Source organism: Pteropus medius, unplaced genomic scaffold, assembly GCF_902729225.1.
Source record: "Pteropus medius unplaced genomic scaffold, Ma_sr-lr_union100, whole genome shotgun sequence".
NCBI classification, from domain to species: Eukaryota; Metazoa; Chordata; class Mammalia; order Chiroptera; family Pteropodidae; genus Pteropus; species Pteropus medius.
In genome coordinates, this window is record NW_024349225.1 from 13,162,930 (window position 1) to 13,235,018 (window position 72,089).

At 42.8% G+C, this 72,089-nt stretch overlaps 1 protein-coding gene across 1 annotated transcript; it reads right to left on the minus strand.

Annotated features, from left to right (window-relative positions):
• Window positions 1-8,017: 8,017 nt before the first annotated feature.
• Window positions 8,018-43,130, minus strand: MROH9 (maestro heat like repeat family member 9). Its single transcript, XM_039881117.1, has 20 exons — window positions 43,044-43,130; window positions 41,232-41,311; window positions 38,326-38,458; window positions 37,650-37,736; window positions 35,648-35,752; window positions 34,136-34,271; window positions 32,008-32,057; window positions 28,983-29,132; window positions 25,499-25,653; window positions 23,253-23,418; window positions 22,016-22,158; window positions 20,866-21,003; window positions 19,227-19,347; window positions 18,398-18,535; window positions 17,614-17,790; window positions 15,093-15,245; window positions 14,874-14,990; window positions 14,186-14,288; window positions 10,342-10,404; window positions 8,018-8,661 (listed from the first exon to the last, which is right to left on the minus strand). Exons 1-20 carry the CDS (start codon window positions 43,128-43,130, stop codon window positions 8,384-8,386), a joined length of 2,580 nt encoding a protein of 859 aa, XP_039737051.1. The 3' UTR covers window positions 8,018-8,383.
• Between the last annotated feature and the right edge of the window lie 28,959 nt (window positions 43,131-72,089).

Below are 72,089 nucleotides of genomic sequence, written 5' to 3' on the forward strand. Positions count from 1 at the left end.
GCCCTAACTGCAAGGACGTCTTAGAAACGACGTTTTTAGCCTTCTAGTCTTTGCAGGGCAGGAGGGAGTCACGGGAGGAGTGTCACCAGGCAGCGTCCGGCACCAGGGATTATGTGGTGTCACATGGAAGTCAGTCCTGCCAAATGCATTCATATTCTTCGCTACTTGTAATATAGAAAATACTCACATTAGTTCCTTTCGTCGTATATTTCGTGATAATTCTTACTGGACATCAGATCACTCCTCCGTAAAGCTGAAGTCGATAATTGCTGAAGTCCTTTTGACATTCTGTGAATCTCTTAATTTACAGAGTACATCTCAGTAACCTTTCAAAGGCAGGAAATGGAAGCCAAAGACAACACAAAGGCACGTAAGCTGCTTACGAGGACCTTCCTCGTCCCACGTGCCTCGGCTGTCAAAAAGTCGATTTAATTTGGCTATCCAGAGCTTCTCGTTAAAATCGCAAGTTTCAGCTAATGCAGCTAAGGGCGTAAGAGAGTCAAGAAAAGGAAGCTTGAGAGATGATCTTTCAAGTGGATCTCTTTGGAAAGAGCTGAAGCTGTGCTGTGTGTCCCTTTCCCACCAAAGAAATGGGGTCAGAAGCCCTGCTTCTCGCTGAAAATGTACGAGGAGGGGCTCAGTCCCACCACTGAGAGAGAGGTTGGGGGTCCGGGAGTCCCGTGTCTACCTGACTCCCGCTTGGGACATCTAGACGATGAGGTTTGGACCGGCCCGCTGTGAAGGAGAGTTGCTGCTTGTGGGGTTTGGCCTGCAGCCCAGAGTTTGTTTGGCCAAAGAATGTTTAAGGTTTTTCAAAGGCTTGTTGTGGGGTCATATTAGGGCCTGTCCATTGAGGCAGCTTAGGGGTACGGTGGTTCCCCAGAGTGAGGAGCAGTTGCTGAGGAAGTGTCTGCCAGAACAGGGCCCATTCTTCTGGGTAAAGGGAACTGTTGGGGCGAGGTCACCCTTGTTTTGGGGCCTCTGGAGTTGAAACCAAAGGATCTATGTAGTAAGAATTAGTTTTAAACATGTGTCAACATGGAGACTTCATTTCTCCATTTTTCAAATTCCGCAGGCGGTTCATAGTCTGAATGCCAAGTGTAGCAGGGGTGGTGTGAACAGGCCGCCTGTTGTCAGGCTTCCCTGGGCAGCAGACTGGCATTCGGCAGGGGGCGGGGGCGCGGGGGCGCGGGGGTGGGACACGAGAGAATTTGCTGTGAACCGTGTAGTAAAATGTGGGAATAGCTGGTGCTGGGGAGACAGGCTGATTATTGAAGAATATGTGAGGGTCTGGGAGGGCTTCCAGATGACTTTCCATCTCGTAATTCTCATTCTTATATTTTGCTGGACTTGAGGGAATTTCGGGGACCCGTGACTGTAGACAGAGGCCTTGATTTATTGTGATTCCTAGGTCCTCAGGCTTCATTCCATCACCCCCGCCGGCCTGGGCCTCTGCCTAGCTGGTTCGGTCTTATCCCAGGGATAAGGGATATTCCCTTTCCTGTGCTAACGAGATCTTATGGCACGTCGCCTTGTAGTGACCCCTGCCGTAGCCGAGAGGAGGGAAGCTGTTCAATCGGAAGGCAGAAGGGTCAGAATGGACCCCATTTTCTTTCTCCGTCACTGTCTCCTCTTCTGGGTACCCCCTGCCCTGTCAAGTGAACGCAGGGGCAACTCGATTCTTTCTGAGGAGCTCTTGTAAGTTTCTTTTCTCTTTCTCAGGGGCCATGATTCTGAAGCTGGGACCTCAGACGGCTTCAGGAATTCTTCTAAATCACTCGTCATGTCGTGTCCCTCCTTAGGGGCCGACGGTCACCTCCCACTGGCATTCACACCCTGCTTCATTTTACTGACCTCACTGCTTCTCTGCACACGCCCTGTCTGCAGGACGTCTGGTGCCCTGATGCCCACCAGACGCCATATTCCTCTCGTCTGTCTGCCTGTGAGCACGCGCCCTCCTGGCACAGACCTCTGAGATTGATGGTGGGGGACTCATCCACTCTTATTTTGTCTGTATGAGCCTTGTGCCTCCTTTGAGATCCTGGACAAACGTCACACTCCTCAGGAAGGCTTCCTTGCATCCACACACATTGCTGCTGAGTCCCCATAGATCAGGGACCATGTCCCACACCACCTGACACTGTAGCTCTCCAGGGATTGTTGGCTAATTGCCTCGTGAATGTTTATTTGTATCTCTGGACAGATTTTATATTTCCTACCAGAGACCATCATCTGCACTTTTAATTTTATTTTCCTCGGCACCAGTAGAGAGTTAAGTGTTCAGCGGGAGTAAATGTTGACTTAACTCCATGTCCCCTTCCTAAGTGTTTTTTTATAAATACCACAGCAATGATTAACTCTGTCTGCCAGGAGATTGCAGGCTCTTCAGTGTCCTGGAATTTGAGACTAACTTCATCTCTTTCCACAGGAATGCTTGGGGCCACTCTTTGTTTTGAATATAATATGTTATGTTTATCTTTTCAGGCAAGTCTATGCCAAATACATTTTTTTTTTTGTATTAGTACAGGTTGCAAAATATATTCTCTACATTCATGGTGTTGTATAAAACTAGCTTCCAGTTTGGATCCACTTAAATTCATGGAATTTTGGCACTCATACTGCTTCTGACATGGTCAGGGGAAGGAGGGGGAGGAGGTGGTGGGAAGTTCCTGAGTTTGAAATTAGGTCGGTCACTCCTCAAAGAAGACATTTTCTTTTGTTTTTTTTCAAATGACATACTGATTAACCAAGCATTCCTGTATTCAGAATCCCCCAGCGTCACCCTGGACTGATATTCAATTGAGTTAAATTCATTCACGGACTCATTTAGTCTTTCATTAAAATACATACACCTGCCATGTGCCAGGTACAGTTGTAGGCTCTGCGGATCCAGCCGCAAATAAATTCACAGGAGAGAAGTCACAGAAGTGGCGATAAATGAGGAGGGCGTAGAGGCAGGTGACGGCGGACAGGGGCGAGATTAAGACACGTACAGGCGTAACTCTAGTTCAGGGCAAAATCTAAGTGACGCCAGAAGGGAACCGGCTTACTAGGCTGACTGTGACACATTTCCAACAGGGGCAAACTAAAAACGCCCTTGAGAAGGAAGTGGCCTTTAGATGGCTTTCAAGAATGCATGCAACCCCCTTCTTTTCTGCTCTGCTTTACGACGTTGGGCCTGGGGCTCTTGCAAACCTCATTCTCCTTTGCCAGCCACCAGCCTGGGACAGAAGGGACTTGCTGCTTCCTGTTTGCTTCCTGTTCCTGTGGGCACCAAGGCAGCAAAATGTCTTCCCTCGGGCAGCCATGCTGGCGCCAGAGCCAGTTCCCGTTCACAGTGGTTCCGACACTCCGAGGACCGGTTTCTCTGTGCTACTTTGGAGCGACCAGCAGCAGCCAGCTGCGGGAAAGTCCCCTGAGGGGAGGTCCCAGCTCTGCCCTTTCCCGCTAAGCTTCTCAGCTTTGATCATCCCAGCCTCTTTCCTCCCTCTTCGGGCCTGGATGTGGCAGCTCATGGCTCCCTGTGAGTCAGTACCTCAGTGGTGTTCTGAGTTCTCTTTTATTTTGCCTTTTATTGTCTGTGATATGATGCCAGCAATTTTTAATATTGTGTTCTCCGTATTAAAGTAACTCGTGACGTCTCTATTTCCTGGCTGGACACTGACTGTTAGAAAAGTTGGTGCTGGGAGTGGACACTCAGAAATGACAACTGCGGGTCGGTTTGGTCATTTGGACCGAACGCGGTGCTGGGCTCCTTCACCACGGTGACTGGAATGCGGCGAGGCGCGGTGTACTTACCAGATCGACACCTAGGTTTGGTGCTGAAGCAGGTGGTCACTGCACTTCCCAGTGTGACAACAACATCGACCACAGCACAACCTCGATGGGAGAGGTGGCTGCTTCCGAGTGTGCTGAGCCCTTGAGAAAGAACGGGACGGCCCAGATCTCTCCGCTCTCGGCCCAGCTTGTGGCCAGAGAGCTAGAGCTTCTGTGGTGGACCTAAAGGAATCTCTTATCTCTCATAGCTTCAGAGCTCACCTTGCTGAAAGTCAGAACACCCGTTACTTTTGCAAGTTTTAGAAGTACAGCGTAAGCCGGATCCCTAGCCTCATCAAGTGTTTCAATGAAGGGGCGAATCTTGAAACTTGGAGCCCTTCTCAGGCTCTCTTGCGGTGGAAGCAGCCCGCCTCCCATGACTGGGGGCGTGTAAAGATTCTGTAGTGACCTCACCCGGGGCTCTTTGCAGAAAGATGGCTGTTCTCAAGATCTGTCCCATCCTACCTTCTGTTGCCATTAGATTCATAACCAGAGCCGGACCTCTGCCTGCTGAGGGGGAACAAGTACAAAGTCTGACTTAGGAGGAGAGTTGAGATTTAAGAAGGGTTTGAAAGATGCTGAGATTCTGAGCAGGAAGATAATGATAAATATAAACCTGAAGCTGGGCTCACTCAAGGAGCAAACCGTAAACCCTGTGGTTAGCCCGGGACGCAGTTACAAGTAGGAGCCGAAGGATAGGTCGACCGTATCGGGAGGCGCCTTGCACGTGGTTTAAGTGGGGAAAGAAGCAGCATAGAGGGATTCTGAGCCGGAGTGATGGGTTTAGAGGCTCGCTTTGGGAGGGCGGTCTGGTGGTGGCGTACGGGAGGGACCGTGAGGGAAACTGAGGTCTAGCTGGCCCGTCGGAGGCCCGTTTCAGTAGGAAATAATGACATCTGGATCTGGCTTGTTCAGTGGGAATTAAGAAGTGGGCAGAGAGATGCGAAATGGTGCAGCCACTTTGGAAGACAGTTTGGCAGTTTTTACTGAAAATTGACTGCAGACACACCAGGTTTGGGGATGACATGCTTTAGGAATGTAGTTATAGTAGCTTAAAAAAAAAGGCACAGCTGGGATTGAGTGGGTTGGGACCAGTAACTCAGCATTGCACGTCTCCTCTGTCACTTTGGTCTAAAGCTAGAGGACTGGACCAGATAACATTTTAGGTCTTTCTTCTTTATTTTCTAATATTCTATGATATGAAATTTTATTTTATTTTTTATTAATTTGTATATTGACTATTTTCCCTTGATAGGATGTTAGCTTCTTGAGAGTAGGAGCAATTTCTATCTAATTCGCTGTCGAATCCCCATGGCTTAGAATAGACCTTAGGAACTAGTAAGAACTCAATCACTGTTGGTGAAAAGCATGAAATCTCTTTGTTCCTTACTGTTATTCTGTGGTATTTGTCCTCCTCTCTCTCATTTAAGATAATACCCTCTAGATCCATCCACATCGTCACAAAGGGCAAGATCGTAACCTTTCTTATGGCTGAATAATATTCCATTGTGTATGTATTCCATACCTTCTTTATCTGTTCATCTATTGATGGACACTTAGGTTGCTTCCATATCTTGGCTCTTCTGAACAATGCTGCAGTGAGCATAGTGGGGCAGATATCTTTTTAAATTACTGGTTTTGTTTTCTTTGGATATATACCGAGATGAAATTGCTGGGCCATATGGTAGTTCTATTTTTAACTTTTGAGGAAACTCTGTGCTATTTTCTGTAATGGCTGCACCAGTTTGCAATCCCATGTACAACGCACGAGGGTGCCCATTTCTCCACATCCTCACCAACACTTGTTATTTTTTGCCATTTCGATAACAGCCAATCTGACAAATATGAGGTGGTATTTCACTGTGGTTTTGATTTGCGTTTCCCTGATGATTAGTGATGTTGAGCATCTTTTCACACGTTTGTTGGCCATCTGTATGTCCTCTTTGGGAAAATGTCTATCCAGGTAGTGATCGAGTACCTTGGAGTTTTTGAGCTCAAATGCACTACCCTCCTCTCCCTAAATTGTGTGACGATCTACCCAATGTGTCTGAGACTCAGATTCCTTTAGAATATCAGACCTTTTCAGAATCCTTAAAATGTGCATAAGGTCCACTACACTTGTTGCTATTTCTGTTTTTTATTTTTTTTCGAGGACGGTCTTATGATTTGTTTTGGCTTTTGCTTTGTTTGGTAGAAATCTAGGTACAACAGTTTCCTGTTGCTGCTTTAACAAATTAGCACATATTTAGTGGCTTAAACAACACGGAGACATTATCATACGGTTCTAGAGGTCAGACGTCCACAGTGGGTTTCACTGGGCTGAGATCAGGTGTTGACAGGAGCTGAGGCTCACGCTCAGGCTCTATGGGAGTTGCACGTTCTGCCTATTTTAGCTTCTAGAGTTGCATTCCTTGGCTCACGGCCCCTCCCTCCATCTTCAAAGCCGGCATCATAACATCTTCAAAACTCTTTTTCTTCTCCGACTTCCTACCTTTCTCTTAGAAAGACCTTTGTGATTACATTGGTCTCAGCTAGATAATCCAGGATAAACTCCCCAGCTCCAGGTTCTTAATTTAATCGTATCCGTAAAGTTCCTTTTGCCATATAAGGTGACATAGTCACAGATCGAGGGGTTAGGAACTGGCTATCTTTGAGGGGGTTATATTATTCAGTCTACCACACTAGGCACCCTCCTGGTTTAGAAGGTGGGAAAGGAAATTTGCCCTGATCTTGAGAAGTGAAACCTGATTCATCAGGGTAATATGAAATAATATGGTTTAAGGCAGCAGTTCCCAACCTTTCTGGCACCAGGGTCTGGTGCTCCTATGAGAATCTGATATCTGATGATCTGAGGCGGAGCTGAGGCGGTGATGCTGGCGCTGGGGAGCGGCTGCAAATACAGGTGAAGCTTCGTCCACTCGCCCGCCGCTCACCTCCTGCTGTGTGGCCTCGTTCCTAATAGGCTACAGACTGGTACCGGTCTGTGGCCCAGGGGTTGGGGACCCCTGGATTAAGGGATAAATTAAAAATCTTCTATTCTTTCATTATTTTTAATAGTAATACTTATAAATACTTAAACATTTTTATTAAAGCATGAAGGCAATATATCTTGTTAGAGTGTCATCTATTCGGCAAGGGTTCATTGAGTCTATATTAGGTGCCAGGCACTGTGAAGTTCCAGAGTACAGAACCAAGTGTAAGTTACATTTGCTTTCCAGAAAGTTCAATTTTGTGGGGCAGAAAGAGAAGGAAATGGGTAATTTCATTAGTCCGATAAATGCAATGAAAGGTGCACAGAGCGTTAAGGAACATCACGGGAGCCACACCCACCTCCTTGATCAAAGGAGCCTGGAAAGAACATCTCAGATGTACTCATCGGGGCTCAGCCAGAGCAGAAGCACCAGGGGTTTGACCGTCAGCCGTCGTGGGAGCAGCTAAGTGGTACCTGTAAGGCTGCTGTCTTCACATCTGATGCTGGAGCTTGAAGTCCACAGGGCAGGTCATTGGGACGGGGAGGGAGGGTGGGATTTCAAGTGGGAGACGGAGGACAAGGTGGAACCCGCCAGCCAGGACAGTGTCAGTCTCCTACGGCCTCCAGTGTGGACGGCGTTGAAGACGTGGGGGTGGAGGGGAGAAGCCGGCATCCTTTGTCAACGGAACTGGTTCCACCTGTCTCAGGAGTCGGAGAAGCTAGTGGAGGAGCCGCGGGAAGGTGGCGTGACTGCTGTCGCGCACCAGTGAGGGAGCCCGCAGAGAAGCGAGGACGCGCGTGAACTCCCAGCCCACACGTTCCGAACCCACGACACCCGCGAGGACCGAGGGCCGGCGGCTCCCACCTGACCTCTCGTGGCGTCCCGAGGCGGAAGTGGGTTGTCCGGAGGCGGCATGCAGGGCAGGGAGGAGGGGACAGTGAGCCCGGAGCCTGAAGTCGAGCGAGGTCACCGGACGTCAGCATTTACGTGTCAGCTTTCTTGCTCACCCGGACAGAGCGTCCGGCTGGATCCTGATGGCACTGGGGGACCAGTACCTACGAGTGGCTGTCTGGTTGTCATTTCACAGCGTGCTGTTCCCCTCGGGTCTCCAGCCACCGCTCCCCCTCCCACTTCGTGCCCCCCGTGTCTCTACCTAGAATAGGTGTCCCTGCCCCCTCCCTCTTCCCCTGCAGGCTCCATTCATCTCAGGAGGATGGAAGTAACCGAACCGCGTGTCCCTACTGTGACCTTCCTGAGGACGAGAACCTTGTCTATGTTCCCAGAATGTCCTCACTGCCTGGCACAGGGTCTGGCACTGAGAAGGCGCTCCGTAGACGATTACCGATTGAGTCAAGTTCCAAGAGCTTCTCATCACTCTGTTTATATGATTTGTCCATTTTATTTGAAAGAAATCTGAAAGAATGGGTGTGACGAAGGAGGGAAGGCTTCTGGTCACTGTCACACCTAGAGAGGCCATGGATTTCTACATTGGGAGGCAACGAGGAAGGGACAGGAAAGGGCTTCTGTCATCCTTCAGGAGGGCGTCTACGAGCAGACCCTCTTCCGAACCGTGCTCCGAGGCACCGGCGCACGTCTCAGTCTTGCAGGTAGTCTTCGTAATTCTCATACGTAAGGCCTTCCTTGTCATTCTTGATTTCTTTAGTGCCCGTAGGGCTGTCTGTCAGGTTGCTGGGCCAGTTATAATTATAAAGAGGCTTCACTTTTTGGATATAGATGAAGCGAAACAGTTTTTGGAAACTTTGTTTCATATTGGTGGGGGTCAGATTTTGGGCTACTCTCCTAAAGAGCATTTGGGTTATTTCTGCCAACTTCCTGATCACAGGGTCTTCATCCCGGACCACCCGTTCAATAGCTGTAATGGCAGAAGGGCCCTTAGTTCAAGGCATCAATCTAGAGGCTGAGACGCTGTAACAAACAGCCCCACCACCCCTCAGAGCCCTGCTGTGTCCCCTCCTCCTCCACCCCTCGATTGTCATTACTGCGACTACCAGCCTCCAGGAAGTTTTATTCAGACATCATTAAAACAAAAAAATAGAAATATTCACTGAGCATTTATGGAGCGGCTATTGTGTGCTGAGCATTCTGCTAGGCAGCAGACATGTGTGTTCATGAAGAGGTTCAATATTGCTCATAATAATAAGAAAAGTCAGACTGAGTCTAAATGTTCAACAGTAGAGAAGTACCGAACAGTTATGACTATCCCAACATGAAATAGCGCACACGAGTTAACACGATGATACAGATTCATATTTCTCACGAAGATGTTTATGATGGACGAATAAGTAAAAAAGGTTATAAAATGGTTATGATAGTTTTAAAAATAACTTCATAGTAACTTATACTCTTTAAAATTCTGGGATTACAATATATACACATATACATACACACACACACACACACCAACATGCCAGATACTGGGTTTGTGGGAAATTATTTCTTTTTTTCTTCAACGGAATTAGGGAAGAAAAAGGGAGAGATTTATTAAAAAGAGAGAGAGGAAGAGCAGCAAGAGGGGGACAGAAAAAAGACAAAGATTCTGAGAGACGCAGAGGGGAATGATAATGCTGAGCATTTAGCAGGCGGTCAGTAAATACGTATGGAATGAACGCGTGAATAAATGAACGAACGAAAAAGGAGAGAAGATAGTGATGTGTCAGTGTGGGTTCATCAGCTGTAACACAAGAACCAGTCCAGTGGGGGACGCAGATAATGGGGGGCTGTGCATGTGTGGGGGCGAGTGTGTGGGACATCTCCGTACCTTCCACTTAATTGTGCTGTAAATCTAAAACTGTTCTAGAAAATAAAGCCCTTTATTTAAAAAAAAAAAAGAAGAAAGGCGGCCACCTTGTGTTCGGCCTTGCCCGTTTGTAATTCTGACCCCTGTGGGGAAATAGAGGCTGAGGGAGAGATGCTGAACATCCAGACATTTTGATAGGATAAAACAGTATCTTTCTTTAATTCCTTCTGGTGCAGGTATACATTGTATCTCCTAAAATGTCAATTCTCGGAGGGAAGGGATTTTGTTTTGTTTTCTGTGGTATCCCCGGTGGCTAGAATAGTGCTGCTGTTGCACAGCAGATGCTGGAAAAACTTTTGTGGAATAAATGAGTGAATGAGTCCTCAACTGCCTAATGGACTCTAGGATGAAAAGTCTGAGAGAGAGAGAGAGAGAGAGAGAGAGAGAGAGAGAGAGAGAGAGAGAGAGAGAGAGAAGAAGAAGAAGAAGAAGAAGAAGAAGAAGAAGAAGAAGGAGGAGGAGGAGGAGGAGGAGGAGGAGGAGGAGGAGGATGAGGAGGAGGACGAGGGAGGAAGAGGAGGAGAGAAAGAGAGAGGGAGGAAGGGAAGGAGGAAGGAAGGGAGGGAGAGAGAATAGAGAGGGAAAAAAAGATGCCCCTTAACCCATTTTTTCCATTGATTCCCCACTAACTACCACCCTGTTCCCACCCATTATAGAACTCATGTGAATAGAATCACAAATAGTCAGTTTATTTAGACCTCTGCATAAAAATTTCATTATAACTTCAACACTTACCTTCAAGCATGACATCAATTTCATCTTTGAGCAGTAAATGGCCACCCAGTGCTGCCAAGTAGCCTGTGCACAAAGTAAAACCCCAAAATACATTATGAAAAAAAGGCATTTCTCTGGCATAACGTGGCTACCTTCATTGCTTTCTTCAAAGCAAAACATCTCTAGATTCTCCTTGAGTCCTCTTTTAGTGCTCTCAAATACTTATTAATAAAACTTTTTTTTTGAAACGTACGTGTGTGTATAAATGAATGTGCCATGTCGTAAATGCATAGCTGGATGAATAGCCACAAGGAAAACATGTCTGGCTGCCACGCACATCACTAAACAGAGCCGTAGCGGCATCCCAGAAGCCTCTCTCATGCCCTTTCCCAACCTGCTCTTCACGCTCCATTCTTTGGTGTCTGTCTTCTTCTGCCCAACATTACCTGAGATTCATCTGTGTTCTTCCACGGAGTGATAATCCACTCATCTCCACTGCTGCCTGGCTGAGGTCAGCCAGCGAAGTGTTCCTAAAACGCAGCCCCACGCTCGGGCTCAGTTGTGTACATAGCACGTCCGGATGCTTTCGCCCACAGCAGCAGAGTGGAGTAGTTGCGACACAGACCGTATGGTACTCGAAGCGTCAAAAATGCACTGTGGAGCCTTTTCCAGAAAGAGTTTGCCGACCCCTGCTATGTGACAGTCCCTCCCAGTGACGCAGCATCGTGCATCCGTTCCGCCGAGGGTGGACCATGTGTCGTTTCTGATTTGGGACTAGGTGATGTCACATGGGCATTCTCGTGCATGGATTTCGGTGTGCGTTTGTGGGAACTGATGTCGGGTGGATAACTAGCAGTAGACTTACTGGCTGATGGATATGCTCATGTCCACCTTCAGTTAACAGTATGAAGTGGTTGTGCCAGGTTTTAGCCCCTAGCAGTGACAGAACATGCCCATCGCTCTGCATCCTCTCCACCCTTAATATTTTTAGCCTGTTCGGGTTTGGTGGTAGCATCACATCGTGATTTTAATTCGCTTTTTTGTGATGATTCATAGAGTTTTGTATATTTATTGGCCATTTGGATATTTCTTTTGAGGAATGCCTATTCAGTTAAGTCTCTGTCCCATTTTTACAATTGAGTTATCTTTTTCTTATTTGTTTGTATGCATTTTTCACTCTGGATACTAATCTTTTTCAGTGTTTACATGCCTTACAAATAACTTCTCCTTCCCCACGGCTAAATTTTTTCATTTGTGTATATTTTTTTGATGAATGAAAGTCTTTAATTTTAATGTAGTCCAATTTATCATCTTTTTATTTATGGTTAGTAAATTTTTGGGGTCCTTGTAGGAAATCTTTGCCTGCCTCAAAAATATCATAAAGATATTCTCCTACATTTACTTCTGGAAGTTTTATTGTTTTACCTTTCACACTTTTGGATTATAGATCCAACTGGAACTATGTGGCATACAGTATAGGTCAAGATATTTTTTCTCTGCCATGTAATTAAGCCAGCACCATTAAGAGAAAAAACTCTCCTACTGCTTTGCAGGCTTCACCGTATATGTGTGGATCTGTTTCTAGGCTTTTTATTCTGTTTCACAGGTCTGTTTTGCTTTGTTTGAGTAACAGACTATCTAAAATTCTGTAACTTTATAATAAATCGTTATATCTGATGAGACTAGTAGCCCACATTTTTTCTTCAGGAGTTATCTCGGCTTTTTTTTTTTTCTCTTCCATATACATTTAGAATCAACTTATCAAGATCTATGAAATTAGCTGTTGGTATTTTTATTTTCAGTTTTATAAAGCTTGTTGATCTGTCTTTCGCAACAGGTCTTCAGTGGGGACTCTTGATGGGATAATTTGTGAGTTACACTGTCACGATTATTACTGAATATTAAGCATACCCATTGAAGGCATTAAGGGGCGTTGACTGCTGTACCAACCTGGACGCACACTGGCAAGGGAGCATGGGAGGTGCAGACTGTAGAGGTCAGCCTTTGAGGCCTGGAGGAAAGCAAAAAATCGGGGAGAACAGATCGGCAAATGGAAACCTTACAGTTAAGTAAATACTGCTTGTCCTTTTGCAATAGTTTATCTATTCATTCTTTAGTTGGCTGAATCTCATACTTGAATGACTTCCTGAGTTCTCGTGTTTTTGAAAAATTTTTCCTGTTGTCTTCATAGTTGGTTATGATTTTGCTGACTATGACATTCTTCAGCCACAATTTTTTTTCCACTTAGGATTTTGTAGGCTTTATTCTACTATATTTTAGAGTTGAATACTGGAGTTGAGAAATCTAACGCCAGATTTATTTATTTTTTAACTTTTTTTTTTTTTGCCTAAATGCTCAGCCAATTCTTTAACTCTGAAGTTCCATAACTTTATTAGGAAATATCGTAATGTTGCATTCTGTATAAAATATTTCTTGAAAAATTATTTACCATCTCAGTATCTTTAATCAGGTCTTTTTTATTAAATTATATCTTCAAATGCTTTTTCTGTTCTCCTCGTTTATTTCTTTTCTTCATTGATGCATATTTACATTTCTTTCATTAACCTTTGTATCTACCATTGCTCCTTAATTTTTCAAGCTGTTTCTTGCTGGTTTTCATTTCATTTTGCTAACATTTCTCAACCCTGTATTCCTTGTCCCTTACTGTGTTATCAACTATATATATTATATATATATATTATATATATATTTTATATACATATATATATATTTTTTTCTCTTCTCATTTTGATGATGGTTGTGTATTTTTGCTGTCCCATCACACACTGACTGTGTGCTTGCAACTATACTTTAGATCTTTATTTTAAAAAGTTTTGGATTCATGGAGATACTAAATATGATTTTCATCTGCTCTATAGAGACATTTTCTAAAATGTGTTTTTCTTCTTTCCTCTCTTTCCCCCTTGGAAATGCCTCTGTAGAAAGATAATGCCCTTTGCTTTTTTACAATTACTTACTTTGGGATCTCGGAACAGTTTTATACAGAGGGCAGTTGGTGGAAAGTATGAGCGTAGAGTTCAGGGAAGCAGTGATTATTTCCAGTTTGAAATAAAATTCTTGTGACAGAGGTGTGTGTGTGTGTTCCTTTACTTTTCCCCGATCAATACAGATCATGAGCTCTAGTGCTGATCAGAGTTCAGTTTGTCTTCTACCCTGTCTAACTGACAGACTCTTCTCTCCAAGAATGATGTGACTGGCAGTTTCTGATTCCTTATTGTCCCTGCTTCTCCTGAGTACAAAATAGGGTCAAGGGAAGAGCCTGTTACTGAGTTGGGAGCTCCCCGTCATTATAAATAAAAGATCGTCAGTTTTGATCCTCATGGTGAGACTCTAGTGGGAAAATACTGTTTGGTCGGGTTTGACCAAAATCAATAACTTTATCTCTTGGAATGTTCCAGCAGTCCCCTCGACCCTACCATTTTTTAAAAGACTTTACTGGATTTGATAGCTCTTCCTCATCTGTTGTGGTTTATGGGTGGTTACAGATGTCCAAGTTTCATTGGAGACAGTTTGTATTTTCAGATATTCTTCTTACTCCTTGGGCGGTGATTTTTAAGCAATGAAGGAGAATAATGAGCAGTGAGTGGTATGCCGTCTTAAATTTTGAAATCGTCCATGTCGAATACACTTTGTGTAACAATTTAAGCCCACGGCTATACTCACCGTGAACTATAAAATAGAACTCTATTCTCATCACACATATTAACCTCTGTTCATCGCAGACATCACCATGAACATGGCTGTCCATCCTAAACAAACGAGATTTGTATTTTTATTTCGAGGAAGACTTCCAGCTCTACCTTTCAAGACAAATTAGACGGTAAGAATTTTGGGTTTTATTTACCTATTAAAATAACCGATGCTCTCCTCAGATACGCTCTGGAGCTGCTGAGGAACCCCAAGGTGTCAGCTATCAACTCCGTAATGTAGTTCTTATGGGAAATAAGCTGAGAAAAAAATGGGAAGAAAACACTCTCAACGGTTGAAAAAGCACATTGGCTCCCTTCGGAGGGACTTGCGGAGAAAAGAACTTGGCGGCTGATACCACGTGAGGGCCAGGTTAAACCTTGGGATGTTCGTGTCTGAGCTCTACTCTCCTGCTCGCAGACGTTATTTAGTTTATTATAGGGTTCCCAAGCCCGATCTCGTGTTTCCAACCTTTGGTTAGTGTTCTTCCCTCCCCGCTCGGCTACTGCTGCAGCTCGTGCTGGTTTTCAGAGGATCAGCTCACTAGGCGGTGAGCAAATGATTCCAGTTTTTCGTCTGCCCGCCCGCGTACCCATCCACAGCGCACGCGGTGCAGGCGGAGTGGAGGACGAAGGTGTGTAGATGACCAGTGTTGAGGAAGAGGACGTGGGAGATGTTCATTTCCTCTGGTCTCAAGCCCTAGCGGTCCCCGCCCATCTATTATTTTTTTCTTCCTTTTCCTTCTCCAAGATCCACCCTTGTCCTCACCCCACTCTTCATCACTCTGGATGTCCTTTCATGCTCTTCCTATAACTTACGGCAGTAAACACTGAAGGGCCACTTACGAGACTGTTACAGATGTTGAGTACCACCAGCTCAAAACTGTAATTTTGGTCGTCAAACAAACACGACATCGGCCATTTTAATTCTGAGGCACAGATGGCTAATGTAGATTTACACGCCTGTGAAAGAGAGAACGGTCCACAATGATCTCTCCTTCTGCTGTGAACAGAAAACACAGCGATTCTCTGCGAAAGTAAGAAAAACAAGGTCACGGGACTTACTCTAACGACTCTTATCTCCGTGTCCTCTAGAAACAGGATCAGAGGCACCAAGCCTCCGAGAACCACGTGATTCAGCATCCACCTGTAGTGACTCATGTCCTTGAGTAATTCTCCAAAGTGTCGGACGGCCATACTCCGAATGCCTCCGTTACCCTGGGAATGTGCACAGAAAAGCCTCATTTGAGGACGTTACTAGGGCTTCTTCCTTTAAACAGTGGTACATGTATATGTTTATATATATTTATACATGTCTATGTACATAAGCCATATAAATATATATACTATATATGTACCTATATGAAATTATTATAATTTATTTTCAGAATGATTTATATTCGTCTTGGGTCTAAATAGTCAGTTTTTTGTTTGATTTTAAAATAAATTTTGGTTACCAAAATTCATATTACATTAAAAAAAACGTGAAAAGTAAGTTTCTTAAATTTAGGAAGACAGTATTTAATAATGTCTTAAAAATAGAAACTGCAATCATCCGTATAACTCAGCGATGATTTCTAGAAAGATACTCAAAGTAACAGCATTGTATTCAAATGCTGGAGGCCTTTGCAGAGATGCCAGTGAGACCAGTGGGAGCTCTTGGCGTACTGGCATAGAACCTGATACCCCAGGGCTTGCTTATGCCAAATGGGAAGGTGCTTGGATTATAAAAATTCTAGAAGAGAAAAATTGCGAATCAGAGGAAGAGGTTTAATTTTTGAAAAGATAACATTACTTCCACTTTTTAAGAAATGTTTATGATTTCATTTGTTTTAAACCTCTCAGGAATATGTCAGATATATTCCCAACAAAAGACAAATGGCTAACATGGCTTCGTATGTTCCTTCCCAGAGGTAATTACAAAAATCAAAGCCCAAACCTCAAGCAGTGATAATTAAATTATATGTCGCAGGGGTTGAACCACGATGTAAATGAACAAAGCAGGTGGCATCTGAAGAGAGTAGGGAGGTGATGGAAGGCAGGACAGAGGACAGCCCTGGCCTCTCTCGAGCAGGACATCCAGCCCCCACAGACCATGGCCAAGTGCATTTGTGGGCTCCCGTATTCCCAGACCTGCTGGTGTTTCACTCCCAATTCAGATTTCTGTGAACAATCTCCCAGTTTGAAAATGTCAAACTTTATTGTTTGAGGGCTGAACTTAGCACACCTGCAGATTGCATTCATCTGTGGGCTGCCCGTTCGTATCCTTAGGCTACAGGTAGACATGACACGCTAACCACCAAAAGGCCGCACAGACCTGTGGGAAGCACTTTGTTGTGCCCCCGTACCTGTCGAAATTCCAGTTTAGTTCTCCATAGGTTGAATAAGTTTGGGCACATTATTTTCTTTCCCTTTTAATATGGAGAAACGTAGTTAACAGGTTCATTGATACCCAAATATTTTTCAAATACTCTACTTCCGAGGAAAGACTTAGGGTAAATTGCTATTTGATAACTTTCTGTTCTCTTTAATTTTGTTTCTTTACATCTGGTTTGTTTTGATTATTTAGTTTACCTTTTTCCCCCAATGATTTCATTTTTAAAATAATAGACATTTTCACATAGACATTCCAAATACTTATTAGCTGTGTGAAATGGGCCGAAAATTCACTTCTCTTCAGTTTCCTTATATGTAACCCGGATGATAGTGATCGAGTTGTTAAGAGAATTATATAAGTCAGTGCGTGTAAATCTCTTAGGATTAGTGCCTGGTACATAATAAATGCTCAAAAAATATAGCCACTATTATTATCATTATGTCCTTATAAAAATAATTTTGCCACTAAATTCCTTCTTTCTGTAATTTAAAATATTGCTCTCTTCTTCAGTGAAATCTGAATAATTAATAACATAAATTTTGGTAAGATAATTTACTATGAAATAATTCTCTGGTTCACAAACAACTCATTATAGAAGTCTTTAAAAATAGATTCCCCATGGCACACCAGTGTTCTTGCTTATTAAAACTTATTACTAGCATCCAAAATACATTTACCATACAAAATGAGAATTTTTAGAATGTGCAACTTTCTGATGAGATATTCAAGTTTTGTATGACAATAAACACCTTTGGGGCATTACACATGCCATCTCTAATCCCCACAAGACACCTGCCACGCTCTCTGTTTTACAGGAAGGAGACTGTAGCACGGAGAGCCTGAATCACCTGCTCAAGATTTCACAGCTCATAAGAGGCAGAACAGGGTTTTGGAATCATGAAACCAGATCCAGGGCTAACCAGTGCACAGCCACTAAGCTACAATTCCTCTTTCATCCAAGGACAGAGGCTATTCTTCCATTCTCTTTCTTATGGGTAGACTTTTCTAAGCTTTCATAGTGTAGTTAAGAAAACAAAAGAGACAATGATTACCCGACTAATCTTGTTAGCTCTAGAGAGTAAATGGTGGCTCTGCACAAAATGACTATCTTCTCTTGACTTATTCTGGGATGTGAGGTCATCGCCTCAGCTGGGGCTTCCGCTGAACTCTAAAACCTAATGATCTCACACCTCTAGCTGTGTAACTCACGTGATCCATCAGGGGGCAGTAGCTGGAAGCAATTCTGATGCACAGAGAGGAGTAGGTCACCTTGTCCAGTTTTCCCAGAAGTCTTCGAAGGGTGAGCAGAGCTCGGATTACGACAGTCTTGTCTTTGGAAAGGAAGGAATCCAGGATGGCTAGCAAAAAGCTGGAGACATTATCTATCTACACGTAAAAGGAGGAAAATGGTGGGAATTTGGAACTAGAAGGAAACCTGAGCTAGCATTTGGTGTACAGCCCCCCGTGAGTTTGGGCAGCGTCCAGTGAGTGCTAGAGTTTGCTCGCAAGAGTCAATTGTCCAAAATTTTGTAAGTTGATCATTAAATAGACATTAATTTTTATAAATTTAGAAGAAAGCAATAGTAATACATACTCAAAACTTATCATTTCCTATTTGTTTTGCTATCTTTTACTCTTCTCTGACCGCAGTTATTAACGTGTTGTAAGTGGAAGGAAAAGTTTGAGCGAGTGCTCTGAGATAGTAATTCGTGTGCACGCACGTGCGTACGGTGGAGGGGAAATTAACCTGGGAGTGTGGGGGTTAGGCTGGAAGGGGTGTCCGTGTGGAGGTACTGATAAATCCTGGGTACAATGCGTGATTTTCTGGGAAAAATGTAAACGAGGTGATAAAGCCACTAAATTGACTTAACACATTCCTCCCATTCAACCCAGCTTCCCTATCAACAAAACACCAGCAAGGGCATTGAGCAATATTCAAGCTCAGATGGTGACCTCGATGGTGTGGGCAGATGCAAACCACCCACACACGTACCTGGTTGATCACTGGTGCCATGCTGGCGATTTTCTGAAGGCTCAGTTTGCTAACGGTAGGATTGGAGTCATTCACCCAGTTTCTGAAGAGAACTAAAAATTCTTCTGGGAGTGGGTCCTTGAAGAAGTTATTCAGAAGCTGAAAGAAAATAGCTGATGTATATGTAAACAGAGTAAAGGCCAACGCGCAATTTTTGCTTCGGTTGTAAAAATTGAGACATTTTCAGTAAAACTGGGACACAAGTCCCACTAAGACTTGAAATACCTGCGTTCCTACTAGATTTCTGTACTCACATCACCACACAGCAAATGGGACAGGCATATTTTCATTTTATAATTAGTAATTGATATGTGGGGTGATGATTTGGTGCCGCGTGAGTATTCTGTTGGCTCCCAAAACCTTTTGCATAATGATTTTAAAATTCCTTGATGATTTTTTTTCTTCATGCAGTTATTATATCGGGACTTGCAAAATGGTGATTTTCTACTTCTGGCATTCTTTCTACATTTCCTGGCTGGCATCTATCTCTCTCTCTCGATATACTTTAACGAGCATATAGAGATATGTGAACTGGTACTACAAAAATAATTAATGTTTGTGCAAATTCACACCCCCAAGGAAATAATAAAAGCCAACTCCTAGAGTAGGCTGAAGGGATGACTGTCTCCAAATCCAGATCTATCTCCACCCCCTCAAATGCAGACATCTGTTATTGTCCGAACTTGTGGAAAAATCAGTATTGGGAGAGGGAGACAGAGGTCTTGATTTACATGTGGGTGAAGAAAGGGAGTGAGGACTCAGTTGTTCACAGTCTTCCAATAAAACTCACTTCAGTGAGGAAAATCACGGTGATGACACTGTCCTCGGACCTTTTCGGACCTTCCACCGAGAGCTTGTAGAGATAGTGCAAGGTCTCGGGGAACTGTGGAAAGTTATAGTCGCCAAGGGTTCTGTAGAGGAGAAGAGATTAGCAAACAGAATAAAGCCACTTCCTGCATCAACAAAGGCTCATGGTAGGAAAGAGACAGTTCTTGTCCTTATATCCTGTACCACTCCGACAACAAGAAAGATTTCTCTAACGCTCCCTGATCCAAGGCAAACTGCAGCCCAGGGAAAATTCTGCACGGACTCTGGGGAAGCAGAGATACCCGGCTCACTGGGTCACTGACAGCATCTCTTTCGTCGACGTCGGTGCTCTTTCCCGTCTCCCATCCTGCACCACAGAAGAGAACGCCCTGGGTTACCACAAGCTGCCACCAATGCCAGGCCCAAGGCAGAGAAAAGAAAGCGTGTAAAACCAGCATCTTGGCAGTTCAAGATGGCCACTCAGGTCACCTCTGTGGTTTTGAGTCCGGTCCTTTCTTTGAATGATATAAAGAAGAGAGTTTGGGGCCGCCCTGGAGAAGAGGCAGTGAGCCCCGACTCACTAAGCTGTTTTCCGTCACCCACTTGGGTGGTGGCCAGGCTCACAGTTGTGCTGACACAGTGGCCTGGATCCAATCAGTAGTGGCGGGGTTGGGAAGGATGATGGGACAGAGAATCCATTTGAAAACTCGAGGTTGGCATTCTAAACGAGTGCCTCTCACACTTTAACGGGAGTACGGCTCAGCCGGCCATCCTGCTAAAATGCAGATTCTGATTCAGAAGGTCCGGAGTGGGCCATGAGATTCCATAGTTTTCACCGCCAGGTGTTGCTGTCGCTGCTGGTCTGTCGCCCTCACTTTGAGTACGAAGACCCAGAGTTACCGAGGATCGAGGGACTCTGAAGTAGTGACCTTCTGCAGGCAAACTACTCTTACAAAACCCGCTGCATTCCCGAAATCTGTGTGCAGATGAGAATCTACTTGAAAAGCACCAGGCGCCCAGAGACCATTTGGAATGTCTTTTCTGGGTCAGTCACATCATCGGACGGTCCGTTATGTTGTCAAGGGGACGTATCTTGATTTTCGACCAGAAACTCTGATCCCCGTAATGAGAAGCTTGCTATTTACTAACGGGCTATCTAGAGGGAAAAATAGCTTTCTAGTACAAGAAAAAAGTCCTCTTTCATTATACGTTCCTAAATTTATTTGTCTCATCGAGCATAGGTTTTATCGAACCCTTCTTCAAGGGGCGGAGGGTGGGAGGGAGGACACGCACAACCGTCTGATGCCTGCAGCGCGGGCATCCATGAGCGACAGAGGAAGGGAGAAGCAGATGACCTCTAGTCGTCGTGTCTGAGAGAGAAGCCCATCCCGCGGAGGGAGGCCACCGTGGGTCTGGATCATCAGGTAAGAGGGCAGGGAAAGAGAGAACTACCCCAACGTGTAAGCTCCTCGCAATAAGGGGAGTGGAAATCAAATGGCGATTGAGATCACTAGGGGAGATTCAGACGCTGGAGGACATCGACTGGGCGCCCCCGTGGCTCAGCCGAAGTACGGCAGGGAAGGCGGGACAGCGCCGGGGCCCCCTGCAGCCCCCGCTCTTACTTGGCCACAAGGTAGACCCCATGGTGGTGAAACAGCTCGTGGGAAAACTGGTTCCAGCAATTCCTTTTCTTCAGGGCGACTTCCACCTCTTGCAGCCCAGAGCAATTCAGCAGCACTTGCAGGGCGTCCCGAGCGTAGCTAAGGCCCCGGAGAAGAGCAGAGTCACCGCGGGTCCCGACGGTGGCCTTCGCATAGCTAAGTGCAGGGGACCCGCCTCTTCCTTTGGGAAATCTTGGGCAGGATGGCGGTCTGGGGAAAGGGAATGTCTGACAGGCGACCGACTGCTTGCTAAATGCTCCTCCCCTCCCCTGACGGCCAGTGCATGGGAAGTCCGTGGGCCTCAAGTGAGATAGTGGCATATGCCATCCAGGATGCATCCCAGAGCAGCGTATTCGTTTATTAGCTTAACGGCTTATTAGCGAAAGTCGGTAAACGATGTGATAACTCGCTCAAGGTGTCTATTGATTTCCTTGGATGCTTTAAATAAATAGGATCTGTTCTCATTTACTCGGATGACTTAACATATGCCCGCTTGAAAGCCAGAGAGTGGATTAACTATCACCCGGACTGACGGTTCCTGAGTTCTGCCTGCCTTAGGAGTCTATGCCAGAGGACGGCACATAGCAGACGGCTGGGGCCAGGTTTTCCTGGAGAACAGCGAAGCTAACCGTGCTGTCTCGGGTCACCCGGGAGAGCTGAGCCTCACCCGACGTGGACAGAGTGACTGCGAGCATCATGAGCCCGCTAATCATAAAGCACATCGTGCGCGTTACTTTATCTCGCTCGTACACCTGCCCGGAGCGGTCGCTGCAGGTGAGCACGTGGCAAAGCTAGGACGCGGCCGCTCTGGGTCTCTGCTCCCTGCACCCGCCACTCGCTGGCCTGCCACCACCGTGGGAACCAACCGCGTTCTGCGGGCGTGGTTCCTCGTATCCTGCACATGCACTCGAGGATGGTCCTCGCTAACTTCTGGGCACTCAGGATGGTCGCTCTGCCGAAGGCATTTTACCCTCCAGAGCAGAGTGAAGCTAATAAACGAATACCCTGCACAAGAGATTGTAAAGGCTTCTACGAGAACCCAAAGGGTAGAAATAGTTGACAGCCAGGAGCTTATCTCTTATTCAATCTGAAATAACCACTACTCGCTTACAAAAGACCGTCGTTTACCACCATACTCATGTGGCTGCTATAAAAGAGCTGAAGCATGAGAGCCATCAAGAGCTCAGGGAAGAACTCGGCCACCGCCTTCTTGTAAGAAGCAACGGGCAGCAAGGTGCACAGGGCTTGGGATGCCTGCAAGCGAGAAGAAAAGGCGTCAGGGGCGGAAGGCTCTTCCTCTGAACCCAGTCAGCCTCTGTGAGGGGGCAGGGGCAGGACTCTGCCACCGTCCCGCACCCTGACCTCCTTGAAGGAGCCAGAGATATGAACACGTATTCTTTCAGTAACAGCTACCCAGTCCACTTTGACTCAGGAACGTGCCAAGCATTCTGTGGTACTGGGCTCCCCAAGCCCTCGGAGCAGTGCCCCTTCTGCCAAATCAGCGGGGAGTGAGCTGCTTCTCAAGGTCCCCTTCATCTGCGGCGGCGAAGACCAGGCCTAGCGATAACCAGACCCTCCCTGTGCTTGGACAGCCCAGGGCAGTGAGATGTCGAGGAGACGTGGGTCAGGCCACTAATACATCACTCAGCCCGCTGACCACCGGAATGCCCACCTCAGAGAAGCACGTCTCCCCACCTCACACTGGCGGGGCAGTGTCCGCTTTTTTCTATGACATCTCTGTAAGTCTCGAATTTACTACCCGGAGTGGTGGTTTTGGTCCTCGGGAGATGTATAGCAACGGATACAAGTGAGATTAGGCCTTCGCAGGTCTATACACATACGATCTAGCAGGTGGCTGCGTCTCCGATACCACCTCCTGCACCGCCTCCCTTGCTCAATTCTCCCCAGATTTTTCGCCCTCCTTTTGTTCCCTAGTGGCATACGGGGTGAGCTCCCATCACCACAGCGTTTCTGTCCCTTCTCTCTGTCTAGATCCGCTGGTCGGATATCTACAAGGGCCACTTCCTCAGCTCACTCAGGTCTCTGATTAGACATGAGCTCGGCAGACAGGCCCGCCCCGACCAGCTCACCAGAACCCTCCCGGTAGCACTGGCACTGTGCATCTCCTCGAAGCTTCCTGTCATCTGACACACGGCGTATTTTTCGGTTCGGTGTCTGTACCTCTCACCAGCACGTAAGCGTCACGAACAGGGAGAGGCACAGAGTAGGATTCGATAAATACGTGCTGGGTGAATGAATGAACCGGAGCAGGACTGGGTGCGAAGGTAGGTAGAGGTTTCCGGGTCAGGAAGACGCCACCAGGGGAGAGGAACGCTCGCGTTACTTACCGCCACGGGCATCATGTTCGTGGAATCGATAGAGAGGCGTCTTCTCTCTATTACGTAGTCTTCCATTTCCCCAGGCTTCCCTTTCAGTATCAACAGGATTGTCTTCAGCACTTGAGGGGCCACTTTTGACTCAGAACCGGCCGCGTGCCACATCATTATCAAAGTGCTGCAAACCCCGCCCCCCAAGTCAGAATCATAAGTGTTTCATCTCTGACTTAATACTGTGACTCGAATCGGGACCCTGCCTTGGTCTTACAGCTCTCTATAGCCAAAAAGACCCTGCAGACAAGTCCAAAACAAGCTAATATTCCTGTTCCCAAATGATCCCATCGCATCTCTTATTCTTGAAAACAGAGGAAGAATTTCAATAATAAAAATACAGCCTGCAAGTCCACCCGTTCATTTCTGACTGCTGTTTAAATGTCTGTTCAGTTCAATATCAAGAACTGATCGGCTTTCTGCATCCCATACTCTGTTCCTCCCTCTTCGTGACCTTGTCTGCCCAGATGTAGCAGAATATTTAAAAAACTGGGATGGAAATACAAATTGATATGTAAATAAATACACTGACTGAAAAAAAAAAGGATAGGTAAAAAAAAAAACTACACAAGTTTAAAAACTAGACAATTAAATTTAAAGTTAAAAAATTAAAATTCATGGCTCGGAGGAGTGAGCCATTTACCAAATGAGTGACCCTGATGCGATAGGACGTCCAGGCCCCCAGCACCTTTCCGTGCACACCTGGCCACTCTTCGAGATTATTCTTGCCATCACTCATCAACCGCTATGCACCTCTGTGCAGGTGTATCCCTGATACCTTGTCGATCCATGCTGGGTTCCGAACCCCATCGCTCAGTCTCTCCATATTTAGGTTCCTAATATGGGGGGCTGGTCTCCCCAAAGATGGACATTACTCCTTACTCAACTGCTCCTGCCCCTTAGAAGCAGGCTTAAGACCACACGCACATCCAACGTCACTTGCCCTGCTCCTTCCCTGATCTCTTGCTCATACCTCCGGCCGATCGCGTCCTCTTTTCTGTTTTTTTTTTTTTTTGATTTAGCTTAACTCCAAGTCCTCTTTCCTACTTCATTCTTTATCTACTACTAATGCACAAGGCCTACCAGGGACTATTTTAATGAAGCTCACCCAACTTAATTATCTTGCTTTGGGTACCTCCTCGGTATAGCTTATACTAGATTCATTGGAACTGTCATCTTATATCCATGTGGGTATACTCTCCTCAACAGAACGCTTGAAGTCTGTTAATATTTTACATATGGTTTTCTCATTTAGTTCCTGAATGAGAAAACACTGAGTCTTATGAACATTTTTTAGTTTCCAGGGATTTTCTGAGTCGTGAAACACGTCGTGAAATGAAGCCTCCTAAATAAGTACGATCTTTCAGTCGGAAAAAGGAAGTCCGTCACAGTTTGGCTGAGCATTTTGTTGATTCTGATGCCCTTTCACAGACATGCACTCATTCAGTCCATGGAACAGCTTTAGAGCCAAAAAGAACGTCCCTAATTTCACAGAAGAGAAGATCGAAGACCAAGGAGTTTATGAAACTAGCGTAACTGGGATGGAGTTCAGGGTCGTTTGTTTCCGAAGCCTGGATCTATTCCATGTCACTTCCTGCCTTTTTCTCTAGTAATAGTAGAGAAGTCACACCTTCCTTTCCAATGTACAAACTAGAGTGACGAGTAGATGTCATTTACTAATCTCTTCTAACGTGCCTGTCAGAGCCACGCTCTCATACGCTCACACTGGCGTTCGTCTTAAATATTTCTGGTAATCTTGGGTCATGAATTTTGCATAAACAGTCAAGGGATAGGAGACTCCTAATTATATCTGGGAATTTCTAATGTTTCATTATTTTTTTGGCGGGTGGGACTATTTTACATCTATCTTTCATAAATGAGAAAAAAAACCACTATGAATTGTATCACTTGTCGGGGGAAAAAACTCATTTTCACTTTGAGGTTTGCTCCTATGGGATATATATATGCAGAACACAGTTTAAAGTCTCAGATAAATAATAGCGACATTTCTTGATGGTCTACTGTGTGCCAGGTATTGTACGAGGAAGTGAGTAACACATACGATCTTATTTAAGCCTTGCAGTCATCCTACATCCAGAAATAGATATTTTTCAGAAAAAAAGAAATCAGACCTGACATATCCAGGCCTGTCTGACTCTGGACTCTGTGAGCAAACCCTTGCAGAAGGGGTGGGGACTGGGCCTTACTCGTCGGCTGGGACTGGGTAGTCCATTAGCTGAAAGATGACCTTCTTAGGTGATGCGTGTGTCAACAGGGTGATGACGTGCAACATGGCATGCTTCATAATGTGAGAAGAATTTTGGCACAACTGCTTATAAATGGCATCCACAATCTTAGACACCTGGAAAAGTAAATTCACAGGTTCACGAGAGTCTCCTGTTCCATGGTCACCTCTACACCAAGGCATTTCTTGGACTTAAGAATTCAGTCTTTATCAAAATGACCAAGGCAGTGGTTAACACACAAATAAGTACTAACGGAAAGATTATTTATGTGTGTGAATAATCTACACAATGCAGAATATGTATTTGGATGAGGAATAAACCTGTGCATTTATTGATAGTGGAAAATACCCCTTTTTTAAAAAAAAAAACTTTTATTTTGGGCAGATAGACTTTATAAGGTAACATATACAAGCTCAATATAGAAATCATATGTATAATTCAAATGCTTGAAGAAGAAAGTCAAAATAATGGAGCAAAATAACAATGAAGCTATCTATGCAGAAAATCGGACAGCTAAAGAAGACTCGAGTCTACATGGTGAGGCGAGGAACTAAGTGTCGAGAAATGGCCCGGGGCAGTGAACGCTGAATCACGATCTTATGAATTCATAGTTACAGGCCCCATGTTCGTTTTCTTTTTCCCTTTTTTTTTTTGTTCATTTTTGAACAAGGAGACTTGTAGATGGATCTGGAATTTGTCTCAAACCAATGGTTGTATATTCAGCATCAGATTTTTAAAAACGAAATTTATTTATTTAAATTAGTTTCATGTATACAGTACATTGGGTAGACATCGTAATGTTACAAACGACCCCCAATTGCTCCCTCTCTCCCCGGCCCTTCACTTAGCCATCGTATTAATGCTGACTGCATTCCCTCTGCCATGCCTCCCATCCCCGTGACCAAATGTCAACTACTAATTTGTACTTCTTTAACCCTTCACCCCATTCTCCCAGCCTCCCAACTCCCCTCCCCTCTGTCCATCACCAAATTGTCCACTATATTTGTGAGTCTGTTTTTTTATTAGTTTGTTCTTTTTGTTCCTTAGATACCACATATAAGTGAAATCTATGGTGTTTATCTTTCTCTGTCTTGTTTCATTCAGTATAGTAACCTTTAGATCCATCCATGTCATTCATTGCAAATGGTAGGATTGCATTTTTTTTAATGGCTGAGTAATATTCCATTGTATATTGAACCATAATTTTTTCATCCAGTCATCTGTTGATGGGCACTTAGGTTGCTTCTATATCTTGGCTATTGTAAATTGTACTGCCATGAATATTGGCGTGCATAGATCTTTACGAATTATTGTTTTGGTTTTCTTCGGATAAATACCCAGAAGTGCAATCGCTGGGTCAAAAGGTATATCCATTTTTAATTTTTTTGAAGAATTCAACATCAGATTTAATCTACCCAGATCACCCCACTTCTTATTTTGAAAATACTCCTCAGAAACCATACGCTGAAAAGTTGGCCGACGTACATTTATGTTCCGTTGTTACTGAGTCATATAGTGTCCAGGTATCCGTGCACACCCCTCTACTGCAAACAAAAGGAAAAAAGCGAGGTGTCGAGCAGTGCGGGATGTCCCCCCTGCCACCTGTGCTTCCAGGTGAATGTGAAGAGGAAGACGTCAGACCATTATTCTTCTCCACGAACCTCTTAACCATTGAGTTTAGAACTTTTCCTCCTCCTCCTCCTCCTGCTCCTCCTCTAAATGCAACCTGCCCCCCAGACAAGCCAGCTACGCCGCCATCTGCTCAGTGATGGAAAGGGAGATCTCCTTTCACCCTCAAGGAAAGATGTGCTATGTTAGCTTTCTATAGAGATAATCAGGCCACACACTATCTGTGACATTTGGGCCATTTCCAGGGATAATTTTAGTCCTACAGAATTTCTCATTATAACTGATTTTAGAATCTCACTCCTCTAAAGGCAGGGTCCACTGTATTCGGTAGTTCAATTGCCCCTGGGGGCTGGGGGTGGCGCTAAGTTGCTGAACCCCATTTTTGGTGAGTTTTTTCTTCTGCGTTTAATGATTTTACTGCAGCGTCGGCTAGTTCTGCACATCTGCTTTTCTGTTTGGCTTCTCTTCCTCTCCAGGGACGAGGGATGGCTCTATGTCACCTCCGTTTCTCAGTGCTTGAGAGAACTTTATTTTGTCAAGAAGAGGACTGTCACCCTCCCGCGGCCCCCTCGGTTCCCTTTGGGATGCTCCCTCGTGTCTGCGGCAGCATTGGGAGTTCTAGAAGTGTCCCTCCCGAGTAACGAGCTCTCGATTCATCCTCTGTCTCTTAACACTGCCACATCAGGAGGGGGAGCTGGGCTTCCGCCCGCTCAGCACCGTCAGGGCTGGTTCACGCGCACGTGACCCGCTTTGCTTAAAGGTCTACCGTTGCCATCTTGATAGTTTTAGTCATCTTATCTTCTTGTGTTTTGTAAGTGAAGTCCCGTGGCACAAGGGAGCATGCGTGTGACACCTGAAGGCCACAGAATTCTAGAGGACCCGTGACATGTAGGAAGGGATTTAGTGGGAAATCACAGCAAGTCTAGGACAATCGCCTAAGGTGAAAAGGATGACACAGAGGGGAAGAGAAAGATGGGGGACCCATAACCCTTTTCCTTTCAGTCTTTTGCCTACTCATTGAGAAGCTGAGGGTAGGGAGTGTCGCTAGAATGTGTCAATGGCGAGACGAGAAATAAGATCAGTGGGGTCAGTTCCTTGGAGCGTTCCTGCTCTTCCGATAGGAGTGAAAAGCATGTCCCTGGGCGAGCGTGAATTGCAGTATTTTCTTAAGTTAAGTGCTTCTATATTTACATCTATAACTGATATTACACAATATAAAGATGGATGGTAAAATTCAAGCTAATTATTTAAAATTTTCATGTTTTTTTTTACTTAGACATTAAATAGGAAATAAAAGCCTCATGATGGGGGGTGTTGGGGAAGAGAGAAGAGAAGAGAAGAGAATGCGATACTGTAGTGGAAACAAAAAAAATTTCATATGTTTGTACCTTTCGTGGAACTTTCCCCCTATGTTTTGAAGACGAAGCCCTCCATTTCATTTAGCATGGGCCCCATGAACTAGGCAGCCAGCGCTCCAGCGAGCTGAGGGGCCTGGCGAACTGTCTTACCGGTCACACGGGTGATTTCAATTATTGCTGAACTGTTCTCTTGTTGCTGTATTTCTTTCACAAATTTGAAGGAAATATGGCAAAATAGGATTTGGCATGATCGGTGGGTAATGTTCACTATACTATTTTCTGAACTTGTCTGTGCGCTTGAAATATTTCACCCCCCAAAAAAGCCTCATTCGATTAAAGCGGCGTAATGGTGCAATGTCAAGGAATAAATATGGAAAGAAGTAGGCAGAGAGCAAAGGCAAGAACAGCGCTGTAGAAAAGAAGCTCCGGGCACCCCTGCTCATTGTCGCGCCTCTTACCATGGTGACCTTGGGGGCGTGGTATTCCAGAGTCAGTTTCAGTAGGATGGCCGCCTCAAATGCAATTGTACTGTCCGATGCAGAGAGTTTCATCAAGAGACTCCACACAAAGTCCGTCAGCAAGGACGGCAGTAAGATTTGTCCTACGCTCTGAAACCAGAAGAGAGAGCCATGACCTTGGGCCTCACCCACATCAGCCTAGGAAAGACGGCTAACTTGAGACATCTCGGGGACACTCCAGGGCCGTGCAGGACCATGTGATTGTCATGGACTCCAAGCGCTTTTGCTGTTGTGGGCCTTCTCCTCTATTTAAAAACGTTAAACATTATAATTTGGTATTAAGATGACTGTAATTCAAACGAAATCCTGTGTGTGTGTTTCATCTGATTTTTAAAGCAATTAAAACCTTTCCGTCTGAGTAAGTCAGCTCTGGGGGCAAAGTGGAAAACCGTGCTACTAAAATTAAGAGGAACTGTCAAATATGGACTTTACCCCAACTCTGCCCTTCAGATATTAGGGAGTATCATAAACATCTTCAGCTTTGGAAATGATTTTGCTCAGATCAGGAGCAAGCATGATCTGGAGAAGACTCAGAGGAGCAAGGGGGTGATTCTAGGGCACGGACTTTTCTCTTTCCCAGAGAGGGATCAAGAAGCAGGGAGAGAAAGAAGGCCCACGTATCCGGGACTCAACTCAAACAGTCAGAGCTAAGTTCAAACAACCCCTTCTCCTGCAGCCCTTTAAAGAGAGGGAGCCAGACCCTTTCTGGGCAGACTAAGGTCTGAGTGGAGGTGGGCAGCCGCCAGGCTCCCCAAGCCTGGGCAGAGGGGCGAGGGATGGTATCCTTAGGTGGCTATGGATGAAAGTTAGGGGGGATCACTAAGGCTTGGTGACATGAACTGAATGCCATAGTTTGCCTTATTTTAAGAAAGCCAGATTTAATTATATAAGACGCTGAACTTTAAAAACCATCGGAAGGAGGACATTCTCTTTCGAGTGTTTGTTTATTCGACAAGATGTTTTATTTCAGTGTCTATGTCAACGTTGTAGGAAAGCAGCTCCTAGTGAAGCTGAGAGCTTAGTGTTTGAAGTTCTGTCACGTGAAGGTACAGGCATGACGGCAGAGTAAGTGAACGGCAGGCCTCGCTTTGTAACACGTGACCTACACGTAACTCTTCAGAAACATACCAGCCACATAGGCTGGGTTCTCTGGAGGGTACCTTGAACTCTTCCTATCTCTTGCTAGTATAACATGAGGTTACGTGTTCTTGATGCTACTCATTGTGATGGCTGCACAATATACCGTTAACTTGATATTCCACAAGTTGACATTTATTTTTCAGTTTTTCTTAAAAAATCCTACATCTGTGCAGAACCTCTTCTTATGGCCATCTTATTTTGAATTATTTCCTTTTTATAAATTCCCATGAGTGAGATTACTAATTTATTTGGTGCGAATTTTTTTGTTTTGGTCGGGGGGTGGGGGAGGGTTAGTCTGTGACACTTTCATGGCCCTTTGTGGCTCCTTTAGAAGACAATGTCTCCTCATAACTGGTCACTGTACAGAAGAAGAGTCCCTTAGTGTGTGAACTGTCACCCCCGCTCTAGTCTAATCCACCCATTTAATGGCATTTTGCTTCTAGCTCTCTTGGCTAAAACTCTCGCTGCTTCTCCTCCCATTTGCGTCCTTCGGGTTTTGGCTTCCTTGGTCTCTTACGACAAACCTGAGGTTGCCTCACCCCTTGGTTGCAGTCTGCCTCTGAAAGTCCCCGCCTCAGAGTTTTCCAGCTCCTGTGCCAGAACACCCTGCCAGCACTGGGCCTGCATTGGTCTCACAGCTAGGAACTAAATAACGGGTCATGAACACAGGGACCCAGGCGCCTGCCCTCTTCCCAAATCCAGAGAATTCTAAATCTGACAGACATTAAATTCGGATAAGAGAGGACCCCAGCCTGGAAGTGGCAACGGCGAGCCTCACGAACCACTCGGAGAAGGCCCCCGTCCCAGGCCCGCGAGCCCACCTGTGGTACTCAGGATTTCACTTCCAGGATACTGGAGTGGAGGAAGGAAGGATGTAGAAGGATTTTCTGGCAAGCCTATACAGAGGCCTGGTTTCTTCATGTGAATGGATAACTTGATAGCCAGCCAGCCTTGTGATTTCTGAGAGGAGGCGGATTAAGAATAACGCTTGATTATGAAAGACGCACCCTCATGCATGTCGGTGTGCATGTCGGAGATAGCTCTGCAGGAGTTTTGACCGAATTATGTGAGATGGTTCAGTCCTGCAGCCCCTCAGCCTCCCACAGTTCTGTCTGCCTCAGCCGCCGGAGAGAAGGGCATTGCTTTACATTTGTAGTTTTAGGAGGAACCATAAGGCCCTCCCGACTCGAGAGACGAGCTGGCCCGAAGGTGTTTGCTGAGCGGTCTTTTCAGTGGGTGTAGCTAGAAGGCCATCTGTGGGACACCCTGACCTGGGTTTCAGTGCCGAGTGACCTCTCACGCATCCGGATAAGCCCGTGTGCTTTGAAGAAGGTGAGAGAGTATACAGAGCTATAGAGAGAGTTGGGTCAAAGTAAAAACTCCTCGATACTGAGGTTTATCACTTAAACTTTAAAAAATTTTAATAGTTTTTTTTAATATAAAAACAAAACTTAAATCACGCTAGTACTGAAAGTTTGTTAATTGGTGACTCCATGAATTTTGCTAAAAAAAATCAGAAGTTCCTCGTCTCTAACGACTCATTAGCCAAACAAAAAGCTTAACTAAGAAACACCTGCCTTGTTTGTATTCTGTGAGAATTAAATAAAATAACATAAATCGCTATATTCAGGAATAATAGGCACAATTCTTATTATTAGAGATAAAAAGCAGAAAGCCAATGCTCTACGTATCATTTGTTCTTTGTTCATTGAATTAAAAAAAATGGAAAAATTATTAAAACATAAATTTTGTTGAAAGAAGTTGTCACTCAGAGTAATAATACCCATGAAACGAAAGCCACACGGTTAAGCAGGGACTAAGTTACCTCAGCAATGTTGACTTTGTCTTGTTTCAAGAGGTTGGGTAGGAATTCGACTTTGGAGAAAGGATACAGGAGGTAGGAATCACCAGACTTATCATGCCTTGTAGTTTCATTTTTCATAAGTTCCTCTGTATTAAAGAAAAGAGATAAAATTTTTTATGTGTTCACCAGTTCCTTCTATGACATTACTATTTCTAATTTCCTCTTCCTGCCCAATTCTGGAGAGCTGAAGATTTCTAAATATTTAATGCTCTGTGGTAGTTCAGTGACATAAACTATTACGAGAGCACTGACCCAGAGTTCAGTAAGTGGCTAAGAGGCCTCCGTGAAGTATGAATGACGAATATAGATCATTTTAACAGGTTGACCAGATGTCAAACACATTCAAGCATCAAATGAATTGGTCAGGGCACTAGAAAAGCTGCTGCTGCGTGGGACCGTGTTGGCGGAGGGGCAGGCTGGCAGGTGTTTTGCTGAGGGCCAGGGTTGCGGTGTGGCAGGTGGGCCAGGCACTCTCGACGAAAGCTTCAGGGGCAGGTATCTTTAGTTCCAGAGAAGGTAGGTTTTAAATGAGTTGTTTGTTTGTCGACAGCTTTAGAGAGGTGTAAATGACAGACAACATATTGAAAGTCTAAATTCGCTAAGTTTTCATCTATGTATACATTCGTGAAAACATCACCACAGTAAAACAAAACGTTTCATCGTCTCCAAAAGTTTCCTCACGTCCCTTCGTAACCCCTCACACCTGCTCCCTGTCCCTATCCCTTGATCTCAAGGCAGCCACTGACTGACCTGCTTTCTGTTAAGCTTGCATTTTCTGATTTTATGTAAGGGAAGTCTTAGAGGACGTACTCTTCTGTTGTTTGGCATATTTTGCTCTGCGAAATGATTTGTGACGCATCCATGCCGTTGCATGTATGAGCAGTTCTCTCTTCTTTATGGATGAATACTATTCCGTTGTACGCGTGCACCGTCATCTGTCTACCCACTCTCCTGCTGATGGACATTTGGTTTGCTTCCGGCGTGGGGCTGTTACAAATTAAGGTGCTCTCCACGTGCATGTGCAAGTCTTTTTATCAGTATTTGTCTTAATTTCTCTTAGGCAAATACTAAATTGTAGAATAACTGGATCGTATGGTAGATGTGTGTTGAACTTTTTAGGGTACTGCAGATGATTTTCCCAAGTCTTCGAACCATTTCTCTGTTCCTCTAGCAATACGTGAGGCTGCTAGTTCCTTTGAATCTCTCGTAGCACATGGGATGGTCAGTCTTTTCAATTTTAGACATTCTAATGGGTGAGTAGTGATGCCTCGTTGCAGTTGTAATTTACATGGCTTTTACAACTATATGTTGAACATCTTTTGATGTCCTTCTTTGCCATCTGTGCCTCTGGTGAAGTGACTATTCAAAACTACTATCACGTTCTAACATGGTTGTCTGTTTTCTTGCTGGGTTTTGAGTGTTCTTTTTAAATTCCGGGTACAAGTCTTTTTATCAGATATGTAGCTTGCAAATATTTCCTCCAGTCTGTGGGTTATTTATTCTTTTAGCAGTGTCTTTCAAAGAGTAGAAATACTTAATGTATCTTTTTTTTTTCATTTATGAGTCACGCTTTTGGTGTTGTATTTGAGAACTCTTTGCCTAATCCAAGGTACAAAGGTGTTTTCTAGCTTCATAGTTTTAGGTCTTACATTTAGCCATATGGTCTGTTTTGAATTAGCTTATGTATATGTATGAGATATAGATCAAAGTTCTTTTTTTGCATCTAGATAATCAATATTTTTAAATTATTAAAATTATTATTAATTATTAATTTTTAAATTACTGGGGTGACATTGGTTAATAACATTCTATAAGTTTCAAATGTACAATCCTGTAATACATCATCTGCATATATCCCTTATTATTCTTTTAATACCCGTAAAATTTCTCGCGATCTCCTCTCTCTCATTCCTGATATTGGTGATTGGTATCTTCTCTCTAATCCCACCCACATTAACTTTCTCAAAGAACCTGCTTTTGGCTCCCTTGCTATTCTCTTATTGTTCTTCTGCTTTCTGTTTTTACTGGGTTTTGTTCTGATCTTAGTTACAGACCCTTAGTAACATTTAGAAAAGAAGGTGACTCTTACCATGCTGGCACTTTGCAATGCAGAGGAGGTGATACATTCCGAAGGATGCTTGCTGTGTGATTGACGGGTCAGTATGGGAACATAAAAGAGAGAGTTCTGCTGCCAGGGCCCCCAGACATGGAGTGTCCACCCTTGTCTAACGGAAAACAAAAGAGAAGATTCGTTGCTACGCGGAGTTGACATTAAACGTCTGCTTCAGACCTCTAGAATCATTTAACGGAAGGGACAAACATTCTCCGAGTGAAGCGGTTTCTTCAGCCTGATGGACATGTGGGTCACGTGAGAGAAATATCACTTCGAAATTTTTTTTCCAATGTAATATGAATGATAGTCAAGATCGTTCCATAGGACAGAGCCCCTGAGACTGAAAGACCTAGGCTAGGGAGATTAATGAAGGAAAGTCTTTATCCAGTGAGAATGGAGTCACGTTCAGTTAGAGAAAGGCAGGACACATCTTCATTAATTATGGGTCATAGAGATTTAAAGACCTGGCCTGTGGGAAGCTTAGCTTTGAATTGATCAATAATACTTTTGATTTTTAAAATGTATATATCTTCCCACCCCCATTAATTTCACTGACTCGACCATCTTTAGAAGACATAATTTAAAGAGAAAGTTAACTTGGCATTGTTTTGTGCTTCCATGACTGTGATAAGCTCTTGGTTTCCCTAGTCTGGAAAATGCTGGTGTGCTTCCCCCTGCTGGCTGTTAGCAAACATTGCAGAACAGAGAGCTGGATCATCCCCCGCTTGGCTTGTCAAAAAAAATCTCAGTGATAGCCAGGAACCCTTGACAAAGTATGAGAGCCTTCTGCTGCGCATGTGAATTTACACATTAATGCTTTCACAGTTGAGGCGTGCGCTGTGTGCAGGGGTCAATGAACCTTACAACTGGGACTGAAAGAGGCTGAGTATACAAGGATTCGTAGAATGAGACATGTTCATAAATATCTAAAAGGCAAGCGATGATGTCATTCAAAATATAGAAAACCTCCGTAAATATTGGCAGTTATTAAATAAATGTTTCTTCTCCATCTGAAAGGAAACAACGAAAAGGTCCAATAATAGCTCAGTGTTTGTGAAGGCGTAAGGCAATGGCCACGCTAATAATTGCAGGAAGGCAAACTAGAAGATGATAGTGCATTACTAAACTTCCGTCGTTCATACGTTTTCATCTGTTATCTTTCTGAACATTTCTAAGCACATACTCACATACTTGTACAAACATGATCATTTTTGTATTGCTGGCAGTAGAAAAAAACCCCAAAATATACCAAAATATTCATTTGAAATGCCCATCAGCTGAAGAACAGTTAAGTAGACTATATTAAAATTATGGAGTATATGCTGTGGTTAAAAGAATGAAATAAATCTATGCAAATATCTTTAGGACATACTGTTCAGTGCAAAAAGCAACTTGCAGGACCAGATGTAAATAGGATGTGGCTTTAGTAATGAAATACAGAAATGTAGTTTTCGGAAGCAGGTGGCCTCATAGCATTCTGTGACTTACGAATCCTTTGGCTTTCCTGGATGCAAAGCTCAGTACCCTGGTGATGATCACCAGGGCTCTCTCCTGCAGATAGAAAGTATCTTCACTCATCCACACGGCCATTTCCTGTTGAAAACACAAGAGTTATAGTGTTTTCATTTCCACAGATAGTGGAAATGTCCCCGAGTCGAGGGGCACCACTGTCTTCTGATTATTTTACACCCAACTTACATTTATTTAAAAAACACACACTAACCAGCTAGTACACCTGTCTACTAGTATAGAATACTCCTTCATCTACTGTGGTTGGTAGCCCTGGGTTTTATTTCATTGATCCAACAGGTGTTTATTAATATCCACTGTGACAGTCATATTGCCAGGCAGCGTAGAGAGTTTAACACGTGACTAGGAGGGCATCACCGGCTGCTTCTCCTCCTTTTTGTCTTTCAAAATACATATTCTTTCTTCTTTTAAAAATCACAGGATCTGATTTTCAGCTAAAAAAAAAAAAACACATTAAAATGTTATCTGATCCTGAAATGTCATCTTATCCCAGAATTTTCTTTCCAGATTCACCACCCAGACGTGTTCTGGCTCATGGTTGCAGAGTGCATTCCTGTAGGCGGCTTGGTTAGAAAATTCTTGCTGCTTTTGATTTCGGTCTGCCTTGCTGTAACGTCTGTCTGTCTGTCCTAGATCCTCAGATACAGGCCCCTAGTTAAGACCTTGGGAAGGGAAGAAAACTGTGTGATTCCCACGTGCCAACCACCGTTAACAGATTTCTTCAGGCACAGTACTTAGGCCAGTGGTCGGCCGAACCCCTTTTCCTTCAAGTGCTGCCATTGTGTGAAACTGTTCTGAAGCCCACATCCTTGGGCTGAGGAGTCCATAAATTGCAGGGCGGTCAGCTTCTGCCTTTTCCAGGAGGGAGGTTCAGCTCTTTTTGAGAATCAGGAGTGTTTCTAGACATGGCAAGACGGTTAAGTAACAGACTTCCGAATCAGAGCAGCTTCTCCACTCACTAGCACGAAACACGTGACTGTCACTCTCTCTGCCACCATTTCCTCATCTGCAAAATGGGAGCGATGACAGTTGCTTCCTCATAGGGTTATCTTATGGGGTAAGTGCGATAACTCGGGTATTAAGTGCCTGACATAGGCCAACCGCTCAGAGCATGCGTGCGGAGCGGCTCGCATCCATGGGGCGATGTTAACTACTTTAAAAGGTTGTGAAATTAAAATTTTTTAAGTGCACAGAAAACACTTGGCTCGAATTAGGCACAAATGAGCTCACGATGTTTCATTTTCCTTCACATTCCTTCTTGTCCTCGTAGATATCAATTTGGCTTCTTTACTTGGATGTATTTTATGATTTGGACAACCCACATGGATGCTCCTGGTAGAGTAAGTCAGTCTGGTTTTCCAGAATTGCCAGACAGCTGCCGCCTGATGCCTCATCACACTATGAATGCAAAATTAAAGATCTCAAGACATCCAGAGCAGTCTTCTGTCCCTGGCTGGGCCATGGAAAACACAGTGAGGGCTTGAATGAGAAACTGAGTTTTGGGATGGCTGTTCGGCCTTCCTCTGACCCCGGGGTATCCATGGAGATGGGATGCTCACGGGATTCCGTAGCCCCGGAGTTGTCAGGGAAGGACATGCGTATAGACACCGTCCCAGTGCGGTTCATTTTACGTGGGTCCGAAGGCCATCTAGGCCAGTCCCCCGCTTCTCTGCTGCCCATGATGGGTTCGCTCTTACATTGCCACCTAATACTCGGCTTCTCAAATGTGTGTTGATGTCATCCTCCCAAAATTAACTTCTTAAAAGTCTGTCTCTATAATTCAAATAAAGGGAAGTGATTTCATTTGGAGGATAATCACACTCCTTGGAAAGAAAACATTTTCTTCAGCCCTGAGATATTGGAAGGAGAAACAAGCATGGCAAAGGGGAAATAATCCGTGAAACATGGTCAGCTTTTTAGAGTTATGGCAAGAAAACAATATTTCTCATTTACCCTTTACCTTTAAGATTTGCAGTTTGTACAGGTCTTTAGACACTAAGATCAGAAGAGTGTCCTCATACACGTTTAAAATATTTTGGTGTAAATTCTGAAAAACAAGGAGCCACATAACCAGTCAGCCAGCCAGCCTTACATCAAATTTTATCCAATGTCTATAGTTTTGCATCCTGGCATCTTAAGTTCTCCCCCATAAACCGAAGGTAGGAAGGACGAGCTGTAGCTGTGCAGAGACCTCGCCCGGTGCCCCCGGCCACAAGTCGCTCCTGCACCTTACGGGGGCCCATGCTCTGCGGAGCTGTGCAGAGGAGTCAGGGACCACGCATGCTGCCGGTGTCACTCTGGGACTCTCCCTGCGTCCACCTCTCCCTGCTCACATTCCCTCTTTGCAGCTCCTGCCAGTAAACTCCTCATCCTCGCTAAACCAATTAAGCAAAAATCCATTCACCCCTTTATTTGTTCCTATAAAACCAGTACAGTCCATTAAATCCCATGGGTCGTCGCATTCATACAGAGCCCAAGGGTAGAGATGAGCGCTGGGAAGTACTGTGCATCCACCTTAACTCCTAAGAGAGCGAGGAGAACACCACAAAGTTTGCGACCTGCCTGGAGAGACGTTTCTGAGGACGACTGTGGTGCATCCTGATGTCCCACCGTGATGGCGGGAAGCAAAATCCTACCTCCAGGTCCTTGTTGTTGTTGCGGCTGCTTATTTCTCTCAATTTGTCAAAACTTGGTATAGAAAATGTCTTTTTAAAGGACGACTCTATCATGGTCAACTGAGCTTCAAACTGCAGCAAGGGATCCACAAAACTGGCAAGAAAAATGTGCAATTATTACATTGAGGAGAGAACAAACCTAACCTAACTTTAATGGCTTTTTCTTAGTGCTAAGAGAGATCGTACTAGAAAATGAAGCCCAGCTTTTGGCTTTATATAACACGTGGGTTTTAAATAGTCTCATAAAACTGACAATGAAGCATTCAATATAAAGGAATGATTTTTTTTTTTTATTGGCAAAAACATCATTTGTAATTAGTTATTTGGAAATGGGACTTTTTTTTCCTCCATAGACATAGTAATGTAAAGAGTGGTTATGTTCTCAGCCAAGGCCATGAAGCTATGCTGAGCGTTAGGTGGTTGAAATATATTACTGCCACAGTTTTTCTCTAATCCATGATATGATATTTCTCACATTTTAATATAACCGAATTGGAATGCATCTTCCAACTGATGGCAAGAGAAATGTGCCCATCGGTGAGCAGCTAGAAAAGTAAGTTGTGACACGGTTGTTTTTCCTTTGGTATGTGTGTGATCTGAATACCAGTCCTTCCTGATTTTTTTGAGGTGAAAATAATTCTTTACTTTTTGAAAAGATGGTGATATAGATGGTAAGGTAGGAAATCCCCTGCTGGACTCAGAATCTCTTTTCTCTACTGAACAAGACATTCTAAATGTCTGAGGAGCCACTGTTTAAAAGAGAATCTCTTGGGTAGTTTCCAGATCTTGGGAAGATGGGTTTGACTTATTCATGAGCTCTACTAGATTATCAGACTCTGAACAGGTATCTATCAAAAGTTTCTAGTAGAGTGTTTTAGAAGAAGGTGTTTAACTTCTAGGGATATATAATCTGGTTTAGGAAAATGCAAAATTAAGATTTTGATGAAATAGAAAATAGTGTCTCAAATTTTAAATGTGAAGAAGGCTGAGAGTCAGACGCTGATAACACTAAAGAAGAAAGCCACGTGCACATCTATGTGTCAGCATGGGCAACTGTCGGCAAGTACACATTTTTTTGGTCTACGTATAATTGGTTTTCAAATGAGACATTGTTAAGTTACTAACGTGTGTTACAACAAGTGATGTTTTAGTGTAAGCATTTTCTTTTATTCTAGAATGTGCAACCAGGTGGTATAGAAAGGAGTTTGAGAAGAAAAACATTCCTCATTAAATTACTGTACGAGTTTGCTTTTGTTAAATTTTTGAGCTAAATGTTTGCTTCAAAGATTGAAGTGAGAAGTAGAACAGATATACTAAAAATATTACTTGGGAATTTTTGTTTTATGAAGCAGCAAGTTTTAGATAAGCTCAATAAAAAAAGGCAATATATATTTTTACAAGCATAATTTCAAGAATCACAATTGAATAAAAGAAAGTAGATGCCTCCTAATGAGAGCATGGGAAATTATATTAAATATGATCAGAAACAAATCAGGGGGCCATATTAATAGGATACTATGTTTAATTCAAATCAAAGAGTATTAAGAGAGATGTATACAATTCTTATAAAATAATACAAGGCATAATTTATAATGTGAAATATCCGGAATCACATAGAAATAAAATTTATAAATCGTTAGATATAATTTTTAAAATATATGTTATTCAATTATTAAAGATATGAGGAAAATAGAAATTATTAAAGATACAAGAAATAGAAACAGTAGAAAGATTAAGCATTTGGTTTTCAGCATGTGGTAGGTAAAAATAAAAATTCTGCAAAAGAAGAGACCTTTAATATAACTAATAAGGAAGTATACTTATATACATAATAAATTGTATTAACTGAGATCACGAGGATTATATTTTCAGATAATCATGGAATGCTGACACATATTTATCATATGCTTCACCATAGAAAGTTCTAAATATGAAAGGATGTACGTTTCATTCTATCATCGCAATGAGAAATCTATTTTTAAATTTATAAGATTCAAAGGACTCAGAAATACTTGAATGCTATCAAGAGTTTTTCTCACTTAAAATGACAGAAAAATAATGCACTAAGCTTATCACTCATCGGTGCAGGTCTTCTGGGCCACAAACTGACAGCACATGCTAAAAGCTCTAAGAAGGTTCATCCTATTTTTACTAGTTCGGGTTCTGGGGAAGCAGCTCTCAGAACGGGATGCAGAGAAACCAGAGAAGAAGCGAAGGGAGGAAGGGCCTGGGGTGGCCGGAAGTGCCAAGGAGGGTTTCGCCAGGCCGATGGAGGCTCCTTAAGCCCAGTCGCCCACTGGAGCTGCTCGTCCCGCCATGCTGGGTCATCGGCGGGGGCAGCCTGCAGAAGCGAGGCCTCAGCGATGGTCCCGGTGGACACACACCGTCGACCAATCAGAATTCGCAGGAGCAAGCCCTTTACACGGTGGCCCATCATCTACGTCGATGGCCTCACTCTCAGATATTTCAAAGGCGTATGGTAGAGAAGATACAGTCTTTTATGTACAAAGATGATTGTCGTAATATTGGAAAAGATAATGCAGAAAATTTTTAATGTGAGAATATTATACTATATTGAAATGGAAGTGTGACTGTATGGAAGAATAAAAACCTAAGACAAAATGCCCAAATGAAAAGTATTACAGAAAATTGAGTGCACGGTCTGCTTATGATTCTGCACTCATGATCTGCCTATCCATGGAACACAGAAAGACTGGGAAAGAACATGAGAAAGAGAGAAAGAACAGTTGCTGAGTTAGGATGGTGGAATTCTGAGTCATTTTTAATTTTTCGCCGTTGTGATTTTCCTCTGTTACATTTTAAGATGTTCAATCAGTGAAATAAGAGAGAATTGCAGTTTATGGTACCTGGAATTCATGGCCAGGATCATGGCTTGATTACTTAAGAGGCTCGCGTATGCATCCCAAAGCCTGGTGGCCACAGGCTCCTGGAAGTACCAGGAAAAAGAGAAAAATCAGTGATAACGGACTCATCACGTCATGTGTAGGTCTCCCATCCTGGGCTGGAACATAAGCCCAAGAGTTCATAGAAGTTTTGAGACCAAACTGTAATTACACCCACGATACCGAATGCGGGCCTTTTACAGGCATCCAGTGCGCTTATCGAATTCGCATTTCCAGACCCGGTTTCGTGAGGCATGCTTTCCACCGCGGAACCGTTAGGTGCGATCTGCTCAGGGTGGCGTCTGCCTCTAACGATGCTGGCAGGGGGACGGAAGTCTAAGCTATGGGCGACAGAAGGGGAACCACGTGCAGGTCAATGCACAGCTGTGGAGCGAAACGGTTGAAACTCGTCGGCGAGGGTCGGCGAGATTCCACGGAGAGCTCCCGGTGCTCCACTGGAGAGACAGGAGACCGTGAGAAAGCCCGATGGAACGGCAGCTCCCTTCTCCCGTGCACCCCGCTTTGCTCACGCGAGCCTCTGTTGCAAAGTCGTTTTCTTGTATCACGGCCGTGAGTGCTGTTTATGGACATTCTCGCTCTCTACTTCTGAAGTAGCTCAAAGTCCATTTTTAGGTGCTGCTGCATGATGATGATATGTCTGAGGGGACTTATGTCCTCTACTGCGTAGGCGGGGCCCGCCCCTGATGACTTGTCACCCCGAAAGGCCCTCCTCTGTTTGCTCCGTGCCGGTCCTCTGACTCCGGCCTTGCATGCCCTGTGGCACCTTTGTGCTGCCTCTGTGGGATGTGGCGGCTACCCCCGATGGGCTAGGGCCAGGCGCCTGTCCATCGGGTCCCTGTTATGGGCTGCGTGGTTATGGCCTCTTGAAATTTACATGTTGAAACGCTAATGCCCGGCGTGATGGCGTGAGGAGGTGGGGCCTTTGGAGGTGGTTCGAGTTAGATGAGGTCATGGGGGTGGGACCCCCCTCAATGGGGTTAGCGCCTTTATAAGAGGAGACCCCAGAGAGCTTGCTTTCAGTCTCCCTCTGCCATATGCAGATGCAAGGAGAAGACTGTCTGAAAAGCGGGAGGGGGTGGGCTCTCACCGGACGTGCATCTCCTGTGCTCCGGCCCTGGGCCGCCCAGGACTATGGGAAATGATTCTCCGTCGTTTAAGCCACCTGGTCTGGGGCGTCTCGTTAAACCAGCTCAAACTGACTAAGGTAGTCAGATAAGCTTCCTGACTGGGAGTCCGAACTCAAAGACGGTGTTTTCTCGCTAGTCGTAAGCACCCTGCCATGGCCTTTCCAGGACACAGCATGTCGAGTGTCATCTAGTGTCCCCTCCCTGGGCAGTGCTCAGACTGAGTGCAGAGCACTCGCTCGCTTCTCTCGGATGTTTATATTTGTGCCCACCATTGGTTCTGAGCAACGTCAAACATGATTCTAATCGTGAGAGAATAAGTCTTTGCTGTGTTGCTTGTTAGTATAAGGCACGTTATTATTGCTTATAGAACATAAAACCTGCTGTGACAGGCGACTCTCACTGTAATGGTGGTTTGTCTGTTTTGAAATAAGGACATGTTTGTCCTCATGACCGTTTTCGTTCAGTTCTCTGGCAGTGACTAACTGCACAGTCTGTCTACACGAGCAATTTCCCTGGGACTGTGGCCTCGGCGGGAGCTTTCACGGGGCAGGTCCTGACTGGGCCTCGCGTCCTCGGAGGTCAGTGCACGACACTTAGAATCTAATCACGGGCTCAACGTGGGCAGTACGTCTAGGGGCTGGAAAATGCTGGCTCGGATCCCCGGGGACCCCTCCAGCGATTTGAATTTAACAGGTTTGTGTTCACGACCAGACATCAGCGTTAATAAACAAAACGCGCCCCCCGCCCCGGTGATTCTGACATGCGGCCGGTGAGAAGCACTTTTTAGGTGAACTATTTTCATTCAGTCCCAGAGTTCGCTGGCATGGCGGTAAATTGTCATTTCCTTGCTCTGTGGTCACATGGCCCTCTGCCTCCCATCCCTTAGCCAGATCGTCGCTGCGGCTCCATCACCAGGTTGTTCTGCCCGTATTACTGTGACGTCACATCTCGTGGCGGTTCCCTGATTAAAAGCATATCCCGTCCATGTCATGGTGTGCTTTTTCCCTGTGCCATGTCACCGCTGATGTTTAAGGCAAAAAGCCACGTTGAGGAGCAATAAGGATTGACCAGCTTCCAGGGGTGTCATTCTAGGAAGTTATAAGAATTAGCCAGAAATTTCACCTGCTTTCCCCAGTTAGGCTTTTTATTATTGTTCTGAATGTGTAACCAGTGTTACCAGAAATTCTCCAGTGCCTCCTCTGGTGGGGGTGTGATTGTCACTCTGGCTTTAACTTCTGTTCTGTGGCTAAGTTCCCTTTTATCTCATGAATCAATTACTCTTAATCATGATGGACCTGCCTTTGAAACCCACAGGAAATGATAAAATGGTCATAATCCTGGGACTCTTACTTGGTGACATGTTTCATAACCTGGGCTCCAGGACCAGTCAGGTGGGCCTTAAGCTTCCGTGGTTATTTTTGGGCTTTCTTCTCTAAGCTGACCATCTGCTATATATACATACATCTTACATCGTTGACATTTTTGTTCAATATCTGTTGTCATTTGGGGCCAGAAAAATTGGAGTCATGCCAATTTGACTAGCTCTTTAAATTTCAGATGTTTCAAATCACACACATACAATGTGTGCTTCTGAGGCCACCTTAGCGGGGTAGCAGGGGAGAGGGATTATCATAATACCCAGTGTTCTGAAGGGATCTGAACTCTTTTGTAGTTAATTCCCAGACAATTCTGGGAAAGCTCAAAGGGAGCCTTGACCTTGGTCCTCTAGGGTGTGACGTGAGTCTGCCCCTTTTCCTCCACCTGCAGACTATCTCCTTGCTCTGACAACAGCAAAACATCAAAAAGTGCAGACACACGGGCCGTCTGGATCGGGGGCCTGCACATCCAGCGCCCTCAGCTCTTGGGCCTCCTGTCTGTGCCGGCGTCTCACTGAGGCCGGCTTCGCCGTTCTGAGGCTCTCATGCCCCTCCCAGCCTTGCCAAGGCCAGACGTTGAGAGAGCTGAGGTCTACTCCCCGAATAAATTCACCCACCACTCCCAAAGCTAGTTAACTTACTTGCCACCGCTGCAGAAGCCCCTGGAACTGTGCACTCTTTTTCTTGTGGTTCTTCTAGTTTTCACTTTTCTCATATTGCACATTTGGGTCCTAGTCCCTAACTTGACCCAGCGATGAAACTTAGAACGAACTCTTAAAGCATTCTACCCTGTTTACTTAAACATTTTAAAAAGTAGTGCACGCACATGCGCAGCACAGTAAAAACGGTGCACAGTGGACAAAGTCTCCACGTCTCCCCACCGTCTCCTGCCCCGTACGCTCCTTCCCGCCCCAGAGTCTGCGACGGTGGCTCTGTGGTTTCCTGTGCATCTGCCAGAGATACAACCTCCAGACACAGCAGTGTCGAGGAGCCTGGAAAATGGTGCTGTGCTTTCCTGTAACTGCTGCCACTCTGCTCTGTCCCTCCTCTCTTTGCCGGCCTCCCATCCAAGATTCCCTCCTAGATACTCGTCTCCCGTCTTGATTCTGATTCCATGAATTTTTCATCTCTTTTGGTTATTATAACAGCTTCACCATTATTATTCATATGGAATCCTGTTCTTTAAAAATCTTCAGCCTCCTAATTTATTTACAGGTCTTCCTCCATCGCCAGGACATGCAAGATTCTTGGTTTAAGGGTTGGCATAGTAGAGCTTGGTGCTTATATTGGTGATGCTGGAACCAGACTTTAGAAGTTTGTATCCTATCTCTGCCACTTGGTAGTTCTGTGTGACCTTGGGAAGGTCACCTCCTGTCTCAGTTTCCTGTTTTGTCAAGTGGGGATAATAGTAGTCCTTACCCTACAGGACTGCTGTGAGGATTAAATGAGTTATCCATTTAAACTGCTTGGAGCATGCCTAACACGTTATTAATGCTCTGTGAGCGTGAGCTACTTTTAGTATTATTGGAAGGGGAAAGGGGTTTCCCCTCTCACAGTCCCCCCATCTTTATTTCTCTGGGGTTATGGCTGTGAACTGGGGAAAAAAAATATATAAAAGTATATATATATATATATATATATATATATATATATATATATATATATATATATATATATTTGTTTTTGGTCTGCCCACAGCATGGTGCGTTGTCTTTCTGCAGGCTATCGCTTCTGACACTGTTTGGTGGGAAGGGTATGCGGCTGCATAGCAGACCAGTCAGGGGCTGGGTGGGCCAACCCCTGTACCGCTGTGAGCGGGACGCGTCAAAACCTTCATCCTTTTCAGGTTGCGCTGAAGTTCGTTCCCCGGGGCACGTGAGGGTGAGCGAGAACATGACTCTGCAGGGGGAAAGCTAAAAACGGTTTTCAACCAAACTGCCATTTATTTATTTATTTATTTTTACTTTCACCTACGCATATGTATTTAAACATTAATTACGATAGCCTCGTAATGGAGAGAATGAACGAATTGGGCCTCGCCTCCACCCCCAAGAGATTTCAGTTACATTAATGTCCTTAAAGAGTATGACTTACCATGTGGTATCATTGCACACTGGACCGCAGGCGATGGAGACTCTTAGCTGGTCAGAGAGAAGGAGGAGACTAGTTAAAAGGGAAGACACTTAATTTCTCTTATCACCGAGTGGGACGTATGCTGAAATCTGAAGCTAGTATGACCTTGATGGCAAAGTCACACACACACACACACACACACACACACACACACACTTAAAACTTCAAATTCGTTGTGAATATTACTGAACAGCACTTAACAAAAAGATTAGCAAACAGGATTCAGAACCACCCTAAAAGAGTAATGAACTATAACCAAATGGTCTTTACTCCAAACACACAAGGATAGTTCAATGAAAGGAAACTTACAATAAAATTCTTAACATTAATTGCTTAACAAAAACATTCACATAATTTTTATTGAGGCAAAAAATCTGATAGTTTCGAATCTATTTTCTTGATAATAATTCTTAATAGAACAGATATGGGGTTAATTTTTTAATGTGTTGTAGAAATACAAAAGCCACGACCAGAGGTAGTAAAGAAAGACGCAGAAGCATTATCCTAAAAGAACACGATGAAGGTGACCACGGCTGCTGCTGCCCTTTACCGGTTCTGGGCAGCCCATCCACTATCATTAGAAAATGGAAAGAAATGAAATATATTAAGATCAGAAAGGAAAAGGCGACATTAATTTTGAATTGTTTACTTCAATAATTCGAATCACTTACTTCAAAAAGAATAGGAACGTCTTTTAAATTTCTCTGATATCAAAATGATTTAATTAGAATTGGAGTCATCGATGACTGATGTGTTTCGTAAAATTCCCTTATAAAATCTTTAGGACCTGCTATGTTTTTGTTTGTTCGTTTGTTTGACCAGCCCTTTGACGGTCATTTTTATTTCTTCTGTTTTAATTACTCTGTTTAGATTTTCTAGGTCTTCTGTCTAATCCCTTTTTAAAAAATAATTTTGGGGAATGATTTTAGATTTACAGAAAAGTTGCGCAGAGAATGGAGTGCTCATGCAGCCCACACCAGTTTCCCCCAGCGTTCACATCTTCTGAAACCATGGTGCAGTCGTCAAAACTAGGAAGTTACTATTGGTGCAATTTCATTAACTTCACTATAGGCTTTATTTGGATTTCATTCATTTTTCCACTGATGTCCTTTTCCTGTTCTGGGATCCAATCCAGAATCCCACGTTGCATGTGATCATCACGTCTCCTTCATTTCCTCTGATCTGGAGCTGTTTTACAATCTCTCCTTATTTTTGAAGAGGATTGGCCAGAGATTTTTCTAGAGTAGCCCTCAGTTTGTATTTATCTGGTATTTTTTTCCCTGCTTTTAAAAAGAATGTCACAGAAACAAAGTGTTCATTTCATCATGAGAAAGTACCAGATTTAGAATTTCTTCGTTAGTCCCGCGATTTTTCTCTTATCGAATTCGAGAGTTCAGCTTTGTCTTGAGGGCACGCCTTCTTTCTTTCGACCTTCCTTGGATTTATTTTGTCCTTTTTTGTCACTTCTTATTTTGGATATTTGATTCGATTATTGTCATTCTTTCTGGTTTATTATTCTAAGTATTGAAGGTTAAGCATTTTTCTCTGTGCCCCGTTTTGGCTGTATACCGTAGGTTCTCATGTGTAGTGTTATCAATATTGTGTAATTTCGATATTAATTTCCTCTTTGACCCAAGGATTCTTTAAAATAGAACAGTTTAGATGGCAAATAGTAAGGTACTTTTTTGTGTTTGTGTGTTTGTTTCATATGTTCATTATTACTTTCTAATTTTCTTTTGCATTGTGATCAAAGAATGCCTCTATTTCTACATTTTGAGATTCATACAGAAAATTCTAGCCTAACATATGGTTATTCTTTATGAATATACCTTTTTGTGGGCATTAGAAAAAAAGAAACGTTCTTTGTTTCCGTGGATAGAGATTGATATATGGCTCTCTCCCTCTCTCCGTGCCCCTCGCTCGCTCTCTCTCTCTCTCTCTCTCTCTCTCTCTCTCTCTCACACACACACACACACACCTACTTACTTCTGTTTCCTGAATTCTCCCTTTTTTGACTCCCTGATTTCATGCTGACAGAGGTGAGTTAAAATCTTCTACCACTAATGCTACAAAAGAATTTTTTGTATTGCTACATAAACGAGTAACTTTCCTATATTTTTTGCTTTGCTTTATCAATTTCGATGCTATTATGTTACCTGGCACGTAGGTTGTATTAATTTTCTATTGCTGTGACAGATTACTACAAACTTAACGATCAGAAAGCCACCCATTTATTGTTTGACAGTGTCTGTAGGTCAGAAGGTCAGGCTCTGTTTAGGATTTTAAATAAACAAGATTCAGTATGCATTCACCTGGCTGGAATCAACTCATTGGCATCGACTGCTCTCTCACTTAAGGCTCAGCATCGTCTTTCATTTAGGACATTTAGATCGTTGGCAGAATTCAGTTAAAAATCTCACAGGAGTAAATACATAAATGAAGACATTTTAGGACACATCTAGAATTTTCCCCACGACACAGTTTTTGCTATTCTTTATTCTTACACGTGTATGATTTATTTTAATAAATAAATCGTGACCAACATTTTCGGTTGATGTTTAGACTCTTTAGTCTCGTGAACATTTCACCACCTGATGAGTTTCTCTTTTCCCTGACTCCTTGAAATCCAGCTTCACTGAGGAAAATGAAATGTCTTCAGGAGGGGAGCTCAGTTTTAGAGCTTGAGTGCTCGGTGTGCGACCCAACGTATGTGCGTATCGACGTATGGGTGGTTTAGACTGCCAGAAGTTAACACGAGAGCTCGAGATGCCTGCAGGTCAGGAGGGACATAGTAAGGCGGTGGAAAGGAAAATAGACATGCAGTTAGGAGATTAATTAACAAAAATAAACTCTTCCAGTTGGCAAATCTGGTAAGAACTATAGAAGAGGGCCATGGTGAGGTAAATTCTATATATCCATCCTTCTTTCTTTTAACAGAACAGAATAAAAAAACCTAAGAAAAGTAGTCAAAGCTAGAAAGAAGACAGGCTTTTGACGGACTGAAGGGTTAATAGGAGAAAAGTCACTTACTTGAGTGTAGCTATTCTGTAATTGTTGGTGCCGGGTAATGAGGAGGATCTCAAGTAGTTTTACCTCTTAGTCAAAGGTAAACTACTCTATCAACCAAAGGAATCCTTGGAGATGTTGTCAGTGGCCGTGGCAACTATATATTTCAAAGATTCCGTTCTAGAATGGGTGTGGTTCCTGCCTAGATTGTACTGACATGCCCAGGAGGCTGCTCATACTCACTCATCACTACTGAGAAGAGAAGCTTCTGGTTTGTATTTTATCAGCACTGAAAGGAAGTTCTGCAAACCAACAGCCAGATAGAAGGTGGGCATGGGACATGAATAGAAAATTCACCAAAGAGGGTAACCGAATGGTCAATAAAGATGAAAAGAGGCTTAATCTCCCTTGGAGTCATGGAAATGCAGACCAATGAAGTACCATTTCACAACAAATACATAAAAATAAAGTAATAACTAAAAATAAGTGAAAATTTGTAGATGATAGCCATTCTGACAGGTGTGAGATGATATTACATTGTGGTTTTAATTTGCATTTGTCTCATTGGTGACGTTGAGCATCTTTTCATATGTCTGTTGGCCGTCTGTATGTCCTCTTTGGAGAAATGTCTGTTCAGGTCCTCTGCCCCTTTTTAAACTTGTTTGTTTCTCTGCTGTTAAATGGTATGTGTTCTTTATGTATTTTGGGTATTAACCCCTTATTAGATGTGTCATTTGTGATTATCTTCTCCCAGTTGGCAGGTTGTCTTTCATTTTGTTGATGGTTTCTTCACTGTGTAGAGCTTTTTAGTTTGATGGGGTCCCATTTGTTTCTTTGTTTCTTGTGTTGCCTTTGCCCGCAGAGACATATCCAGAAAGATGCTGCTAAGCCTAATGCTAAAGAGTTTGCAGCCTGTGTTTTATTCTAGGAGTTTTGTGGTTTCAGGTCTTAAATTTAAGTCTTTAATCCACTTTGAATTTATTTTTGTATATTTTTGTATATATATTTTTTAAATCAAAAAGATTTTGGCCATTATTTTTACAAAGCTTTTTTTCTATTTTTTTCTCTTCTCTCCTTCTATGACTCACTAGGCATATTTTGGTATACTTGATGATATCCCATGAATCCCTGAGGCTCTGTTTATTTTTTACTCATTCATTTTTTACTCATTCCTTTTTACTCCTGTTCTTTAGATTGGATGACATCAGCTGACCTATTGTCAAGTTTTTTGATTTTTCCTTCTGCTACTTAAATCTTCTGTGAGCCCTTCCAGTGAATTTTTTATTTCTGTTGTACTTTTCTATTTGGTTGTGTTGTAGAATTTCTATATCTTTTTGATATTCTCTATTTGGTAAGAGAGACATTGTTTTTATACTTTTCTTTAGTTTTTTTAGAGACATGGTTTCCTTAATTTCTTTCACCATATTTATAATAGTTTACTAGAAGTCTTTTCTGGTAAGTAGAACATCTGGTTTCCTCATGGGCAGTTTCTGTTGATTGCTTTTTCTTCTTGTATATGGACTATACTCTGGTTTTTCTTCGCATGTGTCATAATTATTGTCATTAACATCTAGTTATGTAAAATAATATAATATGGCAGCTCTGGAATCATATTGTTCCCCTCTTCAGAGTTCATTGCTATGCTTGTAATTGTTGTTGATGGCTTTCTTTTGTGAACGTAGTGATTTTACTGGACTAATTCTGTAAAGTCTGTATTCTTTGCCACATGTGGCCACTGAATTCTTTGTTCAGTTAGCTATTGATAGGGCAGGGATTTCCTTAAAGGCTTTGAACCAGAAAACCTTCCAGCCTTTGCTAAAGGGATCTGTGCGTGTGTTGTGGAATGCTTCCTACACATCCGGCAATTTACAGTACTGCCTTGGGCCTTTCCTTCATAATTGCAAAATATCTCGAAGTCGCCCAGAGGTGAGAGATTCCAACCTTCCCAGGTCTTCTCTTGGCGTGTGCAGATCCTTGCACATGGACATGACTTCTAGACATCCAGAAATTTGTCAGAGTTTTCAAAGCCTGCTATGGTCATCTCATTCCCTATTTTCCTTTTGAGTTTTTTGGTTGGCTTCCTGTTTGCCCCAACTGGTATTGCCACCTCAGGCAGCTGCAGCATTAAACAGTTGCCACTGGTCGGTTTTGACAAATGCTCTGTGAATAGGGCTGTTTGCACTGGAAGAGGTTCGAGTCGGGTAAAATAAAAATGAATCCTGTGAATGGCACTTTTTTTCAGGGAGATAATAAGTCAAATAGTGACAGTTTCCTGGAAGATTTGAGGGGAGCTCTAAATCTATTCTGTTCTCTCTAGTAGTGGCTAGGCTGCTGATTTTCACAGCTACCATTGATTTTCAGCCTTTCTTCTTCTTCTTTTTTTTTTTGAAAAACAAACACTCCATGGATGATTACAAGTCTTTGATTAATTCCCCAAGTTCTGACAAAGCTGATCTTGACAATGTTGCCTGTGTTCTAATTACGTTTATGGAGGAATAAGTTTTTAGAAGTTCTTACCCCACCATTACAAAAGTACTTGCACAGCATTGTTTTAATAAGAAAAATGTTAGAAAAAAATTCCGACATCAAGAGAATAGACAAATAAATTGTGATCTTTTCATATAATGGAACTCAGCAGTTAAAATAATTGACTAAGATTATATATCTTCACATGAATAGCAGCAAAACAAATTATAGAATGATATCTATAGTACAATAATATTTATATTATTAAAACACGCACTGAATAATATTTTTGATTAGTGCATATATATAGCAAATTATTTTCATAAAACATGGCCTGGGTGGATAAATATCACATGCATCATAGTGATAGAAGAACAGGATTGGAACAAAGGGAGAAAAAAGACCAACTTTTTCTATAATATTTTCTTTATTTTATTAAAGAAAATATAGATACATGAGTGCTATATTCTTTTTGTGCTTTTCTCTACTTAAAACCTAGGAGAGAGAAGGAGGTCATTTTGGATTGAATTCTTCTATTCTCTGTGAATCTACTTAACTCTATCCAATTTTTTATAATCTATGGCTGGAGAGAAAACAAAAGACAAGAATATGGTAACTAACTGCTGAACCACAATTGGGTCTGTTATAATATGATCTCGATATGGCTTTCAAATCTGGAATGTCAAATTCTGGCTTTAATTTTGCTTTTAAACAATCACAAGTTCAAACCAGACAGAGAAATGTGAACCATTGGTTTCTTCCTCTCTAAAAATCTCCATCGTATGTCTCTGCTCCAGCCAGAGAAAGGAAACCTTTGACATTGTTTCTCTTCTTGTCTGCACAGTGTTGGTTGGTATCACCTCCATAGCTTTCAGAGGAGGGAAGGGGGCTGTTTTACGGTTATAACCACTTGGAAGGACATAGCGTCTCTCTTCCAGAGATTTATGGCATCCCATCAGTGACGAGGGAGCACAAATATCAATTCTGTTTTACAAGGAGGGAGCGGGAGACTCTGGATTGCCACGATACAAAGCGACAAGGGTAGAAATGAAAAAGAAACCCACGCCTAGCCCCTCTTGGCCTGGTACTCAGCCAGAGAAAGCTTCAAAGCCACACAGTGTTCTCATTGCAACATGGAGCCGCTAGGTGTCACTAAAGATAAAACTTGTAGCCATTAAACGGTTATAACTGGGAAAGCGGAAAAGGCAAGTGAAATTCACCATATTAATGGAGAAAACAGAAATTTCCACCTCTAGATGATGCAGTGGAAAGTGGCTCCTCTCCAGGAAGTGGTTTCATACCCTGTCCGTCATATCTGTGTGTGGACCCATTGGGTCGGCATCATCTTTTAGCAGAAAAATAATTAAATGAGCTCACAAAACTCAAGACATATGCTACAGGATCATTCTGTTAGTAAAATGGGGTTCAGATTCTAAGCCTCAAGCACTGAAGTCCCAAGAATTGCGTCTCAAATTTCAACAGCTGTCCCCAGGTGGGAGTGAGTCAGATAAAGTGAATTCTCTTTAGACAAGGAGAGTCGATGAGATTTTTGGTTTCCAATCCATTTCTACTGTTTGCTGTGATTTCTTTTCCCTTCTCTATCTCCATTCTGAAAACCATACCTGGAAAATAGTATGAGTTCAATACATATTTGTTAGATGAATTGTATGGCTCAAGGGGAGGACACCAATATTTACCTTTACGCCTTGATCTCCACTGCTCTCTTACATTCCTTTTTTAAAACATAATCTTCAGCAAAAAAAAAACCCCTGAGAAGTGGTTATTGTACCCATGGTTTGGCACAAGCAGTACTCATGGGATATCATCACAAGTGATCTTTGCTTTCATTTCTCATTATCTCTTTTAACTTTGTTCAGTAGGAAAGCTGCTCCTGGGTAAATCTCTCAGACACATCTATAACATTTCTGAGCTGTTGTCACTGCTAAATAGTCCTATCATCACTTTAAGTAGAACTATCACAATTAAGTCATGAAAAGTTACTAAAATTTCATGCAATAACACAATCCCTCTCACTCAAAATCACAATTTCTTCTCCCCCAAGCCAGGGCTGTTAGCAATTCGGCAGCCTCCGGAAAAGGGTAAAGTATGTTGTTTCTTTCCTTTTTATTACTCAACCCATCGCTTACTCTCTAACGTGGGTTAGAGAAGGTAGAAAAGAAGCAGAGATGAGGTGAGCAGTCGGGTTTCTTTCTTTGAATAGTGCCTTTGAGATATCTAGGAGTCTCTACTAGAAGTATTTGATCGTACTTCCCAAGATGGAAGCTAAGCATTTTCTTCTGGCTGCCCATGCTCCCTCAAAATTTTTACATGCTTTTATTTTCTTTAATGTAGTTTATCATTTTTCTTTCATATACTTTAATTTATTAAATACCGTGGAGTGTTCTCCTTCTATAAGAATAGAACTCCCAATTTACTTAGCTGCTTGGAAAAAAAGACTACATTTCCCAGAATTCCTCATCACGGTCCATGCGGAGATTCTTGGAAGTATCCTTAAATGGAGAGAGAGGCTTGATTTGTTTTCCCTTTTCTCTTTTCTATTGACTGCAACAAGAACATGATCATTGCAGACCAGGCGATGAGGCGGAAGCCCTGTCCGAGGGTGTCGATGACGGTGGGACTGACTGGACAGCCTTGCGCAGCTACTCCCAGGCTTTGTTCAGAAACAATGATCAAAAACTTTGTAATGTACTGTTTTCAGGTTTTATCATTTGCAGACAAACCAAATCCTAACCGGATAAAAATACAGAACTAAATAAGCTTTCATTTTAGGAAAGCTTTTGCTAATAAACAAAGCCAAGATTGGAAAAAGAGCCTTTATTCTTGCAAAGTAATTTTTATCACCTTGCATCTATGACACTGTATGAGCTTTGGGAGGGAGTGGAGGGTACAAGGTGACATCAGGGAGGGGATGCACAAAAGAGGTCACTCTCGCCCCCTTCTCCTCCTCCCTGTGCACCCCGGGGCTGATTTCTTCTCCGACATTGCGTGCCGCTGCTTCTCTGTCTTCCGAGGCAGCACCCTTCTGTCCTCTTTTGCTGATCAAAATGTGCATTGCGGGAGCAAACACGTGGGGCGGTCCTCCCTGCGTCTTCAGTGCCCCTGGGAACACGCGTTTGGGCCCTGCCTGTCTGCCACCTAATTCCGGACCGTCAAGAGCTTTGAAAGAGTTCACGTCCTATGGCTCAGCAACGCACTGCAAGAGGCCTTGTAAAAGAGGTTCATTCAAAATTCCGTTTGCGAAGACATTCATTGCAGAATTACTTATACTGTGAATCACAGAAATAATGCAAGGATCAGCAAAAGAAGAATAATTACTTCGTTTGTGAGGCATACCCCAAATTAAATAATATTATGCAGCTATTAAAACTGTGTTAGAGAATCTTCAAAGATGGAGAAACTCGAACAACGTGATTTTTACTAAATAAAATCAGAGTGTGAAACTACGTACATCGTGAATCTCACTGCATAAACATTAAAGAAAAAATATATGAGACAAAAATAGCTCCCTATATACAAAAATATTAATGGATACTTAATATACATTTTGGAACATATAGGAATGGAAGCGTAAGACAACATATAACCCACAACCTCAGAGATATGAGGCCACCCTAGACCATCAAGCCCCAGCTAAGTCGGCCAAGAACCAAAGAACCCAAAGATATTGAGAAATAATAAGCGACTGTGTTTTAAGCTACTAAATGTCATTGTGATTTGTTGCATCACAGAAGCTAATTGATAACAGTTACCGAAACCCAGGGAGCAACTGTTCTTCTCTCCATTATTATAATATTTGGGAAAGGAAGAGTCAGACTTTCCATAAGAGAAATGGTACAAGTGAACCAGCAGGCAAAGGGCACATCTTGTGTCCCCACTCCCACCACTCGTCACCCACACGTTGATCTCCAGAAAGGCAGACTTTATCGTGGATGGAAACTTCTCGTTAATTTTGAGTGGTAGTGTAACCTCATATGGCCCCGGTGAGAAGCCGGTCATCAAAGCTCATAGAGCCTCAGTGCCTCCTGAGTGCTGTCTGCCTCCCACTGCTTCGTGAGCCGTTCTTGCTAGAGTGTAGATACCCCTTAGTTAGTGTGATGGGACGAAAGCCTGGAGCTTGCTTAGCTGAACTAATAAAGTCATACTTCAGGGTGGAGGAAAGCATCTGAGTATCAAATACTTTTTGTCAGGTGCCTGAAAAGGAAAAGCAGGGAACTCAACTGAGCGGTGGAAAACAGGTTGTCATTTCTTGGCAACGCATTCCAATTCTTTCTTAAGGACATTGGGTGGAAAATTTTCCCTCCCTTCATTTTTTAGCCCACGTAGATTTCCAGTGAAACCCAATCCTTCCACTTCTGATTCATTTATACTTAACTCATCATGTTATTTTTCAAGAACAATTCCCAGTGGGACTTTAAAACATGATTTCATTTACTGGGCGAATGAGTTTTGCCTGAATATTGCCTATCCCATAGCACACACACACAGAGGAAATGACACATGGTATTTGTCTTTCTCTGTCTGACTGATTTCACTTAACATAATAGTCTCTAGGTCCGTCCATGTTTTTGCAAATGGCAAGATTTCTTTCATTTTTATTGCTGCATAATATTCCATTGCGTGTAATATATGTGGTGTGGTATTACATATAGATATATATATAACATCCTCTTTATCCATTCATTTAGTTGTGCATTTCTATTAGTTAGAAACTCAGCACTTTATTCATGAAACATATTTTTTTACTTGCAAGAGGGAATGACACACTATGGTTATTCAGCCTTGGGTTACTGGTGGACATTTTCTCAAAAATGAATGAAGCAAGTTTGTCACTTCTCTGTTGCTAACGATAAAATCAGTTTCAAAGAGAAAATTAGAATCTTGGAAAGTTTTATCCACCACCATGACTTAGACAGCTTCCCAATACTTAAAAGACTTTTCTGACGAAATCGGCAGTGATACTAATAAATGTGCTTTTGTGTCAACATTCGGAAGACCCGCACAAGTCAGTAAACCGATATGTTCCAAATGATCAATGTATGATGTCACAAAATCAGGCACGATGAAAGAGCTCCTCTCTGGGCAAGACCGATAAGTGGATTTCAACGCCATGGAGTCTGAACAGTTTGTTGATATGGGTTCAGGTTCCACATGCAACCCATCTTTAATCGCTGCTTATCAAATTTCAGCATGGTAGCAAAGCATGGCCACCAGAATGTGAAAAGGCCCGTGGAAAGGCATGATGACGAGGGGTCTACAAGTAGTTCAGTAACTACTAGAACAACGGTTCTTTTGCAGGCGTGTTTGTTATTAAGAAATGTTTTTAAGACACTCAACTACTCTGTTGAAATTACTGCTTGGTTTACGAATTGCTTCTCTCTGAATAGTAACCGCTTCCGAGTTTTCTTTCCAGTCAACAATTTACGTGCTGAGGACACATAAAAGGGTTGATTCACTTTTGTAAAGGCCCATTTCGATTAACAGTACATTTTAAAGAAAATGTTTTGAATAATGCCGTCAATCCTTAATTTCCTTGTGGACATTTTTTCACTGCAGCCACGAAGTTTCCCAAGAACAACTGACCTATTAAAAGATACGTTTAATATGCTTTTGAAATCCACTTCGGCTCTCAAGTGCCTCATAGGTTAAAGCTTTGTTCTTGGCAGTGCCCATAAACCCTTTTTGGAAACTGTTTTTGGGAAAGAAAATGCTTACTTTGGATGTTCCCTGTGAACAGTTAGGACGCTCTCAAATAAAACGTTTTCTTTACTTAAAAGCAAATAAATGATATTTTCAGATGCTTCCAAACAGACCCCATGCCGCTGTCATTGAGTTCTTGGAGTGGCTATTCAGAGGATCGTTAGCCATGAGGTTTCAAATAAGGAAGGAAACCAAAGATGTGAACGTCTACAGGCACCACCACCTAAGGTTTCTCCTGTAAAATCTTTTGGAAACGTGACCCTGCGAAACAAAGAGATGAATGTTGGGGAATGATGGAGTTTCCTGCTAACCGAGGAGTGAGTGACGCTCTAGTCGTCCGCTCAGCCTTCCTCAATTCCTTGCCCCATTTCCTCATTTTCAGGGAAATCTCAAGATACCTTACAACTCTAGTCAGAATTGGTTTGATGGGTGAATGGACTTTCCCCGCAGATACAATGCTGAGATGTAAGAAACACATAAATCATATTACTGAAATTCTGAGATCTGTCTTCTAGGGACTGTTCAATTGCTATGTGATTCTGAGCAAATTACTTGACCCAGTTTTCTCAGTAAAAGAAAGGGGTAAAGTAGATGATTTCAGTTCCAAAGTTCTGTAGTTTTACAAAAACTGCCCTATCATTGGTTCTTGGGCTCCACAGAAGAAAGTTTATAATTATCTCCACATATACCTACTTTCACACCTTTGCAGACCTAAGCCCAGTTATCTTTTGCTGTGCTCACATTTGGTGATAATAGTTAATAAGTTATCACAATATTATTGATTATATTCCCTGCACTGTACTTTACATTTCTATGACTGTTTTTATTACTGGCAGTTTGTACTTCTTAATGCCTTTAACTGTTTTACTCATCTTCCAACCCCTTCCTCTCTGGCAACCATCAATTTTTTCGCTGTGAGTTTGTTTCTGTTTTTCTCTTTTCTTAATTTGTCCAGTTATTTTGTTTTGTTTTTTAGATTCCACATATAAGTGAAATCATAAGGTATTTGTCTTTCTCTCTCTGACTTATTTCACTTAGCATAATACCCTCTAGATCTACGCATGTTGTTACAAATGACAAGACTTCACTCTTTTTTATGGCCGAATAATATTCCAGGGATATACATATATCCCTTTTTCTTTATCTATTCATCTATTGATGGACATTTGGGTGGCTTCCATATCTTGGTCATTGTAAACAATGCTGCAATGAACATAGAGGTTCACTGGATTTTTTGGTATAAATATCCAGAAGTGGAATTGTTGGGTTATATGATAGTTCTATTTTTAATGTTTTTGAGGAACCTCCATACTGTATTCCATAGTGGCCGCTCCAGCTGGACAATGCCACCAAGAGCCCACGAGCATTCTCTTTCCTCCATGTCCTCACCAACACTAGTTTGTTGATTTATTGATAATGGCCATTCTGACAGGTGTGAGGTTAGATCTCATTGTGGTTTTAATTTGCACTTCTGTGATAATTAGTGATGTTGAGCATCTTTTCATATATCTGTTGGCCATCTGTATGTCTTCTTTGGGGAAATGTCTACTCAGGTCCTCTGCCCATTTTTTAATTGGATTGTTTGTTTGTTTGTTTTTTTGCTGTTAAGTTATATGAGTTCCTTACATATTTTGGATGTTAACCCTGTATCAAATGTATCACTGATGAATAGCTTCTCCCATTCCTTAGGTTGCCTTTCAGTAGGTTTGCTTCACTGAAGAGTCACTCGATGTTGATTGAAGTATTATAGGTAACAGTGAAAAGTGCAAAGGTAATTAAATCACAGGGATTGATAGGTCTTTTAAGCATTTTATGCAAGGAAATGAGAAGCAATTGAACAACACTGGTCTTACACACTGAACTGTGTAAGTTCACTGACTGTCCAAGTGAAAGCTGCCAATTTGAGGTTCTGAAATGATTTTATAAATAGCTTGCCCATTTTTTTTAAGAAGCCTGGTGATTTTGGTTGATATTGCTTTGAATTCATAGATTCATTTCAAGAGGATTGACACCATACCCATATTGAATCTTTTAATCTATAAACATGACTATTTTATATCTTCCTTTCTAATGGGCATATCTTTCATTTATTTTCCTTGCCTTATTCAATTGGCTGGGATCTTCAGTAAAATGTTGATTAGGAGTGGTGGAGTGGATATCTTTCTTTGTCAGCGCCAGAAATCTGTATTGAAATTTTGGCCAACTCCTAAGCTGCACATGCTCAGCACAAGATTCTACCAGGTCAGGCAAAGAACAACTATGGGGGGCAGAGCAATTACGAAGAAGCTGTGAGCTAAATAATTACCAGAGCTCACGCAGGGGTGCGAAACATTCAAAGTTTGACAGAATGCATGGGAAAACCTTCCAGAACAGCCTGAGAATCCAATAAATGCTGAGCTAATTAGATGGCGACCTACTCTTCCCACCATAATGAAGAGTTGGAACTCTCCTAATATACTCATCTACTATGCTGCCTTTTGATGTTTTATTTTCCTTTCAAGATACCATCTGTTATTAAACATGATTAAACAGCTGTCGCATCTTGGGGCTTGGGAAGTCTTCTCTCAGATTCTGTAACATCCCACATCCTTATACATACCTGTCCCCACTCTGAGTACTGTAACTGAGGGAAATATGAAGGTCATAACCCCACATCAGGATTATAACATGATGTAGACTGATACAGTGCAGAGAAATATGAGTAGAGGTTTTATAAATTGAGAAAGGAAAGCCAGAAAGAAATACCTAATAACCATCACTGGATGTGAGAGCTATGTCCCAGGGAGAGCAGTGAGAACATCACCATAATTCAAGGTTAACTTCATTCATAGAAGTCTTAGAATACACATCATAGAGAATAATTCTTTGGCCAGAACTATAGAGAAGATGACATAATGCTTTTTCTCAGTTTTGGAGAATTCTACATTACCACAGTTAAAAAAAAAAAAAAAAAAAACACAGAAAAAAAAACACCAAAGGGAAAATTTGAGTTGCCTGCCTTGCCAAGAATAATAGGAAGACACTTATGCTGTCACTCAAAGCATAAAAATACAGCAAAGAGCAGTTTAAATCCATCATCTGCCTTTGATGCCAACTCTTTACCAGCCACATAGAGTCTGTCTGCCTCCTTTATCTCTTTGAACTATTTGGAAAGTAATTTATTTTGAGAACTTTGGACTGATGCTCAGTTATATGCTTGCCTTTCCCAATGCATTTTTCAGGAATTACGTTGGCACACATATAAGGAATTCTAGATTGGGCTAGCCTGTCGGGCTCTATCCAGTTAGGGGAAGAAGCTATGGGCCTAAATAATCAAGGACAAAGAAGCACAGTGGCAAATAAATTGAGGCCTCCATGTCGTTTTAGTCCACAGTGTACATGGTCTTTCTCTGCTATTTTGTGTCTCACTGCAACTTAGTGCATCATATACACTGCTAGGGAGGTCCAGTATAGTCTCTTAGTCTCATGAGTTTTTTTAGAACTAGTCTTTAGCTGAAATGTCTTTTTTATTTTGAGTTTCAGAGTCATCAAAATTGAATAGATTATAAGTCAACAGATTTGTAAAATCAACTAAAATTGGTAGGACATAGAAACTGGTCCAAATAAGTTGTCCAAACAAAGAGAGATCTAAAGTACATAGTAGGAGGTGGGCCACAAGGCCAAAAGATCAAAGGTTCAGGAGAGAGTGCTAGAAAAATTCCTGTCAAGTGAGTAAGTAGGGAAGTAGGAGCAAACACTGGCAACAGAGAGCCGTTACCTGGGGCTGGATTCTTACTGTCTCATAAGACAGAGGGCCAAGACTGGAGCAATGGGAGTATTCAGTTAGATGGACCTGAGCTGATGTGGCCTGAACTGAATCGATATGAACTGATTGAACCGGATTCGAAGACATTATTTTGGATTGCAGAATTGCCCTTTAGACAGATGATTTTATATATACACATACACGCACGCGACTATAAAATTCTGATAATACAGTGCTTTGTCTAAATTCATTTTTAAGTACGCAGGCTTGGGATAGACATTAAAAGTTTTTACCACAGTTCAACCATCTCTATGATGTAGCAATTCATCTTCATTAAACACACGCACGAACTATGTGTTAGGCAGAGTTTTCGCCTTTTAAAAATAATTTTTGTTCATGTTTAGGTGTCATGGGAGGGAAAACCTGAATCTCTGCTTCTCTCTCCCACCTTCACATGGTGTAATTGAATTTACGGCTTGAGAGAGCACTTTGTGTACATGAGAACTAATGATACACAATTCGTGCTATCTAGAATCCTGGTTAAATTACTGAACTGAAAAAAACGTTTTATAAAAGGAATTGCTGTAGATATTTAGATGATAAAAACAAGTCACCAAAGGAAAGGAACATTCCAGAAGGTAATGAAGCAATATCTACAAAGTCTGGCAGTAACAAATGTCAACCCTAGAATATTTAATGTAGCCAAATTGCCATTCAGAAAAACTAAGAGAAAAGGCAGGTACCACATGTGAAAAAAAACAGTACAGGACTCAATAAAAATTTCTTGACCAAAGCAATAATAAAAAAAAAATAGCCAATTAAGTGATTTTAAAAGAAATTAGGAACCATCAGATTGGAAAATTGTGCTAAAATAAAACAAAAACTAACACTGGTGGGTATTGAATCCATTTATAAATAAAACAAAATGTAACAATTGCAGGAATTACAGTTGTAAAACATAAGTGTTGTAACCCTAAAACAAGTAAAAATAACATAAAAAACAAAAATAGAAAGGTGAGAGGACTAAAGGAAGTATAGCAATGCCAGTTGCTTCATTGGAAATGTGTTTTTTTTTTTTAAATGACAATGACACCAATAATTTTCTTCATATATTTCTTTAAAAGTTAGAGAGATTTAAAAAATGCAACCCTGAAACACAAAAAATTTTAATTTCTCATTTAACAATTTATTTCTGTTCCTTTTTAAAGTAAAATTAAATGTTTAATATTTTATTTAAAATAGCATTGAGATTCTTATTCTTATAAATTAATTTTATCTATCCTCTATCTAATACTCTCTATTGCCTTGTCATATTAAAATTTTGTTAATTTCTATTCTTTTTCTAGGGTTAATTTTTCTTTTACTTGCTTCCACATAAGTATCACAGTAGCTGTATCCCAACAAATTACAAAATTTAGTATTTTTATCATTATTTAGTTGTAAATATAGTTCTGTTTTCCTTATGATTTCTTCTGTTAGGCATGTTTTCTCAAACTTTTAAAAATGTCATATCCATGGCATATTTTCGTTATATTTCTGTTATTTATTTTTTATTTTATTTTTTATGCTACTGTGTGATTAAATACATTTTATATTCTCGAAAACAATATACGTTTGCTAACTAAAAGGAGAAGGATGATCTCTATAGGTATAAAGATAGAAATATGCACAGTAGATTGAGCTTGGTAATATTTGGTTCAAATCTTCGGTATCCTTGCCAATTTTTGATCTGCTTTGATGAATGACATACTTATTATGGGTTTTTCCCTACATATTAGAAACCGTTTGTAGGAACATACACATTTGTGATTATTATTTCTTCTCGGTCGATTACTCCTTATATTGTAATCTTATGTCAAACTTTATATTAATTCTCTTATTCTAAATTCTGTTATCTTGTATTAACATTATAAAATAGGCATTCTTTGGTTAGATTTTATATGCCGTATCTTTTTTTCATAACCTCTTTTTCAGCCTGTGTGGTTTCATTTCGATCGTGTGTCTTAGGAGTAGCATGTAGCTGGATTTTATCTTTTATTTTATCCTAACTGCTGGTTTCTGTCTTTCAATAGGTGCTTTTATTATATTTACATTTATTTTAATATTAAAATGGGGATCGAAATGTGGATTTATTCCTCCTGTCTTATTTTGAGCTTTTCTGTATCATTTCTTTGCTCCATTTTTTTTTTATCTTTTTAGATAGAATTCAATGTATTTCTCTTCTTTTCCTTTCTAAGGTCAGAAACTAAATGGTATTTTTATTCCTTTAGTAGTTACCCTGAACTTTCTATTATTTTATCATGCATAATGAGCTCCAGAATTTTTAATGGCATATGGAATTATTCATTATTTGCACCCTCCTCTTGAATAATAACATTCTAGCCCTCTCTAAACCTATAAAAATTCGTCTTTAGTTTTCTTATGGTCGCTGACTTATTAATTGATCAGTGTGGTTTGTTAACTTCCATACCTACTGTTGTTTCTCATATCCTGTTCATTTCCCACGGGTTCCCTTTTCTTCTTGGCTTCCCCCAATATTTGAAGGGCTTAGAAGCAGCAGTCCCTAACCTTTTTGGCACTAGGGACCGGTGCCCCTATGAGCATCTAATGCCTGATGATCTGAGGTGAGGCTGAGGAGGTGACGCTAGCACTGGGGAGCGGCTGCAAATACAGATGAAGCTTCGCTCACTTGCCTGCCGCTCACTTCCTGCCGTGCGGCCTGGTTTCTAACAGGCCACGGACCAGTACCGGCCCAGGAATTGGGAACCCCTGGCTAATGGCAAGAATATAAAAGTAGGTCTACATACCCCATGCCTAAATATTTAACAGTCGTAAGTGAAGCCTACAAATTATTAAGTAAATGTTCTTCTATCCTTCTTCTTGACAAGTACATCTTCCTAACGACCTGGAAGGCCAGGTTCAAATTGAGATTTCTTGAACTTCTTGGATATCTAAGCCAGAAAATCACAGCTTGGGAAGAATGGGCCCCTGGCCTTTACTCTGCAGCTTGCACCGTTCTATTCCACTCTGGCTTCATCTCACACGGTTAAAGGACCTACGTACATGTTTATAGTTCTCCCCCCACCATACATCCAAACGACATTCACAGCTACCTCTTAGCCACCTCTTGGGTTTGGGGTATGACCCCTGGTGGCGTCTCCCCCTCTGAGGACAACTGACTGGGGAAAGAGACTGATACAGGACCTGTATGTAGGCTCAGTGCTGTTTGGGCAGGATATTCTGGCGTTCTGGGGATCAAGACTTGGCTTGATCTTGGCTTCCAGGTGAGTACACCCCTCTAGCCCAGCAGATTCTACCTCGTGGGCAGAGGCACAGCAAAAGCAGGGCCAGAGAGGAGAGCGGTCGCCTGGGGCTCAGGAGAGCTGCCCAGTTCTCAAAGTGATCATGTCGCAAAGCACATTCTTTGATAATTTTTTCAATGAGAAACCGTGCACGGTCGACTGTGTGTATTTTTCCCTGCCTCTTACATAGTAGTTTAGCTGTGTAAAAAATTCTAGGTTGACGATGGTTTTCCCTTAGCACTTTGAACACGTGATGTTATTGCTTCTGCTATCTATTGTTCTGATTCAAAGTCTGCTTTTAATCTCATTGTCATTTCTTTATAGGTAACACACAATTCATTACACATCTCTGAACAATAGTCATTAAATGTTAGCCCTGGTTGTTTATGGGCAGGGGCTTCATCGTGGAGTCTTAATACCAGGAAAGACCTTAGAAGTCCTTTGTGGAGGAGAGAAATAACTCTTTCTCCCCTGCTTGTTCTCCACTCCCTGTTTCTGTCTTGGTCCGTGCAGACGGAAGAGCTCACCCACATTTTTGACCCTATGTTTCCTTGTACTTGGGCGGCTGAGGCAGGTAGACTGTTCTTGTCCATGAGGCTAGATATGTAAGTACATTTGGCATATGCCACACAGAGACAATCATGCTAGATGGGAGCAGAGAAAAGAAGGTCCAATCCAGCCTCGGAGCCCAAGATACTCTAATGGGACCTGCCCAAGGAGCCCTGTACCTCAGTTGCTGGCATGTCATTTCCCACTTGGCTATATATATATGCTTAAATATCTCCTTCAACATAGAACCCTGAGGTGTAAGCGTAGGGTGGGGTTTGGACATCAAAACCTCCCACTGAAACCCTGACCAGCATTAAATCAATCTTCTTAATTTAATAGAACAGATGACATGGCTAAAGCCCAGAGAGGTAAAGTGACTTCTTCAAGTTATAAAGTTAATTAGTGAAGTAGCAGAAGATAGAACGTAAATCTAATTTCTAGATTTATTCATGATGTAGGATCAGGAATATTTCCAAGATCCTCTATTTAAAGTTTTTAACTTCTGTTTTCTTAATGTGCTTACGTGAAAGAACAGAATTCTCTGTACCACATTTTCTACTGATATGTTCCTTAAGACACATAGCATTAAGATAGAAAGAGCAGAGGTTTTGGAGTCAGAAAGAGCTGGGTTTGAATTCTGCTTCTCTCATTTCTAGCTCTGGAACCTAAAAACATGCTTCTCTCTCCGAGCTTCAATTTTCTCGTCTGTAACATAGAGATAAGAACATTCATTTCAAAGGGCCCTTATAAAGTCACTGTGAAGCTCCTAGCACTGTGCCTGGCCCATAGTAGAAACTAAATAAATGCTATTATTATTTTTTGCTGTTGTTACTGTTAACCGGCGTTTCTTACTTTAACACACCGACTTTTGCCTACCCTGACATTCCTGTTTTCTTTGAGGAAGCGCTTATCTTTATCTCAGATTCGCATATGTGTGTACTTAAGAATTTAGGAACGTTCCCTGGGTGGAGATCCATCTCACTTGCTACTAGGGTAGCACTCAGTACAGTGTGCGTGAAGACGGTCCCAGTCTATTTCGGGACAAGACCGAGAAGTGGTGATTGATATTATGAAGTGACAAATGAACAGTTGACACACAGATCATAGCCACCCTAATGCAGAATTAGTGCTTGTAGTTTGTTCATAACTCATTTGTTTGCTCTAGACCCAGCATATGAGTCATGGGTCCTGAGTGCCAGGCTCCAGGATGTGGAGATCAGCTTCCCCCTTGACCACATAATTTCAGAAGCCACTCATTAGTGCGAGTGCGTTGAGATGCTCGGCCACTGGATAATCAGCGTGTCTCAGACTTCTTTCCCAGCTTTCCGTCGCTTCCTTTCCAGGGTCCCATTGCCGTGTCACCCGTACTGCCTCTCGCCTGACGTTCCCACAGGAATTCCTGACTGATCTCTGGAAAGTTGAGGATGGGACAAAATTATGAAGGTTTAAGGGATTTTGTTACACTTCATGCAAAACATCAGAGATGAGAGCGTGGGAGAGATGGGTCGTTTCCTTGAATTCAACCCTACAAGTCCATCCGACCGGACAGGATCACATTTCAACTCCTAAAGGGAAAAAATATATCACTTACCCTCATGATTGTAGGGACACGAAGAGACTATCTGCTTGGATGGTCCCAAAGCCACAGATGCTCCAGCTTCCGGAAGCTAAAGTGGACGGGTGACGTTGTTCTTAGGAGCCCCAGTCAGTGTAAAACCCCAGGAACTTCAAGGGAGACATGGAAATAAAGCTGTTATTTCCCGAATGACGATCATGTGGCTTCAGATTCTTAAACATACGTGACCATGAACCCCCGAGCTTCGGTGTATTAGAGGCAAGGCTTCCTGAAGGAGCAGCGTGCAAGAGACGGGAGACAGGGCACGTGAATACCGATTTCCAGCCAGGACGGACCTGAATCCGCACCCCCACTGGCCTTTACTATCTGATTCTCCCCAGTGCGTTCTGTTTCCATCTGCAAGTTCCAGCTCCTCATTTAAATATTGGAGGTGTCCGATACCCACTTCACAGGATGTCCGTTTGTTTGTTTGTTTGTTTGTTTGTTTGGAGGATTAGAGGAGCTTGCGTGTGAAAAACGTTGATCACAGCAAATGGAACTTATTAAAGGCTCGGCAAATGGTAGCTTTCTTAGGTGGTGGCCAAGACGCGTGTGCTTGCTGAGCTGAATTCATCAAATATTTATGAAACACCAACTCTGCCCCAGACACTGTGCGTCAGATACCATCTAGGCACAGAGATAAACTTGTTTTTCTGTCCCCAAGATGCTTATGGTTAGCATGTCTTGTCTTTTGATCATTTTGTTCTCATCTCTAAGATGCCGTAAGAGCAGAGACTTTGTATGTTTTATGGTCTAGAAGAGTGAGTAGAGTCCACGAATATTCACTGGGGATCTATTTATGCCATGTACCGTTCTAGGAACTTGGCATATGTCACTGTACAAATCACCAAGAACTTTCTCTGTCCTTGAAAAAGGTGCATTTTGGAGGCATGAAGCTACTTAATAACAATAGCTAAAACTTTGCCACAAGTTATTTATTTTTTTTTGACCTGTGTATAGAAAATTTAACTGAAGAACAGAGGAAATTCAGGAACAGCTTTCCCCTAGGTAGTGTGACGTCACTCATAAGCCACCAGCACAGATGCTGCATTTTGCTAGGCCACCAAGCCTTCTTATAGCTTTTCTAAGAGTGACATGTGAGCACGTGGTCCAAAAGAATGTCTGGCTCCTTGGAGGAGAGGGGTTCCGTAGTGATGCCGCTTAGGGTCCCCGATCTCCTCCCACCGAATGGCTTCATCAGTCCCCACCCTAGAAGGCAGCACGGGAGCGGGCATGGGACCCCGGAGGTTAAGCCGACTTGCTCCGACCAGTAGGTGTGTATGTGCTGAGTTTCTAGATCTGCCCTCCTGGGGGACCATGTGCCTCCTCCATCGAGAAAGCTGCCAGCATTCACAATTGGAACACAAACAGGCCAGCAGGTTCTGATTAATCCAAACTGGAACTATTCAAACAGTCACAAAAAGAGATCTTTTCCCCTGAAGGAATTTACATGTGAAGAGAGACTAAGATGGGAAATAAACATTTCTATAATGATTAAAGTTAATTGGCTTGAAAGGATGCCTCTGAAAGAAATGCTTTCTGGTTTTAGTTCCAATCTATTTCGGGACAAGCCTGTTTTTCATAAGATTGGTAACTGCAAACAGATACTGCCCTTTCATTGGAAACAGATGTACAGACATAATTAAAGAAGTATGCACTGGCATCTCAAATAACTGCTTTCAATTACAGCATTTCAAGAGTATTAAGGGGAAATATTTTAAACAAGACCACTGCAAAAATAGATTTTGTCATTAACTTTGAAATAATATTTGACTTAAGGCTGAAATTTCCATGTGCCAGGTCTGGATCTCACAGGCCGATGCCGACTGGCGCAAGAGAAATTGGATCATTATGGTCCTATCGTTCGGGGTGGGGGTGGGGGGAGGGGGAATCGTCTCATATTTATATATTTTTAATGCAGAGAAAAAAATGCATTTTCCTTCTAGTAAGACTTTTATTTCACACTTAAATTTCAGTTAGATTTCACAACCTTGAGGAGCTTTCACAGTGAAACCATTTCAGTGTTAAGTCCAAGGTCGTCAGCCAGCGTGGCCATCTGTGTGTAGGCGGTGGGTTCAGGCCCGCCCCCCACTGGGAAGCATGCTCGGATGCCCCGCAGCCCGCATTGCCAGCCGCACACCATCCACACACAGGTGGGGATCCACACGGAAACCCCCCAAGTCAGAAAATGTGCACAGTTGGCGCATTGCCGGGGCTGGCGCGTTTGTAATCGGCGGTTGACTTATTGTACTTTTTCTCATTAGATGATTTTAATGGAGCTTTTAATGATTGAAGGTAGTTGCTTAACACTGACGGGTTACAAAATGCTTCACTCGTGTCGTCTTATGCAACATATTGCAGTGATGTTTATTTCTCTCCGTGAGCACTCATTTATTTATCGAGCATCTAAGACATGGCAGACACTGTGCCAAGAGGTGAAATGATGAACAAATTCAGCTGCTAACTTGCCCCCTAGAGTTTATGATGGAATGGAAAGAGACAAGGAAACAATTATGCACAGGACGGTAAATGCTATGGTGAGAGGTAGTCAGGTGGCATAGGAACACTGAATAAGGGTCCATGACCCAGGAGGTGGCTCCTCCCTTATTCCCTTCGACTTGATTTAGAAACAAGAGTAAAGCGACTGCACGACATACCACCTTAGTAACCCAAACACACGTATGTGCTTCTTGATGGGCTAATAGCTCCTGATGATGATAGTAGCAATCGAAGCTATAGTACGATTTATTGATCACTAATGGTCATTAATGATCAATAAGCACAGCATAAATTTTGACCGTATGCACACACACGTGTGTGCACATGGGGGGAGAGAGGCAGAAAACACACCTGAGCCATACTACTTTCGACCCACAGAAGTTACGTGCACTTCGAGCTATGTCCAGTTGCGGTGTGGGGTTAGGTGTGAGCTATGCCTGTGCTCACTCACCTGCCTTTACACTAACGCTCGGCACTCCCAAGATGGCCGGGCAAACGACCGTGGTGAATAACAAGGAAAAGAGCGAAATACTAATCAGTCCACACACCTGTTGCCTCATCATATGCGTAGTGAGTGGAATGTCGCAACTGGACTTCTAGACTACGTTTTATTTATTTATTTATTTTTTATTTTGGAGTAATTAAGCCTTTAAAAAACTTAATAATTTTCTTCAAGTTTATCCTCAATATTCAAATTCTCTGTGAAGATATTCAGATTAACCCTACCTAATAATTACCTTTTCCTCATTTTGGATATTCTCGTGTGTGTTTGTGTGTGTGTGCGCCTAGATCCTGTATTATTTATGGGGAGTGAAGTGAGATGGTGCCACAAATGTCAACGCCATTTGTTCAAGAAAACACTATATAGATTAGTTCTCAAAGTATTAAAAAAATATATGACCCAAAAAGTGACCCACAGAGAGGGCAGAGGCAAAAGGGTGAGGAGAAATTTTCTGATTTGAGGCAGAGAATGGACAAAAGAGAGAATTCTGGAATCTGGCTAAGGGAGAAGGGAAAGGGTTTAGAATCTTAGCTGACGATATAAAAATAGAAGGAGGAAAAATCCTTTTAATAGAGACACTTCAAACTCTTCAAGTGGGGGACTTTTAGGGTCAGAGTGATTCGGGTCGGCGGACGGCGTGACCGACCCCAGCTCTCGACCCCTCTCTGCATCCACTCTGTTGCCACAGCCTCATGGTTGGTGGCGAGAATGTCTCTGCTTCTTAGACTTTGGGCTTAGCCATGTGACTCGCTTTGACCACGTGGGCAGGAGCGGCCGGAGCCGGTTCCACGCCTGCGTTTTAAGAGGTCTCACATGCTCCCCATGCTCCCTTCGCCCCTGCTCTGTCCGTGAGAGGTGCGCGGTGCACGTCTTGGCCAGCTCTCTATCCCAGCACGGTGAGCGACACGTGGAGTAAAGCCTGCGGGGACCGGGCCCAGTCGTCCCAAGGCGAGTCCACCCAGTTGAGCCCAGCCCCAGTCCCAGCTCAGCCAAACCACGGGCCCTTGAAAATCGCGATCGTGCCTTTAAGCCACTGAGTTTTGGGGTCACTTGTTCTTCAGAAATATTGTGTCAAAACTAATTAATACATTGTGAACAAAATGGCAGTGTCTTGAGGGCGGAAGAGAGTGGAGCTGGAGACAGCCTTCCTTCCGGCTGTCCTTCCTTGTTCCCTGTCAGCTCTGTGGAGGCAGCTGTCAGGCAGATGGTGGTTCTGCCCAGCGGCTGGCCGGTTCCCTTGACTTGGCGAAACTCATTTCCTGCTTGCTTGACCAGAAGCTCTGCTTTTCAAAATTCAGAGCAAGTTCACACGGTTTTATTTTTGGTTCATAAGTCTTTAAAACCTGATACTAACTAAGCTAACGATGGTCCGGGATCATAGCTTAATTTAGGGTTGTCGGTGTTTCTTATATTTTAAAATATCAGCCAAGCTGCTGGATTGTGAAGTGCAATTTTGCCTAGTTTAGTGCTAGGCAAATACAGGACTTTAATAGACCCTATTTGGGGACTAAATATTAACGGTCTCTGGGCCGCAAAAGGACGTGGCTTCTGAATCTAGATAATTAGCCAAATGTCCAGTTTGTAGCAATCTTCTCCCGATATTACTAGTAGCCCCTGAATTTCTTGTCGCCAAACTTTCTTCCTCTCAAACGATTGGACTTATGTCACATGCTTTCTAAAGATGGATGCCGAGGGTGTGAATGCTGGGATTTTGGCTGACACAGTCTCTGCGTCGGTACCTCACGTGGGAAATCTAACGGCCTGTCACAGGGACTGGAGGAAATGCTAATTGCCTCAGCAAGCATGCATTGACAATATATGATTGATCGGTGTCAACGAGCTGTTTAAATCTCTTTCCTAGGTTAATATCATTTGACCCATCTGTCCTTTTACCTTGACCTCAGAAAAACCCACTTCTGCTGTACAGGATTATAAGGTCATGACCCATGTGGTACCCACGTGGGAATGTCCTGTTACACAACTTGGACTTCACTAGAGATTCACATCTAGAGAATCGAGTAATAACAATTAATAATAACAACAGTAGAATATTTGTGGAACTTAGCATCAGCAGGCATCATGCCGAGTGCTTCGCTGGCCTGATCTCGTTGAAAGCACACAATCCTATGAGGCAGTAACTGTTATTACCCTGGAGATGTTAAGATGCTTGCAATTAAGTAGCCGATGTGGGATTTGAACTCTGGTCTTTCAGCTGCCTTGCTCCTGGTGTTTCACGACTTTGCACAGAAGTGTTGCTTGAAAGCGTTGTTTCGGATGTACTCTATAAAGGCGAGGACATCTTTTCCATTTATTTGTCTTTTTTTTTTTTTATAAGTAAAGGTGCTCTTAGTCTTACTTTATTCCAACTTCCCCTTGATAGAACTCCAAAACCACCTAACAGCTTCCAATGGTAGCAGTGGGTGACCCCTGCTCTCTCCCTATTTACACACTCTCTCTTTTTTCAGTTCAAGGGTCACCATACTGAAGGTTTCGAGCAGCATGGGTTTATGCAAGAATTCCCCCGCTCCCCAAAAATCTTATTTGTTGCTGAGCGTTTCATAAGGTGACAGGCATAACTATTGTGGCCTTACCCAAATGAGGTCCTTACCTCTACTGAGTTTTATCAGAAACATTCATTTTACAAATAAATCTCGCATGTTTAACTTTATATTTTCTTCTTTCTGAAAATAATAATGTATTCTCAAGAGATCACCCAGGGCTAAGGAGAGTAAATCAGTCTTAGTCATACCAAAGGTTTGAAGA

Coding starts and splice junctions, on each gene's coding strand:
- MROH9 (XM_039881117.1), bottom strand. CDS start 43,130: ATGTCTGGTCGTGAACACAAACCTGTTAAATTCAAATCGCTGGAGGGG. Junction 22,159..23,252: donor CGAACATGATGCCCGTGGCG/GTAAGTAACGCG, acceptor TCTCGCTTGCAG/GCATCCCAAGCCCTGTGCAC. Junction 21,004..22,015: donor GTGGTAAACGACGGTCTTTT/GTAAGCGAGTAG, acceptor CCGGGGCCTTAG/CTACGCTCGGGACGCCCTGC.